This window comes from Capsicum annuum, chromosome 10 (assembly GCF_002878395.1).
Source record: "Capsicum annuum cultivar UCD-10X-F1 chromosome 10, UCD10Xv1.1, whole genome shotgun sequence".
In the NCBI taxonomy this organism is placed as follows: Eukaryota; Viridiplantae; Streptophyta; class Magnoliopsida; order Solanales; family Solanaceae; genus Capsicum; species Capsicum annuum.
The window spans coordinates 21,626,941-21,699,029 of NC_061120.1; the positions used below are offsets into that span (position 1 = coordinate 21,626,941).

General features: G+C 31.4%; 1 protein-coding gene and 1 long non-coding RNA gene across 9 annotated transcripts; one reads left to right on the top strand and one right to left on the bottom strand.

The window, feature by feature from the left end:
* The first annotated feature begins 19,117 nt into the window (after positions 1-19,117).
* Positions 19,118-26,780, top strand: LOC107845356. Of its 8 annotated transcripts, none has more exons than XM_016689629.2 (17): positions 19,140-19,370; positions 20,746-20,920; positions 21,454-21,554; positions 21,657-21,761; positions 21,851-21,886; positions 22,050-22,160; positions 22,295-22,378; positions 22,475-22,593; positions 23,054-23,155; positions 23,321-23,437; positions 23,521-23,586; positions 23,995-24,061; positions 24,418-24,471; positions 25,382-25,471; positions 25,795-25,821; positions 25,926-25,952; positions 26,289-26,780. In XM_016689629.2, exons 3-17 carry the CDS (start codon positions 21,495-21,497, stop codon positions 26,445-26,447), a joined length of 1,224 nt encoding a protein of 407 aa, XP_016545115.1. In that variant the 5' UTR covers positions 19,140-19,370; positions 20,746-20,920; positions 21,454-21,494; the 3' UTR covers positions 26,448-26,780. The 8 variants fall into 8 exon arrangements, 7 of the variants coding, with proteins under 7 accessions (XP_016545116.1, XP_016545115.1, XP_016545119.1 ...); XM_016689632.2 differs by having other exon boundaries at positions 19,141-19,370; positions 21,484-21,554; XM_016689630.2 differs by lacking the exon at positions 20,746-20,920 and having other exon boundaries at positions 19,118-19,370.
* A 14,521-nt stretch (positions 26,781-41,301) lies between these two features.
* On the bottom strand, positions 41,302-44,618 carry LOC107845357. Its single transcript, XR_001666799.2, has 2 exons — positions 43,282-44,618; positions 41,302-41,526 (listed from the first exon to the last, which is right to left on the bottom strand). It is a non-coding gene; the product is annotated as an uncharacterized LOC107845357 (long non-coding RNA).
* Positions 44,619-72,089: the final 27,471 nt, after the last annotated feature.

Sequence of the window (72,089 nt, forward strand, 5' to 3'; positions counted from 1 at the left end):
ATTGCAATAGGTTGGTCATCTGTTGCATTATGTCGATGTTTCTATCTAAGTCTATCTATTGCAACAGTGTGAAGACCTATTAGATAATTTTCATCATATTACCTACATGTTGCAGCATATCTCTAAATCTATTTGATATTTTTCAATAGATATGTCGTCTGTTGCAATAGATACCTTATTTAATGCAATATTTGAATCAAGTATTCCATTTTAATTAATAAGTTCAAATCTAAGGATAAAATAAAATTCATAGACGAAATAAAACAAATCGAAGCCTTCAGAAAATTACATGAAATAAATCAACAAATAAATAAAATGTAAAAAAATTATTATGGGTACAAATCTTAACAAATAAATCAACAATTTAAGTTTTTGATGCCAATAATTCCTAAGGAGGGGTGAGGTTATTACTTTGACAGACTCAAGCTATAAAGATCTACTCAATATGGACAAGTTGTTCTTCATCCGGTGATACGAAATTCGGCTTTGGTCGTCGTAGATCTTTAATGTCGTTAGCATACAGTTTCTGCACTTTTTCATCTCCGTATTTCCATAAAAAGAGTAGCATATTATCAATGTTGTTCAGTAGTAGCTTCTACAGTGACATCTATCTAGCAAGCCAGACTTGGCCAGTGCTAATCACAGAGATACAAAAAAATAAAAAAGGATAACCCATCTGTTTTAGCAAATCAAATAGGTTTTCCTCCTGTATTAAATTGTCCCAAGCAGATTATATTTCTTTTGCAATATATGGATCAAATATATGAATAAATTATAACATGAGGAAGACCTGTATGATAATTTCCAATGTATAAACCATCTATTGCAACATATGACTCATCTGTTTGGAAAAACTGAAATGGTAGGAAGTCTTGACTTAATTTATCCCAACAGATAACTCATTTGTTGAAGTAGATAGGTCATCTGTTAGTATAAATAAAAATAGTACGTAGAGATTTTTTATTTGCTAAAACAGACGAGGCATATATTGTAACAGATATTGTATTTGATGCAATAGGTTAGTCAACGTTGCAACAGATGTATATATCTGTTTGATAATTTTCAGCAGATATGTCATCTGTTAAAACAGATATGTGTTTGTTTGTCAGTTGGAATAGACGATATATATTCAACTTTTTCAGTTCGTACTGCTTTCCTGTGGCCCTTGTACATTGCTTAATAGTGCAACACATGGACAGAGGAGTTGCAATTTTGCTTTTTTGGATGCTTGATAATGCCTTGAAAATTTCTTTCCTACTCCTCTTAGCCTAAATCTCTAATGGAGTAGATGAATATAAAATTCTATTTAATGGAATAACACCCCTCTTAGATGTAAATTCCTTTATAGGTCATGTTTTGCCTCGCAGTCTTGATCTTTGCATGTAGAACATTTGCTAGGAGAGGCAAAATCTGTATAACCAGTATGATTATACTCATAATGGTTTGTTTTAAAAACTGTAAGAGGAGCATCATTAGCACCAACAATAGCACTACTACCACCAAACAACTCCATCACCACTAACATCATCAAAAACAATAAGTCCACCCTCTAAAATTATTTTTCTTGTGATGGATATTGCTCCAAACAATTCTATTTTTATTCTATCAATGACCTTAGAGTCTGATAAAATTTGCACAGTCTGTAAATTAAGAAAAAATGGCATCTTCAACTCTCAATTGATCGGAACAAGCGACGGATGCACAATCTAACATAAATTATTACATATATTAGAATGATGATTAGATCATTCAAAAAATCATTAATTAAAACAAAAACTTAATTATAATTATACTTATTGCATCCGTTGGGAGGTTGAAGAAAACAAGAAATTTTGCATTTTATCAGTTTTGGCAGACAACCATCTCAAGATTCTTAGACAGGAAACTTCTTCCTAGTATTTCACTTGTTGTCTCAAATAACGAATGACTTCAAATGCCCAAACCTATAAAATAATGCTAATAAATCAAAAACATAATTGAATAAACAAAAATGAATCATGTCATAATAAAAGAAATATTTATTATGAAAGCCTATGAAAAATCATATAAGTTGACTATCTTTGGCGTTAACAGAGTCAACAAATATTTGACAGTAATTTTGAAGCTTTTATAATCCCAAGGATAGCCGTTAAATGACTCAAGATCCTCGGAGAGATTTATTGAACCAACGTTTATGTTATTGTTAACGTCTCTCACCCGAAGAATATTATGTAAAAATCAAACCAAACACAATGATTACTTGTGCACCAAATAACTTATTAAATCTGTGGCAACAAAGAACTTATTAAATCTGTGGCACCAAATAACCAAACCAAATCAAAAGATTTTTCCATGGCTAACTTAACCACGAAATAACTTATTAAATCTGTGGCACCATCGCACTGCATTCTGATAGGATAATGATCAATGTTGAGAGTTTTGACCAACTCTTCGATGGAAGGGCTATTAGTATTTGGATCATTTTTTTGAAATATTCCTCTTCCCTATGTTCATCACATTCTGCTCCTGATTGAGATAACACTTGTAAAACAACCTCATAGAGTGGTAGATATAGCCTAGCTGCTTCACTTGTTCCTTTACTTGGACTTTTGGCAGCCATATAATTTAAAAATAATAAGAACATAAAATATATTATAATTGAATAATGCATCGTTAAAAAAGAATAATAGTATATCTAACATTTACAACAATAAAATAACAGTTTCAATAGATCATGTATCTGTTGCACCAGGTAGATAATCTAATGGAACATATAACTAACCTGTTGAAATAGATGAGTAATCTGTTGCAATAATAAAAATAAACCACTCATCTGTTGAAATAGATGATTGGTTTGTGCAACAAATCACACATCTGTTGTAATATATGAGAGATCTGTTGGAACTATTATAAGCAGTCAATATTGTTTAGATTCTTCCAATAGAAGGGTTGTCTATCGCAACAAATAAATGATCAGTTAGAAAAATCAAGTCTTGGACATATCCTTTTGGAATAGTTGATAGGATTTTAACCATCAGAAGGTTCATCTGTTGCATCAGATGATTGATCTATTGCATTAGATTTTTAATCCGTTGGTCCCTTTGTAGCATCCGATAGTTGATCTATTCCATCAGAAGGTTAATCTATTGCATCAGATTGTAAATCGGTTGGTTTCTTTGTTGCATCCGACGATAAATCTATTGAAAAATGTTTAATCTGTTGCATCAGATTATAAAACTATTGCATCAAATATTTAATATGTTGCGTCAGATGGTTAATATGTTGCGTCAGAACCTATTCATCAGAAGGTTAATTTGTTGCATCAGAAGGTTAATCTATTATATCAAATGGTTAATCTATTACATCAGATGGTTAATTTGTTGTAGAAAAAAAATAGTAGAATGATTTTGTTCAATAGAATAACAACAATATCACTATTTTTACTAAGAACAAGACCAAATCAACTTAGCAACGAAAGCAATACCAAAAACACCAATATCATTGTTTTGTTTGTACAAATACAAATAATAAAAATCAAACTTCAAAAATGCAGCAAACAACAAAAAATCATATTTCACTCTGAAAAAATAGAATATAAAAAATACCATAAATTAGGATTTAATTTAGACTACATTTCAAATTAACGCAACAAATATTAAAATTATTAATCAATGCTAGAAGAGAAGCTGGTCCAAGTTTCTCTTTTTATTCAAAACTAAAAAGGCCATAATTTTTTACCTGTGAAAGAAGAAAAGAGACGATAAAGAACTCAAAGCTGTTGTGGTCAGAGAGCAAGGTTGTCACGTCGATTAACCGTTGAAAGTCAAAAAGGAACTCAAAGCCTAACTATTTATCACTGGAGGTTGAAGTCACCGGGGATTGAAAGAAGAAATATGAAGAACTGTTGGTTGGGAGAAACTATCGAGAGAGAGAAGAGAGAGACAGTTGATGATTTAGAGAGGAGAGGTGTGGGGGTTGATTTGTTTTTTGTAAAAGATTAGAAAGTTTTTAAAATATTAATCAAGTCTAGAATTAACTTAATCATGTTTAATAATTATGTTTAACCCTTTAAGTTGTTCAATGTCACCATTCCTTCATTCAAGACTTAAATGATACATTTCCTTCAATTTTGTCTACTAACTAAACTGTAGTAGCTCAAGCGGTAAGATTAGTTTAGGAGATTTAAGGAGTTCTCCATAGAAGAAGCAGCAGATTTTGTAGTAATTAATCATGAATGTTGTTATATCAATGAAGTTTTGATGATTGACATATGAATGAAACATGTTACTCATGCTGTTCCAAACATATGAAGACAAGGTTCAATTTTACTAAGAGATACAGACAAGATTTCTTGAAGTCAAAAATGAATAAGCAAGCCTAATTCTAATAGACTCATAATGTTGATCACGTGTGGTAAAGAAGTTAAGGTTGAGTACAACACTACACTAGAAGATAATTTGATGAAGGAGTTCTACCTAGACGAGGAAATTGACTTGAAGAAGGACATTTACTTGACAACAAAATCTGAAGAGTTGAGTGATGGCTTCAAGATAGAAGTCTTATTCGTTGAAGGACTCCTTGAAGAGTTGTGGATAAATAGAGGAAGTGGATTGCATAATCACTCATGCACTTACAACAGAGAAAGACAATTACCAAACTACCTTGGCAATTCTAAAGCTTAAATGTTTATGTAATTCTAATCTTAGAGAAGTATAAACTGAGTTAGGGTTATTGTCTTCAAGTTAGGGAACTCAAAGACTTGGGAACATACACCTTGAGAGGTTTGTGTGATTTATAGCAATAGGAATTAGAGTTTATAATTCCTAGATTGCAAGAGTCTTGTAATTTGCTATTGTTAAGGCTCAAAGTGTTTTAGTAAAGTTGGGGGTGAAATATTGTAGAGGTACAGGTCGTGATTTTTCACACCTTTTTGAGCTGCATTTTTTACGTAAAAATACTGTCTTATTTACTTACAATTTTAGCTTTGTTGAAACACGTTAGACAACCTGTTTCACTGATAGGCAACTATTAGGCTAAACTAAGTAAATCAGTAGGTATCAAACCCTAACAAGTGGTATCAGAGAGAGGTTGTCTTATATAATGTTAGCACCTAAGAAAAGATTACTATGATGAATTCCGCACCACCTATTGGTCACACTTAAGGTCAATCCACTACTAGTCCTCCACTCTTTGATGACTCTCACTTTATTTGGTGGAAATCTAGAATGGAAATATTTATTCAAGGAGAAGACTATGAGTTGTGGGACAAGATCACTGATAGTCCAACTATTCTAATGAAGTTGGTTGATAGAGAACAAGTTAAAAGGTGAGAAGTGAATTTACTGTTGAGTATTTGATTGCATTAAGAAATAATGCAAAGGCTAAGAATATTTTAGTGTGTGGACCAGGTCCAGCTGATTACAATAGAGTGTCCAATTGTACCACTTCCAAGTAAATCTAGGATGATTTGGTTAATGCACATAAGGGCACCACTCAAGTGAGAAAATTCAGAATTGTTCTACTCTTTACTGAGTATGAGACTTTTAAAATAAAGGAGAATGAATCTCTTCATGAGATGATGATAAGACTTACCACTTTAACAAATGAATTGACATCCTTGGGGAAAGTCATCACTACTGAGGAACAAGTTGAAAAAGTGTTGAGGGTCTTTCCTAAGTCTTAATGCAATATTAAGGTTACTGCAATTAGGAAAGCAAAAGATCTCACTAGGATGACTTTAGATGAACTAGTGGGAAATTTGAAGACTTATGAAATGCAAATTGATGAAGTCAAGAAGGAAATGGCAATCCCTGAGAAAATTTTGGCCTTGAAAGAGTCTAACAGTGATGAAGAAATTGAACTGGATGAAGAACAAGTTGCATTCATAACTAAGAACTTTATCAAATCCTTCAAAAAAATAAGTAACAAGTAGCACAAAACATTCCAATGACAATTCCACTGGATGTTACAAGTGTGGTAAAACTGATTACCAAATCAGGGATTGTCCTATCTGGAAAATTGAATGGATAAAAGAAAGAGTTGAAAAGGAATTGAAAGAAAAGGTTAAGAAAAAGAAGAAGAAAGAATATGTTATAGTAGACACTTGGGGATCTGATTCAGATGAATCAGATGATGAAGAGGCTGATGAAACTGCTCTCATGGCCATTGGAGATTCAGACATGGAAGAAGAAGATGATACCTCTGAGGTAAGTGTTCTTGAACTTAAAGAAAAGTTATATTTATTTTCTAAAAGAAAACTTATTTCCTTAATGAGTGCTTTAATTGATGATTTTCAAGAATTAACTTCTGATAGGGATGAGTCATTCAAAAGTCTTGCAAGTCATAAGTTTAACTTTATTGATCTTAAAACTTGCAAGAACACTGTTGAAAAGGAAAATTGCACTCTTAAGGAACAGGTTGGCCAACTTGATTCTTTAAATCTGATTTTAAAATTTGAAATTTAAAACTGACTCTTTTAGAAAAAGAAAAAAAAGGTCAAAAGTGAGGAACAAGAAAAAGATTGAGCTTGAATTGACTAAGTTCAAACAAGAATGTAGTTATAAAAAGAAAAAGGTGAACAGATTAAGCCAAGAAGTCTCTAAACTAAAACTTGATCTTCAAAGGGCAAACAGGTGGACAAACTCCTCAAGAATTGTTCATCAATTGAGTGAAATAAACTCATAGTGAATGGGATAGGGTTTTACAAAAGCTCTAATGTTACTAAGGATTTATGTTATATATGTGGTAATCATGGACATTCTACTGAATGTCCAGTTACTGCCAAAAGCAGATCACAGAGTACAAATCTGGAAAATAAATCTAACTTCATGATAGCACAGACCAATAGGATAAAAACAAAACTGGTCAGAGGAACAGGTTACACAACCTATTGTGTTACCTGTTCCCTCGATAGGATAAAAGAATCTGGTTCACCCTTTTACTCATAAGAAAAGACCCAAGCTTATCTAGGTTCCTAAATCTAACCACAAATTTTCTTTTGCAGGTGAGAGTGAAAGGAAGCAAGAAGCATTGGTACTTGGATAGTGCTTGCTTAAGACACATGACTAGTGATAAGAAAAAATTCCTTTCACTCTTCAAAATAAGTGGATGGGTAGTATCATTTGGTGATGGCAAAAAGGTAAATATTACAGGAGTTGGAAAAATTGGGACATCTGAATCAAAGGCACTGGAGGATGTCTATCTTGTGGAAGAATTGAAGCACAACTTAATTAGCATATCATAATTGTGTGATAAAGGTAATAAAGTAATTTCACTTCTGCAAGTGTTAAGGTTAAAAGGATGGATACCAAAGAGGTTGTGCTTACTGCAAGAAGACACAAGAATATGTATAAAGCTGATATAATGAGTATGCTAGGAACAAGGCTGACTTACTTAAGTGCAATAGAGAATGATCCCCTTATTTGGCATAAAAAATTTGGACATGTAAGTCAGAAATAATTAAACAAACTAAATTCCAAAGATATGGTGTTGGGCTTGCCTAAAACCAAGTTCAAGGAAGAGAAAGTTTGTGGTGCTTGTGTAAGGGGGAAGCAAGTAAGATCCTCTTTCAAACAAAAGAACCATGTCAGCACAATCAAGTGCCTTTACCTAATCCATATAGATATTTGAGGACCAATAAGAGTTCAAAGTAGAGGTGGAAAAAGGTATGTCTTTGTAATTGTTGATGACTATTCCAGGTTTACCTGGACATTGTTTTTTAGCTTCCAACGAAGATGCTTTTGATGTCTTTTCTGTATTTATTAAGAAAATAAAAAAGAAACTAGGCACTTTCCTAATTTTCATAAGATAAGACCATAGTACAGAATTTGAAAATGTCAAGTTTTTGGATTTTGGTTCAACTAATAGTATAGATCACCTCAGCAAAATAGAGTAGTGGAAAGGAAAAATAGGACTTTAGAAGATATAGCTAGAACAATTATGCTTGTAGGAAATCTCGCAAAAAATCTTTGGGCTGAGGCAATCAGTACTGCTGCATATATTATCAATAAATGCATGATTAGGACTATTCTCGAGAAAACTCCTTATGAATTACTGAAAGGAAGAAAACCAAATATTTCTCATTTTAGAACTTTTGGTTGCAAGTGTTTCATTCATAATAATGAAAAAGATAATTTGGGAAAATTTGATGTTATAAGTGATAAGGGAATCTTCCTAGGATATTCTTACCATAGAAAAGCATATAGGCCCCTAAACAACAAAATAAACTGTGTTAGATAAAGTGTGCATGTAGTATTTGATGAATCTTGCTATGAGACTAACCTACAGGAAGAAAATAATTCTAAAGAATAGGTGAATAAATAGGTTGTACAACCTGGTACATCAACTGAGGAAACTGAATCTGGAGACACACTGATAGGGGGAACTGAATCACAGCTACTCCAACTCAGCCAATCACTGTAATCCTTATAGCTCTCAAGGATTGATTCCAAAAGGATACAAGTATCAATGATTTCATCCTATTGAAAATGTGCTCACTGATCTCACCTTAGGGATCACCACTAGATCTGGATTAAGGAGCCTTTGTGCTTTCAAAGCCTTCTTGTTTGAGATTGAACAAAAAAACGATAAATGAAGCAATTCTTGATACTGATTAGATTATAACCATGCAAGAATATCTCAACCAGTTTGAAAGAAGCAAAGTTTGGCAGTTAGTTCCACCTCCATAAGACAGAACTATGATTGAAACTAAGTGGGTGTACAGAAATAAGGTTGCTGAACATGGAATAGTTACAAGGAACAAGGCAAGATTGGTGGTCTAAGGATATAATCAGAAAGAAGGCATAGACTTTGTTGAGACTTTTTCCCCTATGGAAAAACTTAAAGATCAGACTTCTTATGGCCTTTTCTGCTTACAAGGAATTCATACTTTACCAAATGGACGTAAAAAGTGCCTTCTTGAATGGTATTCTCAAGGAGGAAGTTTATGTGAAACAACCTCCTAAATTTTAAAGTAAGAAATTTCCTGACTATGTATACAAGCTTGACAGGGATTTGTTTGAACTAAAACAAGCTCCAAGAGATTGGTATGAAAGATTGTCAAAATTCATTTTGGAGCATAGACATACTAGAGGTAAAATTGACAACACTCTCTTCGTAAAGACTAATGGGAAAGATCTGTTGATTGTGCAGGTTTATGTTCATGACATCATATTTTCTCCACAAACATTAACATGAGTTATGACTTTTCAAAACTCATGAGCTATGAATTTGAGATGAGCATGATGGGAGAGTTTAATTTTTTCTTGGGCTTGCAAATCAAACAAACAGCTTCTAGAACTATTATTCATCAACCAAAGTATGTAAAAGAACTTCTCAAAAGGTTCTCCATGGAGGAAGAAAAGGAGATCAACACTCTAATTACCACTGACACTAAATTAGATATGGATGAAATAGGTCTATCTATGGAGTAAAAGTTATATAGAGGGATGATAGGATCACTGCTTTACCTTACAACAAATAGACTTGATATTGTTTTTAGTGTGGGATTATATGCAAGGTTTTAAGAAAATCCCAAGGAGTCTCATCTCAAATCATTGAAGAGGATATTTAGATATCTCAAAGGAATCTTTGATCTTGGTCTTTGGTATCCTAAGGGTAGCAATTTCAAGTTGTTAGGTTATTTTGATGATGATTATGCAAGTTATTTAATAGAAATGAATAACACCACAGATATGACACACTTTCTTGGATCAGTTTGATCACCTGTTCTACTAAGAAATAAAACTTAGTCGCTCTATCTACTGTTGAGGCTGAGTACATTGATGTTGGATCATGTTATGCTCAATTATTGTAGATTAAGCAATAACTCATGGATTTTGGTATGAATGTGGGATGTGTTCCTATTTTTGTGATAATACAAGTGCCATAAATATTGCAAAAAATCTTGTGCAACACCAAAGAACAAAAGATTTTGATATAAGACATCATTTTCTTAGGGACAATATTGAGAAAGGTTTTATTTCTCTTATGTTTTGTTCAACTAAAAATCAAATTGCTGATGTATTCACTAAAGCATTAGGTAGAGAACATTTTAGAAAGAATAAGTTAGAATTGGGGATGATTAAGATTGTATAAATCTCCTCCAATAATTAACTAGAAAAGATGGTGTGTAGTTAAATTTTTTCTAAGATGTTGATTAATCCAATCTTGCACATTTAGTTGTGTGTTTTAATTATAAAATTTTAGAGTAAATAGATTTAAATATGTATCAATTTGTGTAGAGATGCTGGAACATTCAAGCAATTATGTCCATGGCTTTCAAGTGTTGAGGTACAATTTTACATTCTAACTAAAATGCATAGAGTTGGAACAGTTGAGCAAACTAGGTTCAAAAGTATTAATTGTCCTAATACTAAAAGGTAACCACCAAAAACCCAAAAGTCCCATTTTTTAAAAAAAAGTTGCCACTGATTTCCCATCACCACTGTATCGCCTTTTTCCCATCATTACCTATTTTGAACACAATAACTCCATTACCTTTACATTTTAACTTTCTTTTTTTCCTTCTTATATGTATTCCATTATCACCATAACCTCACCCATTCATAATCACAAAAAACTCTCAGGCACTTCATTCTAAGTAAAAATTTTGTGTTTTACTTTTTCCATGGTGTCACTTTCATCCTTCGAAATCCATAAGACTAACCCTTCTTCTGAATCTGCATCCATTGATATGGTTGTCCACCCTACTGCAAATACTGAACTTTGCATTCCTTCCACCATTCCTATAAAATTATCTGATTTCCCTTCTTGGACTTGTTTTAAAAATCAATTTTCTTAATTCTACGTCGGTCCTTGGTTTCTTTCCACCTCAACTCCTAAAGTTACTGATGTTGTTTCTCTCCAAATCATCGACACAGATGATATTCGTATTGCAAATCTTGTTCCCAAAAATCTAGATCTTAGCTAATAGAAAGCATTCTCCTTCTCCCATTGTTGTTAAGGACCATGTGAGTTCTGATGAACCACGTCCTTTTGCTACTTCTTCTAGAACCCCTCATACTCTCTATAAAAAGCAACAAGAGGAGGCGTCTCTAGCTGAAGCACTCAAGCTAGTAAAAATAAACACGTTGCAACAGCTTCTTTTACTCCTACACCTTCTCAAGATATGTTGTTTCATTCTGTACATAAGGGAAAACAGTGAAATGAACCATTCCTAAACCCTCAGTATTTCATCCTTCTTCTTCCACCTCCAAGTCCAAAGTCACTTTAAAATCTTCCTCTTCTTCTAAACTTGCTCAGTCAAAATCTTTCTCTCGTCCTAAGAAACAGGTTGCGAAACCTGTTCTTTCTGATTCCTCCAATTCTGACATAATTTTGAATGCCCCTACTGAGCATGATACAGACTTTGAGATTGAGGAAACCTCTGAGGACTTTGACTCTTAAGTGGATCACGTTTTTCACATTTAGAAGAGAAAGCTTGCTCGTGAAAGGGTAGTTACAGGTTTTGGGAGCCCTGCCATGGAAACTTTGTTAACCAAACTAGAGGCACAGGGGTGGTCACACTTGTTTCTTCAAGGTGATCTTCAAAGAAAATTTGGAAAAGCTGAGGTGTACGAATTCTACACTAATGGGGTTGCACATGGAGAGTTATTTTCTACTACTGTGAGAGGGGTCCCTATTAACTTGTAGCTGCTAATATTACTAGGATATTGCACATTTCTATGGGGGGTTAGTGTCATTATGTAAAGTTTGATTGACCTCCTTTAGATAATCTTGCTTCTGCCCTAGACATTTCCAGGAAATTTTCTGGTAATCCTTACCTTCTTCATCATCGAAGAGTTTTTAAGTGGGATCTGTCTCCTCTTCATTAAATTTATTTTGATGTTATCCATAAAATGATCGGTTGTAGGAAAGAACATAGTATTGAGGTAAATTTTTTTGACCTGACCCTCATGGAATTGTTGGATACTGAGGTGAATCTTGACCTACCTAGGCTTATTATTAAGCATATGTAGAGGGTCCTTATTAAAGATGCAAAAGGTCATGCTCTTACCTATGAGTTCTGGCTTGTCCCTATTTTTGAGGATTATTTGGTGCCTATTCAAGTTTAGTCCCTCTAAACAACCAAATATATTGTAGGGACAGTGAATCACATGGAACTACCTATTTCAATGAAGAGTGTTGATAACCCTATGCAAAGGTTGAGGAATACTCTGGCTGCAAAGAGTGCTAAATTGGAAGTAGATCATGTGATGTTGAAAAACTGGAACTTCTTGCTCGAATTGATGCTCTTCAAGCTGACCTGTAATGAGAATGATCTGAGAATGCTCAGACTGTGTAGAGGATGACTCAACTGATCCCATCTGCTCCGTCTACCTCATCCAACTCTTAGTGCCTTAGGAATGATGTATTTTTTTGTGACTCAAGTGCTTCACCTTTATATGTTTTTGGTTATGTAGATCATCTCTTTCACTTTAATGAAATGGTACTTTTTGCTACTTTATGTTCTGATCTTGTCCTTCTTAATACATTTTGTTTATCTATTCTGAATTTTGATTGTTTTAGCGATAGCCCCAGAGGCCATGGATTATTAAACATAAATTCTACTCTTCTCTAATTTTGAATCAGCTTTTAGATGATGTCAAAAGAGGGAAGAAAGGTTGTACAATAATTATAACTCAATGAACAATTTGTTTTATTCTAGTATTTTTATATTTGACTCCTTTGTTAAGTGTGTCAGGAATTTATGATGGACGTTGTGATAAATGTATGAGAGAAGTGGTTTTTCATTATCAAAAAGGAGGAATTTGTTAGATCAGTGAAGTTTTGATGATTGACATATGAATGAAACATGTTACTCATGCTGTTCCAAACATATGAAGACAGGGTTCAGTTTTACTAAGAGATACAGACAAGATTGCTTGAAGTTAGAAATGGATAAGCAAGCCTAATTCTAATAGACTCATAATGTTGATCACGTGTGGTAAAGAAGTTGAGGTTGAGTACAACACTACACTTGAAGATAATTTGATGAAGGAGTTTTACCTAGACGAGGAAATTGACTTGAAGAAGGACTTTTACTTGACAACAAAATCTGAAGAGTTGAGTGATGGCTTCAAGATAGAAGTGTTATTCGTTGAAGGACTCCTTGAAGAGTTGTGGATAAATATAGGAAGTATATTGCATAATCACTCACGCAGAAAGGCAATTGGCAAATTACCTTGACAGTTCTAAAGCTTGAAGAAACTAGTACTTGAACCTGTTCCTATTACTTAGAAGACAAGGTGTTTTAGACTCTATGTATTAGGTTAGTTCTTGAGCTGTAATGTTCATGTAATTCTAGTCTCAGTGAAGTATAAACTGAGTTAGGGTTATTGTCTTCAATTTGGAAAACTCGAAGTCTTGGAAACACATACATTGGGAGGTTTGTGCAATTTCTAGGAGTAGGAATTAGAGTTTATAATTTCTAGATTGCAAGAGTCTTGTAATTTGTTGTTGTTAAGGCTCAAAGTGTTTTAGTGAAGTTGGGGTAAAATTCTGTAGAGGCATAGGTCGTGGTTTTTTACACCTTTTTAAGCTGGGTGTTTTTCACATAAAAACACTGTCTCATTTACTTATAATTTTAGCTTTGTTGAAACCCATTAGACAACCTGTTTCACTGATAGGTAACTATTAGGCTAAACTAAGTAAATCAGTAGGTCTCAAACTCTAACAAATGTATTATCATCATCTGAAATTATCACAAAACGGCGGATGAACTTCTTTATCCATAGCTTTTCTATATTTAATGCAGAGCATTTTTTTTCCATTACTCTCTACATTTTAAAATAGTTAGCCCTTATTAACTTGACACTCCCCTTAAGAAAATATTAATTAAGTACCTATTTTATCAAATTATCCCTATTAATTATCCTTTGAAAGTACAAATGTGAGTATATACACTTTATTTAGTCATTTAATAATAGGAGTAATCTTGAACAACATAATAAAATTCTCTTAATTTCATAAATGAGACAACTAAACTGAAACAAATATTTTTAGTAAAAAGTTCAACCATTTTAAAATGAAGGGAGTATAAATCTTGGCCATATTTAATGTAGGAAATTAATGGGCTAATAAACAAATTAGCACCTCGGTGGGCTCAAACTAAAGCAAGAGAAGAAGTTAGTTTTTGATTGAGTGAGTCTAAACGGGTGTAGACACACTTATGGATGAACCTAACTCAATAAATATTTCCAACATAAACATAATATGTAATTCCTTAAATTCATTTTGACTGTCGTTTTAGCTCCTTTCATACTTTTCAAGAAAAATTAGAAATACAAGATAACTGAGTTATCATTATTTATTATAGTTTTTTCAAAAATGAGTCGTGTCTAAAGGAGTTACTTTTTAATGTTATAGATATACTTGAAAATAATTATTAATTTTAATCTTTGAATTCCTATGTAACAATTATTTTGGTTCAATTTGACTATCATTTTAGCTCCTTTCAGAACTTTTCAAGAAAAATTATAAATACAAGATAACTGAAGTATCATTATTTATTAGATATTTTTTCAGAAATGAGCCGTATTTAAAAGAGCTACTTCTTTAACGTTATAGATATACTTAAAAATAATTATCAGTTTTGATCTTTGAATTCCTATGTGGCAATTATTTTGGTTCAATCTTTTGATCTGAAACAATAATTAAAATGAACAAGACGGGTACTTTTATGCACCTTCACTAATTTCACGAGATATTTGCCGCCTCCCATCAGCAACAAGTATCAGTTAACTCTCTCCACCAAGATAATTTTTTAAAATAAATTTTTAAATCAAAAGACCCACCCCTTTTTAATCTTCAAACCACCACCACCATCACCATCACCCCAACCTGCTGTCAGCCACCCACTCTTCCTTTTTTAATTATGGCCTTATTTTCTGTTATATAATCCTATTATATCCTTTACCATATATTGTTTAACTCTACCTCCTACCTCTCCCATCTCCCCTCACCCCATAAGCCACACCCCCTCCCCTGCGTCTCGCCCCAAAAGATTTTTTTTAAAATTTTTTTTAGAAGATTTTAGTTTTTTTTTTCTTATCCTAACCTCGACCTCAACCCTTACCAAACCTCCACCCCAATTTATTTCTTAATTTATTTTTAAAAAAAAAAATTAAAAAATTTTCTTACCCCGCACTCACCCCCTACCCCTCCCCTACCACTTACCAATCCCTCTCTAAATCAATTTTTTTTATTTTTTAAAAATTTTAAGAAAATTTCTTACCTCACTAGGGCCAGTTTTGGGTCGCTAGTGTAGGGAATTACTTGGTGGGGGTTTTATTCCTGTTATGATTCCGTGTTCCGTGTTCCATGTTTTATTACGAATCTGTGTGCTTTCCTCTGCTTTCCTCTGTTTTATATTACTTATGGGTGCTTATGTTATGTAATCTGCTTCTGTGCTTTACTACGTGTTTGTGTGGTATCTCGTGCCTTGAGCCGGGGGTCTATCGGAAACAACCTTTCTACTTCTTTAGAGGTAGAGGTATGGACTGCGTACATCTTACCCCCCCCAGACCCCACTAGGTGGGAATACACTGGGTTTGTTGTTGTTGTTGTTAAATTTTTTTTCTTAACCCACCCATATCCCCACCATCGATTCCCAACTCGACTGCCCCACCCCCAAATATTTTTCTTAACAAAATAAATCATATTTTTTTCTTAACCCAGCCCCTTATTTTATTCGTTCTCATTATTTTGTGTTAAATATATGCAAATATTTTTAGAAAATATTTTTCTATTTGCATAACAAACACAAGAAAATAAGTAAAAAATAATTTATTTTTCTAATTTTTTTTTGTATTTCATACCGAACACACACATAGCATACACAAAAAATGCATTCAAACTTTATACTTATCATTGATGGTCATGTTTCAAAACACCAAAAGAAAATGAAATTTGTTACTATAAAAAGTGAATTCAATTATATTTATTTTGATCTACTCTTATATTGATTTTGTTAAAATTTACATTAATTTAACAACTTAATATATTTACATGACATAATTTGTGATAGATTAGTAGAAAGAAAATTATTTTATTAACAACTATTGATAAATTTAATATTTATAATAATTAAGAACATTTTAGTAAACTTACCAGTTACGATACAGTACCATACCGTTAAACCAAACAATAAAATCGTTATTAAACAACAGTGAACGATACAGTCCATTAAAATATTGTATTGTATTAGATTATACAGTATAATACCATATCATACAATCCCACATATTATGAAACTATGGCAAATTACTATCCAAACAAAGTGTAACACGTGTACTAGGTGCATAACATGTTTTTATACCTTAGGACACTTTATAGTACTAGGCAGCTTACGCCGTGCTACGCACGGCCCAATATTAATTCTTAAAAATTCTACGTTATGTATAATTCTATCATTTAACTAAAAACTTCATTTGTTTGATTAATGAATTCTAAGTTAGGCATATAATATTATAGTTAGATTGTTGAAATTTGTATAATGATATTTTAAGTTGTTCAAAATTTTGTGACGTTGATAGTCAGTTATATTTTTTAAATAATTTAAGTTTTAAATTATTGTGATTTATAATATTTTTTCTTTTATTCTACTAATTAGAAGTGACATAGTAAAATTATTACAAAAAATACCTGTGAATTTTTTTTAAGTGGTTCCATATAAAACGTCAAGTTAATTTAAAACTTCAAAAATTATTTTATTATTTTACATTATTTTTTAATATTTAAATGACTTATAATAATAAAAAATCATGAATAATATAGTAAAATTACGATTGAAATAGTTGAAACAGTCATGTCATAAATATCTATTTTAGTTTCTTTAGTAAAATATTATTAAATTTTTAATTTGTAAATGACTTATAATAATTAATTAGGGGTAATGTAGTAAATCACGATTAAAGTAGCTGAAGTAGGCATGTCAACCATGAGCAACCTGCTTTAACTGCTTACTGTGACTTCTTATATAGGATACTAATAATATAATTTTTTTAATGCTTAAATAACCATAATAAGTAATTAGGTATGATATAGTAAAATCACGATTGAAGTCGCGAAGCAGACATATATTAGAAGTGATATAACATAATAACTTCAAAAAGTTACTTGTGAAAAAAATCTAAGTGAGCCTTATATAAGACGTCAAGCTAATTTAAAACATCAAGAGTTAATTTATTATTTTATGTGTATTTTACCTTTTTTATTAAATACTATTAATTTTTAAATACTTAGATGACTTCTAATAATTAATTAGGGGTGATATGACAAAATTACGGTTGAAGCAGCTGAAACAGACATGTCAAAAATGTTTATTTTACTTATTTGTATTAAATTATTAATTTTTTAATAAATAAATGACTTATAATAATTCATTAGGAGTGATACAGTAAAAACACAGTTGAAGCAGCTGAAGCAAACATGTTGACCTGTTGCCTGCTTCAGCATGAAACTCCCTCTTATATATAACTAACTTAAATGACTTATAAAAACATCAACAAAAAATTTATTATTTTATGTTTATTTTATCTTTTTTTATTAAATATTATTAATTTCTTAATACTTAAATGACTTATAATAATTAATTATGAGTAATATAGTAAAATCACGGTTGAAGTAGCTGAAACAGTGATGCCATAAATGTTTATTATAAATCTTTTATTAAATATTTTTAATTTTTTAATATGTAAATGACTTATAATAATTAATTAGGAGTAATATAGTAAAATCACAGTTGAAGTAGCTGAAGCAGGCATGTCAACCTCCTGCTTGCTTCAGCTGCGAACCAACTGAAGCAGGTATGTCAAAAATGTTTGTTTTATTTTTTATTAAATATTATTAATTTTGAATACGTAAATGACTTATAATAATTAATTAGAGGTGATACATTAAAATTACGATTGAAGCAGTTAAAAAAAACATCCTCAAATAATAATAAGTGGAATTTTGAGGAACCTAGTAGTCATTTTGAAAACTACCCTTTTATTAAATATTATTAATATTATAATATTTAAGTAAAATAATTTATAATAATTAATTAGGGGTGATATAATAAAATTACGTTTGAAACAAGCAGCTGAAGCAACCAGGATGATCCTAAGCTGGTCCAACATTGCCGCTTCTATTATATAGTAAAATAGGGCTTAATTTATTTGATTTATTTTAATTTGATTAAAAAATTTCAAAAATATTTTTTAAAAATTTTATAATTTTGAAATAAAAATATATATTTTTTTAATTTTGTAATTTTAAATGATGAAAAGTAAAAATTAAAAAATTACTAAAAAAATGATATTATTTTATATGGGCTAGACAAAAAGTAGTAAACTGAAGCAAACAAGTATTTTTTAGTTTATATAATATCTTTTCTTTTAATCTCTTCGAAAAGAGTCTATGCAATTATGTATTTAAAGATTACACCAAATTGCAATTTTTATTATATTTTTAATGGTATAATTTGGTAGTACTATATTCAATATAAAAATTGAAAGTTTATTAAATGGAAAAAAATAAAATTGACGCTTACTTTCATCAATTTTCATTTATTTATTAATTATGTCCTTTATATTATATTGAAATTTATTATAGCATATTATATTTAAATTATATATTAGGAAAATTTATGATTAAAAAAATAAAACCTTTTTCATCGGTGTAGAATTCAAAATTAGTCAACCATATTACATCACCAGTATTGAATTTATTTAGAGTCAAATTGACCTTTCTTTTCATCAATGAAATAAGAAATTATTTCAAATATTCACTGTCTTTTTTTTTAATAAATTAATTAAAGTTATAAATTTATCGAATTTATTAAAAGAGAAAAAAGTACTCTCTTTATTTTTTTATATACTAACAATATAAATTTTGATTAATATTTTAAAATATATTTTTAATTAAATTTTAAAAATTAAAATTTATAATATTTTTTATATAATATAAAATATTTAAATTTAATATTAAAAATAAATTAAGTTAATCTAATTTGTCTTTAAAAAGTACTGGAGGGATTATTATATATTTATTTGATGAGATTTCTTTTTTATTGGGGTGCAATATTCCTAGTGCTAACATGTGTACAAGCTCCATTTAAACGTGGCACTTTCAACACTTTTGTCTGTCGTAACTCAAAGACCTCTTCTTCAACCCCACCCCCCTCAAATACCACCCCACCCCTTACAGTCTCCATATCCATATACAACTACAATACATATAGAACACTAAACATATACATATAGTGATTTATATATCACTATATGTATATATTTGTACCATATTATTCGGTGACATACTGTATTATTTTTATTCTTTAAGCTATTGTTACTCTTCTCACTTTCCAAAAAAAAAAAAAAACTTTAGGAACTCTTCATGTGAATTTTCAGGTATTTTGATGCTATCTGTTTTTCCTCTGTTTCTTATTATAATGTACGGTGGATTTTTCTTTTATCTTTTTGTGAAACTGTTTGATCATAAAAGTTTTTTAAACTTTTTTGGTTGCATGAGCTGAAATCATTTATTAATTTCGAATGCTATTTAATTGTTAATTAAGCGGGTAATTATGGTTGTTTTGTTTGAGTATTGAATAGTCACGAGTAACTTTCTTTGTTCATTTAATTCTTCCCAATTTTTGAATTATATCTAAAGTTTCTTTAGTCCTGTTGAAACATCACTTCCTTTTGTTAGAATTTAATACGTTTTTTCCATATATTTTATATGGCATCAATAGTGAATTTATTCTACTTCTTTAATAAATTTGGATAGAATAAGCTTCTACCTTTGTTATTTCTGTGAAATTGTTGAATTCTTCTTTTGCAGAAAATACTAACCATTCGGTGAGTATTTAATAATTTTCTATATGTCTCATTTTTTTAAATCTTTCTTCTGTGTTCTTGATGATTTTTGGAATTTATTGAACAATCATTCTTTTTTTGGATAACCATGGTGCTTTCACTCACCTCGACTAAATCCATGGAATACTTGCCACCACAGATATCAGGTGGCAAGTGGAATTGAAAATTTTGATTGAACAATCTGGGATGCATGCAAGAAAAAGGAGGTGGCAAGTGGAATTGAAAAAAAAAATTATGTTTATTGTTGCATCAAATTATTTTCCAAAAGTAACAACTATAAATATTAGCTTGTTGAATCCTGATGCAAGAACCTTTCTGGAATTGTATTCCTCTTTCTTCCACACTAAAAAATCACTTTTTTTCCGTGGGAAAATGTTCAGTGGCTATTCCCACATATATTTTGATTGAATAAGTGAGAAAAGAAATAAGTAGTGTTTTCACACGGAAAAATTAGGAAGCTTCTCAGTATTTCAATGAGACGTGCGTTTCCCAGTGAACTGATTCGGTGGAAATGGAGTGGGAAAATCATGTTTTATAACACAAATTTCCCGTTGGTTCGCGATATAGAAAGCTTCTGTTTCTAGTAGTGCCTTTTATGATGTGTCTGTATATTTATTCCCGTGCGTATGGAGAACAACAACAACAAACACTTTGTATTCCCACAAAGTGGGGTTTGGGGAGCGTAAAATGTACGCAGTCCATAACCCGTGTGTATGGAGAAAGCTCACTAAAATTTTAATAGCTACTAGATCTGAGCTCATAATTTTAAAAGTATAATTATTTCAGTGTTATATGTGTTAGAATTCTTAAAGGTTGAACTCATCAAGTTTAAAATCTTGGGTCCACTCGGGCCTTAGGAGCTTCTTGAATGGGTTTTCCAAGGACGTTAAAAGTTTCATTTTGACAGGTTCGCCGTGCCTGACAGGGTATTTCCAGAACAACAACATAATACAATGTGTTCCCACAAGTGGGGTATGGGCAGAGTGGGCTATATGCGGACCTTGCACGCTTGAGAATATTTCATTGCTCTTGCCTCCCAATTTTTTATTACTATTTATATATTATGCCCAGCCTTAATAGAAGTGAGCACAGATGTCATCTTTTCGATTATTAAGTTCCAACTTGGAGCTCCTTAATTTCTAAAACTGTTAGATAGATTGGTCTATCTGCCCTTCAGATGTATTTCTAGCTATCCTCTAGGAGTAATTGATTTAGACATTGTAGTGCACTCTAAGCAGAATGACAAGCAAGTAGTACCACATCTATACAAAATGTGACTCATTGTATGATGGAAGGTGAAATCTCCTCACTTGATCTGCGCTTGAGTAACTCGCTTCATGTTTTCAGAGAACTGATTAGAAAGCCTTTAATCATATTTTCCAAAGAAAACACGGTTTGCCAGGAAATACTACTTTGCGCTGCACTTATAGCCGATTAACTAGGCCAAGTTGGGAAGTCTGTTAGGACTTCGGAGCACAATTTGAATTATCGTTGTATGGTCAAACAAGGAACATGTTGCAGATATTGAATGCCCTTTATACAAATAAGCTACTTTTTGTAATCACTGTTTAAATGTTTTTTCACTAATGTATATATCAAATTGTAATTGTTGCAGCTTGTAATGAGCATCTTTTTTGTATCATAGCATAGTCGCCTATGAGGGCATCTATCATGGCGGTGGCGTCAACGAAGAAAAAGAGTGTCTTTGTTGACTGGGTATGTGAATGCGTAGTGGTTAGAAATCGCATACAATCTATTCCCCTTTTTTTGGAAGGTCTAACTTTACTGTGTATTGAACTGTTGAGAATGTAATTGCAGGTAACAGGTAGAATAAAAGTGAAACAGCTACCGTTTATGGGGATTCTTTGTACAGTGTTGTATATTGTGTTTAGGACCACTAATTATCAGTATGAACAGACAGAGGTATGATGGGGCTACCATTTATTAAAAAAGTAGAGGTACCTTTCAATTCTTCTTTGCTGACAATCATATTTTCCTCTGTACGTTTTCAGATGGAGTCGAAGTTGAACCCGTTTTATTCTTCAAAGGTAGTTGCATTTCTGTTCTTTTCTATACATATTTTTTGCTTATTTGTAATTGTCTGCACAGATAGGGACACTTATTAGCTTCCAGTTCTTGATGAGCTAAAGTATTTAATGATAGCATTTCATAATTAATTGTCACGATAATGCGTTCTGTTCTTTCATCCAGGATTCTGATGTAGATATCACACATTTAAACAGCTTGCCTCATGGTATTATCCATGCAAGGTCGGATCTAGAGTTAAAGCCTCTTTGGTCTACAAGTCATTCCAAGTCCAAGGTATTTCTCATCTCCTTAACCGTCGAATAAATAGAGCAGCTTCCCTTAGTATCTCTTATTATCATTTTAATATGGGATTAAAACTAGTTTTTCTCTTCCGCTCAGTTTCTAACCCTCTGTGTTCCCATTTTCAGGCTAACATTTCTAGTTCTCATAACCTTTTGGCATTGGCAGTTGGTATTAAACAAAAGAGCAATGTTGATGTTCTTGTCCAAAAGGTATAACATCTTACTCGACTTTGTTGTGGAAAACTTGTAATCGACTAATCTATCTGATTTTCAATTGTGTCTGATGTGTGATTTACTTTAATTCAGTTTCTTCCAGAGAATTTTACAATCATCTTGTTCCACTATGATGGACATGTTGATGGCTGGTGGGACCTCCAATGGAGTAAAGAAGCCATTCATATTGTTGCAAATAACCAAACTAAATGGTAAGAATATTGTCATTGATTTGGAATTAGGTAAAGTGTGTATAGTTGATGAAATCATAGACTGCTGTCTACCTAATCCTGTAAATTAAGCAGGCTAATTTTCATTATGAACAGAGGGAGTAGGTGGTGGGGACCTTTATCTTAATTTGCGGACAACCGATTGTTCTGTTGTCAATAAAAACAGTAAGTTGTCGTTAGAGTTTCCAATTTCTGCTGGAAGTTTGTCTTTCCTCATAACTCATCCAGGACAATCAGCAACCTGTTGTCTAAGATAATACGCTCTAGCGCTTTTAACATTGAAAAACTAATTGAAATCCAATTTTCGGTTTCCCTCAACAATTGGACGGTCCCTCTTAAGGCCCTTTTTTATGCAAAACTTCCTTCAGTGAAACTGTGCGATCAGCTTGTATACTTATGAAGTAGAGGAACTCATCGGTGTTGTGATTTAACTTTAACACAGGTGGTTTGCAAAGCGATTCTTACATCCTGCTGCTGTTTCTATCTATGATTACATTTTCCTTTGGGATGAAGATTTGGGCGTGAAGAATTTCCATCCTGGAAGGTAAGCATAAAATATATCCTACTTTGGATGTATATAATCTGCAGATAGACACATTTGATATAAGTTTCTAATTTACCCGGGGTGAACTTCTGCTTTTAAAATTCAATCGACTTTTTGCCAGATGGTAATTTTTTTTGGGCCTATTGGACGCTCACTTTTTTCCAGGTACCTCAAAATTGTGAAATCAGAAGGACTGGAAATTTCCCAGCCAGCCTTGGACCGGAACTCAACTGATATACATCATAGAATCACAATAAGAAGCAAGAGAAAGAGGTTCCACAGGTGACCTGGGATAATCCAACTCCTCAAATTTAATGTTTTGGAATATTTTGGGTGAAATATCAATGCATTTTTTATTCAAGCAGAAGAGTGTATGATAGAAGAGGTAGTACAAAATGTTCAAATGAAAGCGAAGGTCCTCCATGCAGCGGGTAAGATTTATACAGTTAATATAATTGTTATTAGCCTTGCATATTCTTTGATCTGGTTAGGCTTTGCTTTCTCCTTGAATCCCGTAAGAGATGCCAGGGATTGATCCCCCCTGCCAACGCCAACGCCTACGCCTTCTCAGTCAAGCTCGTCGTTCCGGGCTTGCCTAGTTTGGTTTACCTCTCTTGTGGTTTGTGAGCTATTGCAGTGGAGCGGGTTTACCGGGTGCGCACCCAAAGGGTAGCATCTGTATTTCCCCTGGGGTTGCAAAAAGATTTTATGTTTATAGTGCAAATGTTCTTAACAATTTGGATAAAATTTGCTTTACGTGTTCTCTTGAATTTGGTGCAATCTTTTTGACGTGATACACTATCTATCAGAACGAGTACTATGCACTCTCTTATCTGCAGATTTGTGGAAGGAATGGCTCCAGTCTTTTCAAGATCTGCTTGGCTGTGTGCTTGGCATCTTATACAGGTAAACTTGTGGTTTCTGTCAAGAGTTCGCATCCCAAATTCCAATTACAACAGTTTGTGTCAAGATAAAAAGCAATCTTTGTTTATGCTATCTTCTACTTGCGTGAAATGGATAACAATATCATTGCGAAATCATGCATTTTCTAATCTTCATGTCTGGTTCCCCTTCCATTTGCAGTTAGGTTACTCTTGGTACTGTTAATGTGTTCTTTATTTAATTCGGATCCTCCACGACTGTACGCGATTACTTCTCAGTTCTCACGTACACTTTGAAATTTCATGCTGAAGAATCCTTTGTTTGTTCATTTTCTTACTTGCTTTCGTAATGAGATTCTGATTACTGATTCTTCCTATCAGAATGATCTTGTTCATGGATGGGGAATGGACATGAAACTTGGTTATTGTGCACAGGTTAGATCACTTCTTTGTGGCTGCTAATTCGCTTTAGTTCAGTTTAATTTCTTGTTATATTATGAGGCGAACCTGGAAAATTTCCTTTTAATGAACTCGGTTTATTCTGAATTCTGATAGAAGGGTAAGAGTTTCTATTCCCAGTTTCCTTATCTAGAACAGAAGCGTCTTTTCTCCAAAAGAATACACTCTTAGATAATCCAAGCAAGCCCCTGTGCCTTTCAACACATTTGCAATTCATCTCTTCATACTACAGCTGTCATACATCTTCTCAAAAACTTTATGAATTGTCCGCCAACGGGTTAGTGCTTTTACAGATGAGAGGGCAGCTTCTTGTGTGTTGGCGACAAGCTATGTATTAGCTACTGGAGAGATATTTTCTCAAAACTGCTAAGTGATCTCGAAGCAATGTTCCCCTTTGGGGACCTCCGATGTAGTTGAAAACAATCATGCCCATGCAAGGATGACATGGATTAACAAAGGCGGATCTAGGATTTGAACTTTACGGGTTCAATTCGGAATTCTACAACATCCTGGGTTCAAAATCTATTTATTTTTACTTATTTAGTTAAGCCTCGGATAAATCCATAGCTCCTTCACTAGATCCATCCCTGCCCATTAGTTGAGGAATGGTCAAATGTTAATCCGCAACTGCCGAACATTACTTGTGATGCCACAAGATAGTAGCAGTAAATTATTTCGTGGTATGGTAGATAACAATCCCGTGCACCTCCAGGGAGCACGAGTTGCATGATGTACTAATAGTCTTTGCTGCTTCTCTTGTTGGTTGGAATTCATTAAAGCTATTTTGCAGGATAGAAGAACTCTTTTTAATGTGCTGTCAATTATTATTTGTAAGTAGTGGGTGCATGTATGATTTTAACTTACGTGGAACATGAAATTGATGTAGGGGGACAGAACCAAAAAAGTTGGAGTAGTTGATAGTGAATATATCTTCCACCAGGGCATTCAAACTTTAGGAGGGCCATCTCTGAAGAAGGTAACCTTCTGCACTAAATATGTTTTAATTGGAGTCAGAAGACACAATTTTGCTGCTCTCTCTATTATCCCCAAGTACTTCATGTATCATTGCATTCAGGTTCTTATTCAAACGCCAGTGTAGCATCCTATGCGCGCTATATTGATACAGTCAAATTACCTATAAATAGTTACAGGTAGATTCCTATGATGAGCATTTCATTAAATTACACTAATGTGTAATCGTGCAAGAATCTCTACATTGTAGTTTGTGTAAAACTCTTGCTGATATTACGAGTATGCTCATTTTTATTGCTCCACTAAAATCTGTTCATATTTGTACAGCGTTCAAATGTTAAACAGTCTTTGAAGGTATGTAACATCCCACTGCTCCTTCACTTAAGCAGTTTAAGAAATCTCCGACTCTAAACTTTCGCTAACTACCGACATCATTTGATTTCTTTTCTCTTGCACAGAGACACGACGTTGACGTGCGATCTGAGGTGAGATGTTGCTTTTACCCTTATGAGTTACCACACATTCTCAGAAAGGAATAGTTATTTCCGAAGTTTTTTTTTTTTTCGGAAATTCCAGAAAAACCCGCAGCCGCTACACTCTTCGGATGTGCGCACTGGGTAAACCCTCGCAAGCCCGGTGCGACAGGCTCGACTCAAAGGCCCTATCTGGGAACGATTCCCAGGTAGCTATGGTGGGTTTTCAACCCCCGACCAGTGAGCCACACCACAAGGGTGCAGTTATGGTTGAAGTTAATAGCACATAGATTCTTTTTTGAAGACACTACAAACTCTCTGTATATTCATTTTATTTACATGGTGCAGATTCGACGACAGTCCACGTATGAGCTACAAATATTTAAGGATCGGTGGGAACGAGCTGTGGAAGAAGACAAGAACTGGGTGGATCCAGTTGAAGCGATCAACCGAAAACGTGAACTACGACGCAAACAAATACGAAAACTGAAAGTTAAGCTCGCATGAAGTTTTAACAGTCATCCGTGATACAGTGGCTTTGGTCAAAGATGATCATATGAGGTTAAACTGACCCAGAGTTGTCATCGGAATTTTAGCCATGTCTTTCACGCAGCTACAAAGGAACTTGTAAATTGCTACTCTCTGGCCTTTTTGAATTTCCATAATTAGTTCATTTGTTTTGATTGCTGTGGTAACTTCAATTATTTTTTGGAGTATAGTTGAGAGAAGTCGCCTGAAAGATTGCAGGCAATGTTCATTGGGAAAATTACATAGATATATATACTATATTTAGAACAATTGCAGGCAATAATTTTTTTTCAAAAAAATACTATTATTTCACTCCTTGACTTGTCCTCACAGCTTATTTTAGCATTTTAACTTTACGGATTATTATTTGTCCCTAAACAACCTTTAAGTGATTATATACAACTTTAAATTACAATTTCTCACAACAGAGTGTGTGATACTTGCGTCATGTTATTGTTATATTAGTGTTATGTCATTGTTACGTAAAAATATATATGCCCAAAAATACCAACCCCACCCCACGGAAAATTTTAACATGGGCGAGGCGCAACTATGACTAGATGTGTAAGGGATTTTTTAATTGGTAATATAAAGTTCTGTGGACTCATCACATTTTTTCATTTACTTTTTATTTGTCTTTCTTCCTTACTCTTCCCTCTTCTTTTTTTCCCCACATTTTCTGGATTTATCAATTTTATTACTTCCTTAGTTTTATTTTATTTGGTTAGTTGTAAATAAACTTTTATTTATTTATTTTTATTTTAACAAGTAAATATATAAATAATATTTTTAATACTACTATCATAACCAAATAACAACATAAGCTTTTAACAGCTAAACTTTTCAATATCAAAAAATTGAAAAAAATTTGATAGAAAACTTTCGATATAACATTCTCAAAAAAAAAAATACGAAATTTAAATAAACAAAAATAAAATTTAAAAAATTTGTGACTTTTGTCAATAGGGGAAAAACACTTCAAATTAAATTAAACTATTTTCATATTTTCATGAAAATGGCCATGAAATTTTATTTTCATGAAAATGACCATGGAATTTAAATTTCACTTTCTAGTCTTTTCAAGTGGCTTGTTCTATATCATTTTTATACACCTTCTATACAGTTTCTATACATATCTTATACATATAAATATTTTATACGAAAATTATACAGTTTTGATACACAATTTATATAATAATTGTATAATTTTTTTATACATTTTATACAACAGTTATATAATTTTCATATACTTTCTATATATTTTTTATATATATTTTATACACATACATATTTGATAGAACTATACAATTTCTATACATATATCTTATATAGATACATATTCTATTTAACAATTATATCGTTTTTATGTAATTTAATTATTATTTCTAAATAATTAAAAAAAAAACAGAACATTAGATCAGTTAAAATTTTTTTAGCAAAAAACTGAAATTGAAATATTTTTAAAAGGGTCGAATTGCCCAAGTTAAATACTGTATCAGTATTGTATATAGACTGTATCACTATTATTTATGAACTGTATATGGATTCCGTAGGCCAAAATTGATCCAAATTAGGAAAAAGCTATAAAGCGAAAATAGTATATCCGACTGACCACTTTTTGAAAAGTTTTCAAACTTTGGCTATTTGTTTTAAAAAGTGTAATAGAGTATCCTTTTCTCATTTAATAACGCGTGACGGCGTTTCACAATATTTTTATAAGTTTATTTTTATACATAAATTAAATTGTGTTTATATTAGAAGTTTATTTTACCAAACTAATCTTATTAATTATAATTTAAAATTTTAAATTTAATTACTAATATTTTATATATTTATTTACTGATAAATAATAAGAAATAACATTAACTTTTTATTTGTTAAAATACAAAAATTATAAGAACAATTATTTTAGTGGCCCAAATAAAATAAAATTGAGAGAGTAACAATATTGTTTTAAATAGATAAAAGCAAAAAATGTGGAAAAAAAATTAGCTGGAAAACTATTTAACTAAACCAAAAAAAAAAAGACAGAGAAAGATGCATAGAGAAGTAAAGTGATTAGAAGAAAAACAAATAGCCAAAATAGTGAAACAGCCTTTCTACTTCATCAGAGGTAGGGGTATGGACTGCGTACATCTTATCCCCCAGACCCCACTAAGTGGGAATACACTGGGTTTGTTGTTGTTGTTGTTGTAGTGAAGGAAATCAATGGAACGAAATATGAGGAGATGAGGATATTTTCTGACACAATAGGGCCCATAAAAATACTTGTCAATAAATAAAAGGTGTCTCACACAACTAGTGTTGATTGTGTCTCACTCATGATAAAACTTCTCCCCCCCCCCCCCCCCCCCCTCTACCTCATTTTTCTTTCTTCAATAGACCCACCCACCCAACTCCATCCCCCACCCCCACCCTGCATGCCCCTCTTTCTTTCTTTTCCTTCATCAAACCCCAATCCTGACAACCCCCCGTCACTCCTTCGTCAAATTTCAGCCCCACCCCCTACAAACACAAAAAATAAACCCCATTCTTTTTTGTTTCTTCTTCAGACAAATCAATTTTCAAGAGGTAGTGCAGTTTCAGTTAATTAATCAAACACTCTTCTTTTTCGGTGAAATTGAAAAAAAAAAATTCCATGCGAAAAATTGAATTGGGTATAAATTTTTCTTCTTCATCTGAATAATGAATTTAAAAAAATGTGTTAAAATTTATAACTTTTTTCATAACATTTCTTTTTTCAATGAAATTGATGAAGAAAATCAATGTTCCCGCAAAATCTGAAATTCTACTAAAATACATCGATGATGTAGCACTTATGTTTAGTTCAAAAAATTTGATATGCAAGTGATTGGGTCAAATATCACAAGTTAGAAGAAGAAAAAGTCAAAAATACCCTTCTATTTTAGTATGTTAATTAAGTTTGTCCTTCATTATACTATGGGGTCAATTATATCTCTATCGTTATACTATAGGGCTAATTATACCTCTGTTATTACGAAAGTTAACAAAATTACCCTTGAATTGGATGAATTTTCCAAATTCAAAAAATTTACCCAATTTTTCTTAATTGTCTATTTTTTTCAATTTAACCCGACCCATTTCCACCTAAACCCTTACAAAACATACTTACCCCACACCATTGTTCCTTCTCTTTCACAAACAATAGCTTGGGTCTCAAGCATGCTGCTCTAGCGAACCATCATCGAACATCAATTGCTCTAATTCTGTCTCCCCCTTCCTCGATTTTATTTCCATTCAAGTAATCATGAAGTGCTCCATTTCCATGAACATTTGATAGATACCAAACAACCAAGTCTTATAAAGTAATAAAGAGATATGTTCATTAACTTTTTCCCAATTATTTCTCCATGTCTCGTTCTGTATTATATTTTTTCTTCTAAACAATAATTTTTAATGAATAACCGCGACAAGATACGTATGGTGCAAATCATATTCGATGCTGATAACATTCAGTCAATGTAAATGAGACATTAATCTTACAAAAGTTCTCTCTAAAACGTTTATGACCAATCTTCTGAGTAAAAAATTAAAGAATTAAAATTGTTAACGTCTCCAAAACATTTCATTTAAGTGGTTAATATATTTAGGAAATAGACACTTGGCAATTTGTGCAGAAACTTTTTCAAAATTCAAGTGAAAAATTTAACATTTTTTTATGTGTTCATGGCCAGCGGAGAAGAAAAATAATGTGATAAAAAATATATTTAGGCAAACAAATAGTGTAGAGCTTTAAATATCATTATTTTACATAATTATTGTGCCGATTCGAAAAAATTTGGTTGTCAATGCTTGAAAGTTGGACGAAGAAGAATTGCTTTGATCATACCTTTTAAGTTGAGCTATTTAGTTAATTTAAATAGATATGTCTAGCCGATTAAATTGAGAAAACAAGTAATTTAAAGAAAATTAGGTTCATTTTTTAAATTTGGGGGAATCCATTCAATTCAAGGGTAATCTTGTTAGCTTTCATAATGGCAAGGGTGAAATTGACCCTATAATATAACGGTAGGAGTATAATTGATCCCATAATATAACGAAGGGCAAATTTAATCAATATACTTAAGTAGAGGGGTATTTTTGACCTTTTTTCCAAAAAAAAATAGATGGGACCTCTTCGTTGATGAGGATTGCTAAAATCTTTCCTTTTTACTTTTTCCAAAGTTTTTAGCAAAAAAAATAAAAATAATTCTCAACCTTGAATAAAAAGGGACAAATAAATTTCCCAATTAAGTGAGAGTCCTTCGAATTTTAAAAATTAGGTAAAAGGGTCAATTTTTTTTCCAATTTTTTTTATAACATTTTCGCTCCAACAACTTTGCACAGTTGTTGAACAACTTTGCAAAGTTGTCAAACAACTTTAATAGTCGTTCGACAACTTTGCAAAGTTGTTCAATATCAAAGTTATTCGATAATTTTGCAAAGTTGTTCAATAACTGTGCAAAGTTGTTCGACAACTTTGATAGTTGTTGAGACAACTAATGCAGTTGTCGAACAACTGTCCTAGTTGTTTAAGCGACTTTATCTTTTTTAACTTAATAATATTATGGGACCCACTTATCCATTTCTTTGAATTAAAGACTTGGGAGTGTCTATGGGCTCATTTTTCTTGAAGAAAGGGGTGTGCGGGGTGCGGGGTGAGATGAGAGGGTTGAGGGACATTAAAGAAGAAAGGGTTGTTTTATATATATATATATATATATATATATATATATATATATATATATATAAGAAAGAAATATTAAAACCCACAGATCATTTAATGTATACTAATAAGAAAGGAGACACCTCAGTAAGATTTACAGGTTATACATATACAAACGAAAGAGAGACAGATGAAGAGGCTGAGACAAGTGAGTATAATGAATACATGAATATAGAAATAATGGAAGAAGATGGTTTTGAAGTAAATAAGGCTATAATGAAAGCAGAATCCCTGATACAAGTAGGACCACGAAGATGGACGCATGTGAGAATGTAATGAACCCGAGGCTTGGAGTGTGCGAGCGAAGGACTTAAAACACACCAAACCGACCCTAATCTCATACTTGGAGTGTAAAGAGGAGCCTTGGAACACAACAAGGCAGCCCCTAAATACACTTGAAGGAAGCCTAGTTCTTAAAAGGGCATTTTGAATATTTTGTATTTTATTTGTAACTTAGTATAAATAGACCATTGTAGGACTTTTAGACTTAGATTATTCATGATGTTGTAAGTATTGAAACACAAAGAAACAAAAGTCCTCTCTCCTTGAGGCACCAAAACCGAAATTAGGCATAGAGAGTATGAAATCACTCTTGTTGACTCATGGCTTGGAAGCGTGATGCTTGGGAGGTGGATTCCGACCTTGTGTCTTCGTAAGAGATAGGTGAACGTTGTGTGTAGTGTTAAGGATCCAATAGTGGAATATGCTCTTGGGTTCTTAAGATTATACCTTCATTAAGTCTATCTAACTATCCCTTTACTTTTATTGTAATATTGTAGTAGTTTGTGTTCTTGTAACCGTTTCTATATCTTGCTAGTAAAACCCTGTGTTGTTTCTATCTTGTTATTGTTGTCCATCTCGCCATATTGTTGTTGTTTTGGTGTATTTACACCTTCAATATCTTGTTGTTATTGTGTTTTTATTGTTGTTGTAGTGAATCTGAGAGTGGTCACCAAAGGGGTCCTCGATTCTTCAAACTTGTGGACTGATTTGGTGTTTGTTTCGTGTTTCCCTTATGCATCTTGTATCATTAACCTTAAGAGTGAACCGCTAACCAACTGCACTAAAAGCTATAGCTTTTAGTGTAGTTGGTTAGCAGTTCACTCTTAAGGTTTGGCATCAAAGCGGAGGTCACGGGTTCGAATCTCGCTTACACCATGCGCAGGTTCGAGGATGAACCTTTCCCAAAGAAAGGAAGAATGATGGCACCCAAAGGGTGTCCACCTATCTCGGGTTGGCCTTGGTTGAGGGTATGGGTCGGGTTCGTGCCCCATATGGTTCAGGGCCTATAAAGGGTGGGTTACGCCTCTCGCTACCAGCTATAGCTTTTAGTACAGTTGGTTAGCGGTTCATTCTTAATGTGATACCAAATGAAACAAGAAGCACAAGGGAAACATAAAACAAACACCAAATCAGTCCACAAGTTTGAAGAATCCAGGACCCCTTTGGTGACCACTCTCGGATTCACTACAACAACAATGAAAACATAATAATAACAAGATATTAAAGGTTTAAATACACCGAAACAGCAACAATATGGCGAGATGGATAACAATAACAAGATAGGAACAACACAGGGTTTTACTAACAAGATATAGAAACGGTTACAAGAACACAAACTACTACAAGATTACAACAAAAGTAAAGAGATAGTTAGATAGACTTAATAAAGGTATAATATTAAGAACCCAAGATCATATTCCACTCTTGGACCCTTAACACTACACACAACGTTCACCTATCTCTTACGAAGATACAAGGTCGGAATCCACCTCCCAAGCATCACGTTTTCAAGCCATGAGATCAACAAGAGTGATTCCACACTCTTTATGCCTAATTTTGGTTTTGGTGCCTCAAGGAGAGAGGACTTGTGTTTCTTTGTGTTTCAATACTTACAACATCATGAATAATCTAAGTCTAAAAGCCCTACAATGTTCTATTTATACTAGTTACAAATAAAATACAAAATATCCAAAATGCCCTTTTAAGAACTAGGCTTCCTTCAAGTGTATTTAGGGGTTGCCTTGTTGTGTTCCAAGGCTCCTCTTTACACTCCAAATGTGAGATTAGGGTCGGTTTGGTGTGTTTTAAGTCCTTCACTCGTACACTCCAAGCCTCGAGTTCATTACGTTCTCACATGCGTCCATCTTCGTGGTCGTACTTGTATCAAGCCCTATACGAAATAAATAGTAATAGCATTTTTAAATGCACAAGCTGTAAATTAGGAAACTTAAAACTTAAAGAAATGAAAGAACATTTTATAAAATGTAATTTAAGAACAGATAATTATGGTTATACATATAAAAAGGAACGAAAAGGGGAAGACTCAGAACCGATCTATAGTATAGACGAAAGTATAAAAGAATTTATAGAAAGTGCAGCAAGTACTGCAAGCCCTTTCCAGAGAACAACTGGTATGCAAAGAGTACCAGTAACAACAGAAAATTTATCAAGATATAGAGTATTTAGTACAAATCCAGACACTCAATCAGAACAAGACATAAAACCTAGAGGGAGAAGAATGCCAATAAAAGAACCCATTAGATTACAAAAAGGCTAGAGAAAAGTAAGAGAAAAATCAAGAGTGAGAAAATAGTCTTCTAAAGTTTTTTGTAGGTTCTATCGGTGTTGTATTTTCTTACATGTTTATTCTTATCTAGGTATGACTTTCTTGCGTTTGATTTTCTTAAGTAATATTTCTTCTTAGGGCGATAGTCTTTTTTATATGCCTTTTAATATTTTTTTCTTTTTATAATCTTGGTCATAATATTGTGTAGTATATATATTTTTATAAAAGTCTGTATCACTTTTTTTTAATTATTTTTGTATATGTATATTTGTATATTCTTCTTGTAATATATCCATTACATGTTGTATTCTTTGTCCTATTGACCATTGGTTGTTTGGATTTTGTATTACTCCTTCTCTTTTGGACCATTTTTCTTCTATCTCTCTTCCTAGAGCACCTGGTAATTTTTTAAATAATCTAGCTCCTAGAGTCCAATCAAACGAGTTTTCATTAGTTGTACAATAATAAAAGTAGTCATTTAGAAATTATTTAATCCTTGACCAATTATTAATACTTAGTTGTTCTAAATTTATTAGGGTTTTTTGCTGCAATACTACTAATCCACTATTGGGATCTTCTCCTGTTAGCAGAGTATGTACTTTGTTTACAAAATTGTATGGATTTGAGCCTAGTTCTACTAATTCCTGAAAATCTTATGGGAATTAGTAGAACTAGGCTCAAATAATATCTTATATGTTTCCCATAGTGCTCTAGTACTTTCTCCTAAAAATGTTTCTAAATATCTATGCATAATTACTGCATCTGGTTCTTAATTACCTTGCATATGTTGTATGCAGTCTTCTACAACTATATTCTTCCATATGTCTATTACATTATTTCATGCCTGAGGGTCATGAGCTGGTAAGTTTAAAATTTTTCCTTTGTTATCACCTTCTTGTAATCTAATGGGTTCTTCTATTGTCATTCTTCTCCTTCTATTGAATTTCCTGTTGTTACCGGCACTCTTTGTATACTGATTGTTCTCTGGAAAGGACTTCCAGTACTTGCTGCACTTTTCATAAATTCTTTTATACTTTTGTCTATACTATAGATTGATTTTGAGTCTTCACCTTTTCGTTCCCTTTTATGTGTATAGCCATAATTATCTGTTCTTAAATTACATTTTATAAAATGTTCTTTCATTTCTTCAAGTTTTAAGTTTCCTAATTTACAGCCTGTGCATTTAAAAATGCTATTACTATTTATTTCGTATAGGGTTTCTGCTTTCATTATAACCTTATTTACTTCAAAACTATCTTCTTTCATTATTTCTATATTCATGTATTCATTATACTCACTTGTCTCAGCCTCTTCATCTATCTCTCTTTCATTTGTATATATATAATCTGTAAATCTGACTGAGGTGTCTCCTTTCTTATTCGCATACATTTAGTGATCTGTGGGTTTTAATATTTCTTTCTTACTAAAATTTTCTAAATTTCATTGTAATCCTGCATATTCTTCTGAATTTATCTTTAAAAGCTTCATTAATTTAATACTTTTATTTCCCATTATACTCACTATATCATCTATTTTTAAATTAAATTTTATACTACTATTGGTGAAAAATTTTCCTATAAATCCTACACATATTAATAAATTATTTTCATTATTCATTTCTTCATATCTTTTAGTCTGAATGCCTATCTTTATATATTTTCCAAATTCTAAAGAATGTATCATATAATCTAGACTAAAATAAAAAAGTCCTTCATTTGTCGACATGTCTACTTCTGTTATTCCTATTATGGATCTTTTGGAATCTGACCATCTATTATCATATATTGTAACTAATACTTTAATTCCTGGATTTTTTCTACTTAGGCCTTTTAAACCTACTACTATGAGTCCCATATGCATGAGGCTCATGTCTGACTTTGCAATCTGTCTTAAAGATTCTGGACTTATTAAATTTATACTAGCACTATCATTTTCAATTACGCATAATTGCTCTTCCCTATAATGTTTATATAGTTGTGACATTGAAACTATTCCTTCATTATATAAAGTCTTAGCACTTAATAGTTTTAATTTAGTTTGTTGAAAAAGTTGTATGTCTTTGTCCACATCTACTATCTCTTTTAGCTATTGTCTTAAAATCATTTTTGGTCTATTTATGATTTTGGATAACATGTTGGTTGTTAGTTTTTCTTGGGTGAAGCTTGGTCTTGGTCTGTCTTGTCTGTTCGTGGATGTTGAAAAAAGGTCTATGCTTTTGGTTTGATTTTAATAGCTTTTTCTTTTTCTTTTTTGGGGAGTTATTTTTATCCTTTTTAGTTGTTCTATTAATTCTTCTATATTTTTATCTTGACCATCTTTTTGTTTTTCACTTTCTATATCTTTATTAAGTTCTAATAGTAGTAAAATTATAATATTATTCTGTTTTATGATTAGATCAGAGTCTGCTTTTCCCTGAGGTTGATGATCTAATAATCCTTTTGGATTTGGTTGATCTGTGCTTCCTTTTGTAATATTGTTAGATAAAGTTTATCTGGTAAGATATCACACATGAGAGTTATATTTTTTATTTGGTTAATTTCTTTTCGTACCTCTTGTAGTACTAGCTTTATTTTCGAATTTTCTATGTTATCTTTGTCTTTATTAACTAAATCTTTGAATTTCTTATTTAATTTTGCTTGTTGATTTTTTAAGAAATCAAAATTTAATTCTATTTAGTAAATTTGATAGAAGAATGTGAACATGAATTTGAAGAAGGAAAAGGATTAGACAGTAACCAGTGTTGTTTTTTGTAAGTTGTTTTCAAGTAAAAACAAAAGGACAAAATGTAGGAAATGTTACAAGGAAGGATGCATAAAATGTATAGAAAAAACCTCAGAAATCTTAGAAACTCCAAAATTAATAAATAATTTAAATAAATTTTACAACAAGAAACCAATAACTAGAACAAAAGAAGAGAGAATATTAGAATTAAAAGAAAGACTAAAAAGATTAGAGACAAGAGTATACAGTAAAGAGATAATCAGAGAAGAAGATTTAGTAGAGGTAGAATTATTACGTACATCTGTCTTTAATAATAAAGTTGAATTGAAAAAATCAATGAATATATCATTTGAAGGAATGGTATGTAATGAAGAAAAGAAGAAAAGTACAGTCAAAGTTTTAGCAAGAATAAAAATTCAAGATTATGAGTTCCAGACATTAGCTATAGTTGATATAGAGTGTACAAAAAGCATTTTAAATAGTAAAATTTTACCATCAAAATTAATTAAAAAATTATCAAAACCTCAATTATCCATGCAAATGGACGGAACCCATAATACCTATACAGACTATATACCAAAAGCAAAGGTAAGTTTAATACTTGTGAAAAATTCTACCAACCATCATATACACTCAGTGAACTACTAGTTAGAGATTTAAATATAAAAGCAGACTTTGTCTTAGGATTAGATTTTATGATGCAAATAATGGCGGATGTCTTGTTATGAAAAATTGGGTAGTATTTGCTAGTAATATTACTTACTCACCAGTGCAGACACAACCCCTACTAACTAAATATCGTTTCCTTAAAGATAAGATAGAAGAAAGAATTGAAAGCTCAAATGATCAAATAAAATAAAATAAAAACTCTAGAATGTGATAAAGAAAAAAATTGTACTTGTAATGATAAGGTAGCAAGGTATGAGGAATTACAAGATCTATTAACAGTAGAAAAAATAGAAAACGATTACACATTAATAGAACTAGGAGCATAATTATACAATTTTAGGAAAGGAATACAACAGATATGGGTAATCAAAGATCAAAAAGACCTAGATAAAATAATACAAATTCTAGACAAACTAGAGATAATTGGAGAGAAACCCTTGCAACATTGGGACTCCAATCAAATTACCTGCAAATTAGAAATAATTAATCCAGAATATACTATAAAAACAACATCTATAGAAGCTACAAATGAAGATCTTAAAGACTTTGAAATACAAATAAAAGAGCTACTAGAATTAGGGATAATTAGAAGATCCAAATCAAGACATAGATCAACAACTTTCATAGTAAGAAACCATAGTGAAATAGTAAGAGAAAAAGTCAAAATGATAATAAATTACAAAAGACTAAATGATAATACTGTAATGGATGGGTATAAGTTACCAGACAAAACAAAATTAATAAACAGGATACAAGAAAGAAAAATATTTAGTAAATTTGATTGTAAATCTGGATATTGGCAGATTAAGATGCACGAAGAGAGTATAGAATGGACAACCTTCACATATCCAGAAGGACATTTTGAGTGGCTGGTTATGCCGTTCGGATTAAAGATAGCCCCTCTAATTTTTCAAAGAAAAATGAATAGTATTTTTGGAGACTATAAAATTTTTGTATTGGTTTATGTAGATGATATTCTAGTATTTAGTAATAATATGAGAGAACATTTAGGACATTTACAACAAGTTTTTAAATTATTTGTAAATAATGGAATAATAATAATAAGTAGAAAGAAGATGAAATTATGTAAAAATAATATTAACTTTTAGGAGTAGTCATTGGAGATGGTAGAATAAAACTACAACCACACATAACTAAAAAGATCTTAGAAATGCCTGATAGATTAGACAAGACTAAAGATTTACAGAAGTTTTTAGGACTATTAAATTATGCTAGAACTTTTATTAAAGATTTAGGAAAAGTAGCGGGACTGTTACAAGATATCCCAGACTTAACATTAGCATTAGAAACAGACTATTTAATAGTCGAGACAGATGGAAGCCTTCAAGGATGGGGAGAAATATTAAAGGCAAAATTCAATAAATATAGTGACAAAATGGATGAAAAAATTTGTGCTTATGCAAGTGGAAAATATAAAGAAAAAGGCAATCTAAGTAGTATAGATACAGAAACACTAGCAGTAATTCATGGTTTAAATAGTTTTAAGCTTTATATATTAAATAAACCCGAAATATTAGTAAGAACAGATTGCGAGGTTATAGTAAAATTCTATCAGAAAATAAAAGAAAAGAATAGCAGTAAAAGGAGGTGGTTAAATTTCTTAGATGCGACTTTTATTTATAATATTGTTCTAGAACATATTAAAGGAAAATATAATAACCTAGCAGATCAATTAAGTAGACTAATAAAAGAAGACAATTAACAATTTTTGCTTTAGTATGTATACAGGCAAAGACAAAGGAAAGGCAAAAGCCTCATCCTCTTAAAACTACTTAAACAAATTCCTAAGCAACACTCGATACAAGCCACTAACAATGTTGGAACATCCAAAATTAGAAAGACTGGTCTTCGGACCTCACAGTCTCGTTATTTATGAGCCATCCAATCTGACTTTCAAGAGACCAAATGTAAGGGTGGACAAACGACAGATCTGCCTGATCGATAATTTATGAATCTCCTACAACAAGACACCTAGAGACACTAGATACTTTATTTCAGTTCTAAATGCTAAGTTATTATTTTACTAAGAAAAACAGCACTAACAAATTTAAATTTTATGTTGTTCTTAGGGAAAAAACAAAGGGAGTATTTCAGATATGGATAGAGGTAATGGATTCTGTAAAAGACTTTACAACCCCTCTTTATAAAGGCTTTGATAATTTAACAGAGGCATTAGATTATGCCCGTATAAATTAGGGCCAAATTATTATATTACTCCAACCCTAAAACCAAATATGAAAGAAGTTCCCCAATATAATATTAAAAAAGACACAGACAAAATATATTTTGTGATCATTGTTCCTCCATGACTGAAGCTTTCAAACAACTAAATCACGCCAATGAGATTTTAAGATAAGATAATGAAAACCTTGTAAATGAAAAAGGACAAATGTTAGAACATATAGGTATTTTACAAGATCGTATAAAGATTCTTCATTTTGAACTATCACAACAGATTCAGCAAATTTATGAGACTCAAATAATCTCAAAAAGTTCTCCATCTTATTAAAAAATTGAGAGACCTACTGTATCGGGTAAAGATACAGTTAGTCCAGTTTTTAACGGTAGCTAAAGACTCCTTAAATCTGTTAATGGGTGTGCATTCCCCAATAAATGTAGAAAGACCTATTGTATCGGGTAATGATACAGCTAGTTCATTCAAATAAATGGTAGCTGGTAAAGACTCATCAAATCCGTTGACGGCTGACACTTTGCCAAAAAGTGTAAGGAGAATACTCCCAGCTAGTTTCAAGACCATAGGTACCCAGACAACAGACGAAGGAAGCTCTTCAAAAACTAGAAAAGGTTTTTTCTTAGGAAAAAAGAAAAATGAGAAAAGAAATATAGAAAAAATAGTAGTAGACTCAATAAAAAAATTATTAATAGAGCAACTGTCCAAAGAAATAGCAATGAATACAGAACCACCAGAACCAAGATCCAAAATTCCAAGAGAAGAAATAAGTCCACTCAGAACAGGAACCAAACTGGGACTATTAGATGTTTTCTTTCAGATGTTTTTTTAAATATCATAGATCTGGATAGCTGTGTGGATTACTGCCAATTTTTCGATCTTGTAAAAATTTAGTAAATTGCTTAATAGTACATATTTACTTGTTAGTACATTTGTTTTAATATTATAGATCTGGATAGCCGTGTGGATTACCGCCAATTTTTTGATCTTATAATATTGGTAAATTATTTATAAATATACCCCTAGTATATGGTTATTCTCTCAGTGTTTTAGCAGTAACGATGGATTAATCTGTAAATTCCTAGGGATTTGAAAAGTCCAAATAAGATTAAAAAAAGACTGTTGTTATTGTTCCGGATTGTGATTAAAGAAGATATTGCACTACTAGAAAAATGGGCTATGGCAACGATTCTCGTACCATCTTCATATCCATCAAAACCATTCCAATAGACATATAGCGACGGTTTGGGGACCCGATACAACTGAAGGCGTTATCGTAGCTCAAATGTGACAGTTTCTTGCGACGGTTACGAAAATTGTCCCTACATCCCTGTCTTTAGCGACAGTTATTTACATTGACCATATTGCGACGGTTGTGATGGTTTTGGGACGGCTCCAAATCGTTCCTATATATCTATTATAGCGATGGTTATAAGTATGTTAAGCGACGATTAGGAAGCTATTGAGACGGCTTTAAACCGTCCTTATATATCGACGCTTGTGAGGCAATAGTGACGGTTTATTATATGTCGGGACGGTTTCAACCGTCCCTATAAATCTTGTTGCAACGGTTTATTACATGTTGGGACAGTTTTCAACCGTCCCTATAAAAGTTACTGTGCCAGTTTTTAAGCTATTGCAACAGTTCTATTTATATTGGGACAACTACCTATTGTGACAGTTATGAACCGTCCTAAAAGCTTTATAGGACGGTTATTTTGTAAGTTATTACGACGATTAAATATGAGCTATAACAACGGTTAATTTTGACTATAGGGACAGTTATTTTAGGCTATTAGGACAATTATTATTAAGTTATTCAACAATACTATATTATGCTATTGCAATGATTTTATAAAGCTACCATAACACAAAATGTACATATATATTAATAATCAAGAGTACTAGTAACTATTAATCCCAAAAAGCCCACCAATAAGAAACCAAATATTTTTTGACCATTCAAAAAAATCAAAACATACACAAGTTTTGAATGTTCAAAAAAAAAAGTTTGAAACTACTCGGTCAAATGTGATCAATCTCAATCAAAACATACACAAGTTTTTCCAACAACTACTGTAACATGAAGCCAATGTGATCGATCTCTTAGGTCAAGTCTAGTTCATCAATTTCGTTTCCGCCACTTCTATGTCATGATCACCTGCAAGAAAAACAAAATTAGAGTTGATAAACAAACTACACAACAATAACAACAACAACAACAAAAGGAGCAAAGCATGGTTAGAATACGTAATAGGAAAGGCAATCCCATAGGAGTAGAAAGATGAGAGGCAGTGACAAAAGGCTCATCTCATTTCTTTAAGACAGTGATCAGATGGACAATCACTGGGAACCAATTTCAGCAAGGTGTTTATCGACTAGCAAAGTTGCAAAAATTTGTTCAAAAGAATCTGGTCGGTAATACTAATATTAACTTATTTCTGATTCACTATTTCATCACTAGTAGTATTTCTGACTCTTGTTTAGCTAATAAGTACTAGTAACAAATGCTATAACTTAGTTCCCCCCACCTGAACTATTCCCTCTAGTTTCATTTTTGTGATGGTAACAGTATTCCCTATGGATTCTAACTAAATAGAATGCTTATATTAGTTATGGATTCATAAAGAAATTGGATTTGTTACAGCAGGAAACATGCCTATGAAGTGATTCACTCGGAGCATTGACTTGAAATTAAACTGTTAAATAATGGACTTTTGGGGTAGCCTTTGAGGTTGTTCTTTTTCTATTTTAAAGCTTTGTTTCGCCTAGGTACAACTAATTTATGCATGACTAACATTGACTCTATCTACCATCCTTTGATACTTGTGAATTGTGATGATAGGAAGGTAGCACATGTTTATTAAACCAAGTTACAAGTGTTATACAAGGGCCCAAGAAACTATTTACAGTGGCAACTAATTTCTATGATGACTTGGATGGTTATTCCAGCAGGAGCACCACAAAAACTAATCTTCAAAATAGAGATGTACACAAGCTATCAGATAAAGGCCTGAAGGTGTAACATAGCCATCTCTGTTGTAACATGGCCAAAGGGGGCTGTCCCATTTGATGTACACAAGCTATCAGATAAAGGCCTGACAATATGCCAAAACAGCGTGAATTGTTAACTGATATTGTGAGCCAGAGGAGGAGTTAGCGTCACGCTAAACTGCATCATATATAACCAAGCTTGCAGAAATTCATCTAGAAGTATGGCTGTATATGCAGATATATTTGAGGCCTTGGTTATATCAAAATCAGAAAGCATATACGCAGGGCCATAGTAATATTCTGGGAAATGTTCAAAGTCTTCAAGATATAAATATATTAATATCATTTTAGGATTCGCTGAAGCTTCATTAAATGTTAGCTATTGCACCAATAGTCATGTGTAAACTATGTGATAGACACCTAAAAAGGAACAAAAATTAGGAGTACAATAATAAAAAACGATTTAAGTAATACTACTAAATAGCTTCAAATATTAAACAGACTTCAGCTAGCACTGTAATTTGAGTATATCCGCGAAAAAGTATTAGTGAAACTGATACACTTCAGTTAACACTGTAATTTCAGACCCCAAAAAATGTGCCAATGACTGGTAGAAGTGAACATCCAGAAGGTTACCATTGATTATGCAATAAAGTTTAGGGGCCAAAAAAGTTCACAACATTGACACCATGTGATGTTACAGTGTTTCATCGGCACCAAATTGACCTTTAATCATAAAATATTGTCGCTCTGATTTAAAAGCACACCAATAACCATCCAAAATTTCAAACAATAAATAACAATACCTTGATCTATGACACAAAGTTACCAGCCACCAATAACCATCCAATACAGTCCAACAACAACAATAATATCAGCCACCAAATGAACTCAAGTACAACTTCGAGTTTCAAACACTAACCTTTACAGTTTTGACTGTTTCTCTCTGTAGCTGCTAGTGTTGAAGTTGATCCCATTGGTGAAGGAATGGACAATGCTGCCAGTATCTTAGGATCAATTATTTCTGCATTCTGAAGCTGAGCAATTACATCTGCAACAACTTCTTGTCGAATGGTTCTCTTCTACTCCTCGATTTGATCCTTCATTTTTCGCATCCTTTCTTGCATTTGTTGCACAACATCATTTGTGGCATTATTTAAAGTTGGTAAAGATCTATCATTTAATCTTTTCAAAGAGGTCTTTGTAACCCCCCTCCAAGAAGTCTTACACGTTCCGGATGTTCAACACCCATGTTCACCGGAGCTGTTCTTCTTCTTCACCGACTTATCTGATTGATAGACTCACAGCAACCTTGTCACCTACCTACCACTAACCTCCCCCCCAACACCAGTCATGTCTTTTCTTAACCTAATGTTTCTTTGTTTTTTTACCCTCCTATCTTGCCGACTAACCTTTGTCTTTTTCGTTTTACATTAAAGTTCGACAGTTATCCATATTGACATTGTGTTAGCATGTGGCTTTGTGCAAGATTTCAATCCAACCCTAAATAATCCACTTGAAGGATGTCAAAATTTTGATAAGGATCAAATTTTGTAAAGGATCTATTTCTTATATCAAATCTATTCACCTTTATACAGTACTTTCACTAGCAGAAAGAAGAAAATGCAACAAAACTGACTAAGAGAACAAAATCCACTTAAAAATTCTTTCAATTATGAAAAAAAGCACATGCAAGGTAAATTACAAACAATAGGTACTTGATTCTTACATGCAAATGGAGAATACCGATTCCTTCAATGGAGAATATCGATTCCTTCAACTGAGAAGTAGCAAAGCTCAAAAATAGCAAAGCTCGGAGAAAAGCAAAGCTCAAAAATAGCAAAACTTAAAAATCACAGATATTGTACTGGAAAATCAGAAACTGCTCCTTACCGATTCCTTCAACGGAGTAGTTTCATATCAAAATATACCAAGTAAAGCATCAATTTCACAGAAAACACCTTAGTAAAGCAGTCTACTAAGACGAGTTCCCGAAGTAATAGCAAAGACAAGAGTTCAGCAAAATCTACTAAGAATTAAGCAAAATCTACATATTGAAGATGTGAGATGTGAGCCGTTCTTTTTGGTGTATTGAAAGATCGAGGAAAGAAAGAATGGAGAATTGGGGATTTTCCTAACCCTAAGACCCAATTTTGTTTTGTTTTTTAATAAATTTAATTAATTCCCGGGTAAACATTTTAATGTTGGAGGAAAAATTCTCGGGTTACATTTTTTATCAAAAAAAAACTATCCCAATAAATTGTCAATAGCGACAGTTTATATAACCGTCTCCGCACATTAATCTATAGGGACGGTTATATACATTAGACGATGGTTAATATTATATTTTATCCTAACATATTTAATTATAATATGCGACGGTTATATATCTGTTACCATAGATATCTATTGGAACGATTATAATAACCGTTACCATAAATATAACTATTGAGACAGTTATAATAAGACTTATGCGACGGTTAACTTATATTGTTGTCCTAACATCTATTGGGACGGTTGTAACCATCACTATAACTTTTCTATAGTAACGATTGTAATAACCGTTACAACAGGGTGATTTATTAGGACAGTTAAATCAAACATGCGATGATTATGTTAATTAATTATCCCATTAGACATGGTCACATTATGAAACGGTTATAACCGTCGACATATAGTATCTATAGCGACGGTTATAGAATCGTCGCCTAAACTATCATTACCATAGCCCATTTTTCTAGTAGTGCTGCTAAAATACCTAAAATTGAAGAGAAAGAGATGAATAGGGATAATAAACATTAAAAGTGTAATATATAATAGACAGATTATATATTGGCAATAATAAGCAAACTATAATAATAATAAGCAGATAATTAAAATAATATATAATAGACAGAGACTATAATAATATAAGCAAAATAAGATAATGAAAATAGTAAGCAGCAATAAACAATCGGGAATAAATAAAAAGAGTTGATGAAGTTTAAGCAAGAAATAAGTAATTAAAGGTAGATAAGCTGGTATGAAAAATAAAGCAGAGTTAAAGCGGATGTATTATATATGATGTAAAATCCTATTCAGTACTCCCTCCTTCATTATCATTAGTCCAATGGATCAAAGTACAGTTTTCTCCCAAAAATAAATTATTTTTGCAATTTTTTTTATTTATATAAAGAATCTTTATACGATCTTGTAAAATACATACATACATACATACATACATACATATATATATATATATATATATATATATATATAGTCACATTGTTATTTTTTTAAAAATATGCATTTCTTTTAAAATATTGCGTTCGCATTAGGGATTATATTAATTTACTTTAAAGTTATTAATGAGGTAAATAAATAGGTGTTAAGTTAAAATTTTAAAGTAAGTTATGCGGACAAGTTTAAAAATGAAATTATATTATTTTTTTTAGATATCACAATTAAAATATATCTATATTACGTGCGTAATTCACTTTTAATATAATATATATGCATAATTTACGTTTTATATAACTAGCATTCGTCCCCACGCGATGTGTGAAAAATGTTAGAAAGAAATTTTTTTAATTTTTTTTACTTTATTAGTTTGACCCATTAATTTTTTTTTTATTGATCGTGAAATTTAAACTATCTTATTCATGATTATTTATTAGTTGTTTATAAATACAAATTTTTGACGAAGTTTTTTTAATTAAGTTATTAAATAAAAATAATAGCAAAAATTGTAAACTCTTGATAATTAGTAATAATTTTGATTTTCTTTAGCTAACTCAATGAAAAAAATAGTTATAGTGTGAATTTCAAGTCATATCTTTCAAACACTCTTTCATACCACGTATGAATAGAGTTTTTTGAGATCACACAAAACAAAAGAAATATAATATCAATCCATCTATGTGATAGAAATATAATATCAATTCAACTATTTACTTGAGCATATTTGATTATATTATATTGTATTTCAACTGTAATTTTATTTCTCAATCTAATATGCCCAGTAATAAAATTACTATTAATTTAAGAAAAATTAATTATATAGTCACCAAATAACTTTTAAAATTTTTATATTATTTTAATGCATGTAATTCTCAACTATTAGTATTTTACTTTGCTAGGATGATATTTTATTACGTTATCATCACTTGCTATAGTATCATTACATATTACTTCCTTTTTAATATAATGTAGACATTTTATCCCTGAAAAATTCTTTGATTTTTTTTTAAAGAAATGCTTATAATTATTTAGTTTTATTTATTTTTTGTTTTGCTTTTTATCAATTAGCCAAAAGCTGATAAATGAAATTCTTGAATCCAATAATTTTTAAAGCAAATTTTATATTTGTGTTTATTATTTTTCTAAATAGATACAAATATATGAATTTAGAATCATATATTATTTCTTGATGTTACTATCATAAAATATAAATTCTAACACCATCAGTATTGTGAATTTTTATTAGCTTAGCCCCAAAAATTAATAACATTTTTTACTATTTTTCTTTTAATATTTGATAAGTATATAAATTATTATTTTGAATAGACATTTAAATATAGTTTTACACTATTTCTTAGATTTTTTCATTTTCTAATTTTGTTAACAATAATTTTAGAATTATTTAATCAAATCATAATACATCAGACAATCCCTATTATCTTCCTGTAAGCATTTTTTTACTATAATAATTTAATTTTTTTTTTGTTCTTTTTATTTAGTGTTTTACCTATTATCCAAATAAATGATTTTAAAAACCTATATTATGTTTGAATTTCAGTCTAATCTGTTGATATATATTTCATTTAAATTATATTTTTTTTATTTCGTAACTATAATAAGATTTGAATTAGGTGATCTTATCATAGAGTTCTTCATCATAATTTAAAGACTTACTAACTGCAAATGAATAATCATGTAAACTTACCAAAAATTTTAGCATCTGTACATGTTAATTATATTAGATAAATAAAAAAAAGATGGCATGTATATATGTTAAAAGCGCATCATATAATAATAAATGAATCAAACAACTAATTACTTCAAATATTTTTGGAAGGTAATTTCATAAATTGTCAAAAAATCTAAAAAAAACTTTGAACGAAACCTAGAGCTCCAACTTGATTGTTTCAAACAAATTTTTTTTTTTTTTTCAAAACTCCTAAATACCCTGTATCTTTGCCTCTTTTTGTGTTTTTGCCTTCTTTCGTCCTCCTAAATATGCTATGATGTTCTTTTATGAAAAAATAATCAATATGTTATGATGTGTTTTATGATCTCAATTGTCCTATATATAATGCATGTATATGTTTGTGATTGTCGTAAGGGATGTGGTCAGTGTATAAACGAAGATGGGGAGTGAAAGACAAATTTTTATCGAAGCATGAGAAAACTGTATATGAATTAGGACACATTTGCACAAACTAATGATTATTTTGTCCTTCATTTGCATTAAAGGAAAAATTTCAGAGACTAATTTTATTAACAATTATGTTTGCAAATTTTATGGGCTTGATATCAAAATGTTAAAGCACATGACAAATATAAAGCTTTGAGATGGTATCCTATACTCAAATCATGCTGGCAAATACTATGGTAACACCAAAATATTAATTAAACATGCTCATGTGGAAAACAATATAACACATGCTCTAACCTTCAGAAAGTGAAAAATTAATATGACGTACTCCACCCGTTTATTTTTATAACTCATAATTTTATTATTGAAAGTCAAAAAATATGAATTTTGACCAAGATTTTAAGATTTATTTATTCATCACATTGATATGAGAAAAATTGCGACTTATAATACTTTTCATATAATTTTTAAATATATAAATTTATACAAAAACGGATTTAATCATGATAGATTCAAATGTATAGGATAATCAAGAAAAAATAATAATTCATATTTCAAGGCCATGTAACACTAATTAAGAACTAATTTGTAAAGAGGAATTAGGTTCGTTTAGACCACAACAAAAATTTAAAGTTAGAATTAGCATATTTTAAGTATCAATATTTCTCCAAGATATTACCTCACACTTCATGTTGCGCGCATGGGTGTAAGAAAAAGAAATGATGGAGTTATTGAATTTTGCATATTTAAATCCCGCTTTGTAAATAAATTCACCTGAAAAAAATTAAGAATATAAGAAAATGATTCTCAATCATATATTTTTTATTTTCTACGTGGGAGATCGAATAAAACAAATAAATTAAAATGTGTCTGACTACATGCGTGGCATCCCATAAAAATTTTGATAAGCCACTTTCAAAGTCCGATTTCATTTTTTTTATGATATAAATATATTACCATAACCACCAAATAACAATATAAAACAAAGAGCATATAATTTAAAAAACAGAATATAAGTCTCCAAAAAAATCATTATTCCAATTACTTGTTCTCTTTAAGTGTGAAATCAAATTGCATCACATATTGCTAAAATTGTCTCTTTTATGAAGCGCTATTGCCAGTGCTTTTTCTTTGTAGGACCTGTTAGATGCTTTCAACCGACATTGATTTTCAATTCATTGTTGTACTTATATGTGATAAATATTCTTACACCTGAAATTAAACAAAAGCTTTTTTTTTTAAATTAGTTTATTTAAAGTGACAAAGAAGAATCTACAAAAGTTGTGGTAAGTTTAGAGGAGATGTTACGCCAAAAAATTTAGTAAACATGAAAATCTAACATCTTGTTGCAGAAACAATAATATTATTTTTATAAATATAAAATAAATAAAAATTAAAATGCCAAAAAAATAAAGAAGTGTTATTTACAAAAAAGAAATTTCTCTTAACTGAATCATTATGGTTGCATTCGGTGTAGAAATAATTTTTCTGACAATATTGATTTTTCAACGTTGCCAAGATGTTGTGGCTTTAAACACATCTGATAAAAGAAATCTAAAATGTGTAAACATTGTAACTGCTTTGAATTTATGCCTAATTTTTTAAAAATTTATTGTGGAAGTTCTGGAAACGTAGATATTATCCATTGATAGTTTTTGTCTCTTATTTGTTTTTTTTTCTCAGTTTTAAAAATTAAAAATTAAAAAATATCAGGAGTGGGAGACGTGCCAGGGAAATAGGGTAGGGAAGTGTGGACGTGCACAGGAGGTTAGGTTAGCTTTTTTTTTTTTTTTTAATTATCTTTTTTAATTTTAAAAAGTGTAAAATCAGTTATTTTTTTAAACAAATAAAATGTTTAGAATTTTTTATTATATAATTTTTTATATATTTGCATTTAAGTATTCTTTGAATTTAAATGACTTGAAATTTTTTATTTTTGTAGTTTCTGTTATTTTGCAGAAGTTTATAGAGTTTCTATTTTTTTTATACTTTATTTATTATTCTATATAACTTAACAATTAAAGTATTAAAAAAATTAAAGTAAGATATATAGAAGATATATTTTGTTGATATAGATGTTAATTAATTGGTACACATTCAAACAAATGTTCAATTTAGAAAGAAGAGAAAAAAAATCCTAAAAAGGCAACACCCTTTTTAATTTTATTACTTACTTTTAGTAATATTATATAGAAGATATAGATGTTAATTAGTTGATACGCATTCAATTTTAAATTTATTCATAAAAAATAAATTAAGTCTTATGCATAATAAATATAATAAATATCATACATAATTTCTAATTTATTTAACTCAATTTGTGCGTGGATAATGGGTGAGTGCATGGTGAGACGCGGAAAAAAAGAAATGAGGTTGTGCAGGTGATTTAAGTTATGTTAGTTTTATTTTATTTTATTTCTAGTTTTCTTTATTCTTTCAAAACAAATCAATGTTTTAGAATGTTTATTACAAAGTTAATATTCCATTTCAATTTACGTGGACTACTTTTCTTATTAGTTCGTTTCAAAATGAACGATTCTTTCAACTTTTCAAATGAAAAATTTAATATCAAAAAATTTAAAAATATTTTGATACAATTGACATATATTTAATTTAGTAACACAAGATTTAAAAGTATTTTTTACTTCATTACTACAAAATAAAAAAGTTAAAATGTGCTTGAATAAGCCGCATCAAAAATCATTTTTTTTAATATATGAAAAATGCATAAATTTTTATGACATATTTATTCAAACAATAGTCCAAAAGACACATTTACAGTTTTTTTGTTTTATTATTTTGTATTCTTAACAGATTATAAAGGAAGTTGACGTATTTAATTTTATTTTTGTATGAGTCAAAAGTTTTTCTCATTATAAATTTTAAATATTAAATTTTAAGAAAGTGGCATAACAATTTTTTTTGTTCGTGGTAGTAGATTTAAAATAAAATATTACTATATTAAAAAATATTTAATTTAACTATTTAAAAATAATAACTACTAACTAACTATTACCTAACTTAACTAAATTGTCCTAAAAAGTAACACATGGCCTAATTATAGACTGCCACTTGGCAACATCTTAAGCAAGATTTTCTTGCTATTTAGTATATATAGATATACTAGTGTATGTACCCGTGCGATGCACGAATAATATTAAAATAATATTTTTAATTATTTTATATTGACATATCTCGTTCCAGCATGCAAAATCATATTACCTTCAAAAAATTTAAATATCATATTATTTATCAATAAAAAAATAATTTAGAAAAAAAACAAATCTAACCTTAACCATCTCCATCCTTGCCACCTCTTCAATTTTAAATATAATAAATTATTTAATATTAAATAATTATTAATTTTGTTGTTGGACTTTTACCTTTATATTTTTAATAAATTCAGACATGTAATTACGATCCTTACATTCATTTCACATTTTTATTTTTTTTTTATTTTAATCTATCAATTCAACTTCAACAGCTAACTATATTTAAAAAAAAAAAAGATTTATCTTTCAATTTAATTTCAAAACAGTTAATTGTATCAATTACAAAAACTCTAATTTCAAAATTTAAATTTTACCACTTTCAATTCAATAAACAAAGCACATATAATTTAATATCTTTTTAAATTTTTAAATAAAGTTTAATTGCTCATAATTTTTTTATTGTTTGATTTTATCATTAATATTTTTAAGTATTTTATTTTTACGTATTCTTATGTCTTCTAGATAAATTTGATTAAAATCTCCCATACCACTCTAAAAATCATCCACCCCCTCACTTCCCCAATTTTTTTTTTTTTTTAAACTTTTAAGTGTTTTTTCTTACTCTACCCAACCCCCTACCCCAACTCGTCCTCCTGGCTCCTCCCAACATCTACTATTTATTTTATTTGTTTTAATTTTTTTTATTAACACCACCCACCTCACCACTAAACCCTCTCGCCCCCTTTTCTAAAAAAAAAATATTTTTACTAAAAGAATTTAAAATTTTTTCTAACCCCAAAAGAATTTTAAACTCTTTAATTTATATTTTGTAAGAATTTTTTTTTCCTATCACACCCCAACTAAACCTACATTCACCACCCCCTACCCTTCACCCACCTAGACCACCCCCTTACACCGTCTTCATATATTTCAATTCACTCTGATCATATTCATCTTTTTGTCACTATTCATTTTTATTATTTAGTATTAGAATACATATATGCTTTTAGAAAAATATTTTTTATTTGCATCACGAACAAAAATATAAGTAAGAAATAATTTATTTTCTTAAAAATATTTTTCATGAAAATTATATTCCTTCATAACGAACACATTCATTAAATCGGTAAAAAAATTCGGTAATAAAAGATAAGAATGATAGTACACGAAATCTTGAATTTGTTTTTTGGGTAAACAGGAAATATTATATATAAATAATAGTATTTTTTTTATCAAATTATTTATCAAATCAAAAAAAATTAACAGTACTCTTTTGTAGAACTAAAAACATGTTTGTTTTGTAGCTTAAAATGATCAAAGATCATGAATCTAAAGTGTAAAAATAGATAAAAAGTATGATATATAATTATTATACAAAATATTATTTGTGATGACACCATGAACATCTACATATTATAATTTTCAGATAATTTAATACACAATAAAGTATGTAATGCATGTATATACATTGTTCAAAAATATCAAAAGATTGACTTTTACAAATTTAAGGAAACACAGATTGCTTAAAGTGTTGTACCTTGAACATTAATGGAGGAAGATGAAGATAAAAAATGACATATTCTTCCTACATATAAAAAAAATATTAAATCAAAAATAGTTTTTAAAATATGAAGAATTATAAAATGCAGTAAATGAATTCATGAATTCAACTTTCATTTAAATTCAAATTCAAATTCAAATATTATCATAATTATCTAGTTTATTAGTCATCTTTATCCTTCCTTTTTTCAAATGTAATACATAGTTATCTTATCTATATATTTGAATTGAGATAAATATTTAAAATTAATGAGATAATAATGATAATTTTTAAAATTATTATTTTATATTTAATATAAAAATATATTTTATAGCATTTAAAAAGTATAAATTTATGTATTTACTAATTTCCACACATGATTTTCTAGTTTTAAGCTAATGAAAAAATGTTATTTTTTAAATCTAAAAATCTATTATTTTTCACATTCAAATATTATCTTTTAAATAATAATAATAATAATAATATTTTTTATTCAATAACCTATTATTATTATTATTGTTGTTGTTGTTATAAAAACTACAACAACTACCGCAACATTTTTTTTCTAAATAAAAAAATTACTACTATGTGTATTCTACTATTACTACTACCAATATTATTATTATTATTATTATTATTATTATTATTATTATTATTATTATATTTTGTTAAATATTTTTTTTGTTAACTATATCATCCTAAACGTAATATTATTATAAATAGCTAGAGTTTATCTAGGACCCTTCAACTATGATTGCTAGGTTTAAACTAATAAAAACTTTTATTTTTCTTTTAAAGTATTATTATTTTCAAATTTAAATATATAATAAAATAATTATTAAATAGTTAGAATTTATTTAGGACTCTTCAACTATGATTGCTAGGTTTAAGCTAATGTTTTTTTTGTTTTTCCTTTAAAGTATTATTATTTTCAAATTCAAATAAATAATAAAATAATTATTAAATAGTTAGAATTTATTTAGGACTCTTCAACTATGATTGCGAGATTTAAGCTAATAAAAATCTTTTATTTTTCTTTTAAAGTATTATTATTTTCAAATTTAAATATATAATAAAATAATTATTAAATAGTTACAGTTTATTTACGACTCTTCAACTATGATTGCTAGGTTTAAGCTAGTAAAAATCTTTTGTTTTTCTTTTAAAGTATTATCATTTTCAAATTCAAATATATAACAAAATAATTATTAAATAGTTAGAGTTTATTTAGGACTCTTCAATAATTATTAAATTGTAACAATTTTTATGCATTTGTTTTATCATCTTGTACGGAGTTTTTTACTATAATATTTTTAGTTATTATTTTACCTATAATTTAAATAAGTTTTTTGAACTACTTATATTTTATTTTCAAAAGTATTTATTGAATTTTAGTTTTAATTGTTGATATTACCTACCTGTGAATTTAAATTATATATTTTCTTATAAAATATTATAAATGAATAAAGTATAGTACTTGTTGAATAAAATTACAAATGTTATTATATTTATATATTTTTTATTAAATATTAAAATTAATAAAATATAGTACTTGATGAATGAATTGCAATTGCGATTATATTTATCCAAAAATATTCAAATGTTTTGAGTTGATAAATATTTAATTATATCTTACTTTCTAATGCAATACACCTAAAAAAAAATTAAATTACATAAATTCAACTATTTATTAGCATTTTAAATATGTTTCTTGAATTTTTTCACTGTTTAATTATTGTTACTTTTATCTTATTTAGTAAGATTCTAGTAACATAATCTTATTCATATAGGATGATTTTTTCAATAATTTAACAGATTTTCTCACCTCAAGTTCAGATAAATCTTATTCATTTATACTTTTACACAAAAATACATCTTTATATTTTTAATTTTTTTCCATACGTACCATTAATTTGTTATTTCTTTTCCACATGTTCTTTAAAAACTATTTTTCCACTTATGTCATTTCGATTATCATCTTTTAATATTATGTAAATGAATATAAAGTTTTATACTTTATATTTTGTTTTTTCTTATTATAATTTTTTTTCCTTTAATCAATATTTTTTTATTATTAAAATTCAACAAATATAATTTTAATTATATAAGAAATTTAATCTCATCCAAATTAGAAATAGAATTCAGGATATTTTCATTTTGTTATAAATATTTAACAACTTTTAAGCATGATTTTTGGAGGCTTGATCCACAATTGCTTGAAGTTGTCTAGTAAATTGCTATAATTGTAATCTAGAAATAAGATGATCAAAGAAACTCATTTCAATTGTATCTGATCTACCCTTATTTTTTTTATTTATTAATCTAGTTTATATTATCCAAAACAAAGAAAATAAATTTTTGAAAATGAAACCCTATATATCCATCTTGTAATTTATATACTTGTTAGTTTGAGTAGAGAAATATTTTGAAACGGATTAGATCAATTTCCATTTGAATAAACTAAAGAAAACCAAAGAGATGAATGAAGATTATCAATACATCATTTTTTATTTTTGTATTTAACCTTTTCAAATAAGTTATAAAATCTTATTTTTTCACCATGTTCACACTTCAATTCATATAATTCGCCAGGAACCTCACTTCAATTCATATAGTTCGCTAGGAAACTCAACATATTAGAGTGCGCACGTAGTTAAAATGTTGATAACACTTGTTATACTTTAAGAACAAAGAAAAGAAAAGATAACACTCATTATTCTAAATTAATGTAAATTTGAAAGTTGGGGGAAAAAAAGAAGATATAACATCGTCTTCATATGTTCCTACAAACATAATTAGAATTAATCCTTTTTCTGTGATAGCATAACAAAAAAAATAAAATCACCAAAAAAATAAATTACGCATAAACAATGCACCTTGATAGTTATTTAGAGAAATTGATGGGCATTATCTATAAAATAATTTATCCATGATAGGTATATCTGTTTCAAAAGATAAATATAATGTTAATGATAAATAATAATACAATAATAAAAAAATTAAATTAGCCATAAAGAATATATTGGTTGTTATTCAAAGAATCTGATAAGCATTACTGGAATCTTTTTATCTATGATAGATATATTTGAAACAATAAATAATAGTATAAAATAATTAAAAAATAAAATTAAGCACAAACAACATACCTTGATAGTTGCTCAAAGAAAACTGATGAACATCATGACCTATAATCTTCTTATCGGTTGTAGGAATTATCTATGACAAAAAGGAGATGTTAAAATAGAATTCACAAAGGTATGTCTTTAGTTTTATACACTACTATCATGATGATATTCAGAATAAAAAGAATAAGTAGGGACATAAAATAATTTTATTATTACTAATATAAGAATAAAAATTTCTATTATTATTATGTTGAATCTATACAATAAATTATTATTAAGATAAACAAACAAAAATTAATTAATACCTCTGCGAATAACGATCATAGAAAATTCTCTCGAGATAAATAAAACTCAAATTTGAAAATGATTATCAATAAAAAAGAATAAAAAAATTGACACTAGTATATGTGTCACAGAAGGGGTCTATATATATAAGACATTGTAAAATTAAATTTTCATGAAAATAAAAAATTGTTCAAATTCACTGAATGCGATATTGATTTGTTAGAAAAGATAGAATTTTAAATATCATAATTATCTTATATCTTAAATTTTGAGTTTGAAAAAACATTAACATGAGAGATATTCTTATCAATTCAAATTCAAAAATGTAGATATATCTAATTTCTGTTAAAACACATTATCCTTTTTGTATAAGATACATTCAAATATAAATGTTAATCTACCAAATAAAAAGTCTCCATTCATTTCGAGAAAACTTATTAAAAATATATTAATTTTAAAACACAAATATATCTTCTCCCTAATAAAGATACTCACCATTTATAGTTAAAGTTTATTTAAGCCTACTACTATTATTTATTTACTACTACTTCTTGTGACTGTAATTACATTTTTTTCAAATTAAAAGCACTATCATCTGTGTACGATTACTACTATTATTCTTATGCAAATAATATATGCAATTACGTTTTCTTTGTCAAATTGAAAGTACTGCTTCTTGTGTACTATTACTACTGTTATTTATTACTTATTATTCTTATGCAAATAATATATTATTATTATGTAAATAAATCTTATATATATAATATTTAAATATTATAAGATATAGGTTTGAAAAAGTAAGAGTCTATTATAACTCTTCAATTATGATTTTTTATTTATTAAGATAATGTTTTTTTTTTTTTAAAATTATAATGTATTTCAAATTCAAATATTTAATCTTTTAATTCAAAATTTTCATTACAATGTTTATAACCTTATCCTAAAAAATGTCACGTGGTTTTCTATTGTGCTGCCACTTGACTTCTTCTAGTGCTTCGTCCTCTACTTTATAATATATATAGATAGTGCAGATTTCTTATTTAATAAGTATAATAAATATTTTAAAATACTTATAATATAATACATCTATATTGTATAAATAATTCACTTTTATTTTTTTAAGATGTATATTCATTTGCTAGGTTGTCCATCTAATCTGAATTAGTTACGGGTGTTGACACTTCTGTCCATGGTAGATGGTATGTATTGACTTCTTTACCTTTTTGTCGGGGAATATATTAGGGCCGGGCATATTTTGATTTAGACCGAAAAAATCGAAAAATCGAATCGAAATTTAATTTTGGTTTGATTTTTTAGTTTGGTTTCGGTTTTAAATTTTAGTAATTTGGTTAAACGGGTTGGCTTTTGGATTTATAAAAAAAGAATTCGGATATATCGAAAAATCAAAATTATATAAATAATATATTATAATATATATATAATTTAATATATATGTAAATATACTAAAAATATAATATAATCTGATATAACATATAAATATATAAATTATAATCATTTAGTAACCCTAAATCCTAATATCCTGATTTGCTTTAGACCCTAACATTAACGTGAAGGTGCAGTAGCGCTCAACCATCCTCAGTTCGTCAATTCATTTGAAATTTCAAAATCACCAACGACAGTCGTTTGGTCAGTTCATTTGCTCAGTTCGTCACTGCCGTCAGCAGTCGCTGTCTAGTACGACCACTGCCGTCATGCCAACTGTGATGACTCAACGAGGTCGATTTATGGTTATTTCATGCATGTTGAATTAATTATATTTGGGAATGAAAAATAGGTTTGAAAAAAAGATTATTTTTTTTAGAAAAATCACCAATTTTAAATGCTCACTACTTTAATCTTCAAAATCGAAATAAAAATCCGAAATAACCGAACCGAATTTGTAAAAATCGAACCAAACTGAAATAATTTTGGTTTGGTTATGGTTTTCATTTTCGTCAATCCGAAAATCGAAAAACCGAACCGATATTCTACAATCAAACCGAACAAATCGAATGCCCACCCCTAGAATATATAGAGTTTGGCTTTTTTGTTCTTGTATTTTAGGAAAAAGTTCAATTTATCCAATATTTTTTGAGAAAAGGCATCTTTTACCCCCCGAACTTGTCGCCACAACTTATTTTAGCACTTAAACTTAACTTTCGTTTATTTACCCCCCTTAACATCTTTAAAGTGAATTATTTTCACCTCTCAAAACTGAATACCACTCTCACGACGGAGAGTGCACTACACACGCGCCACGTCATTGCCAAATAAGTGTCACATCAGTGCCATGTCATTTGCCACGTAAGATTTTTTTTTTTTAATAATCCCACAGGCTAACTTTTTATATATTTTATATATACTACTTTTATATATATATAAAATATATATTATTATATATATATATATATATATATATATATATTTAAAAGAGTATATTTTTTATAAAAAAATATATTTTATATAAATAAAATAGACCCCACCCCTCTTCCTTCTTCTTCACAACCCTCACCCCTTTCGTTCTTTCACAGCCCCCACCCCACCCCACCCCAATTCCTTCTACTTCTTCATTAGACAGCAGCCCCCGTCCCCTCCTCTTCCTCCTCCTCCTTCTTCTTCTTCTTCACATAAAAGCACCACTTTTTCTATTTCTGTCACCATACCACAAGCTTTTTCAATGAATTTTTTTCTTCATCAAATGCAAAATTAACTTGAATTAGTTTGAGCAAATCCATCAATGAACTAAATACGAGTACATGATCACAAAAACACATCAATACACAAAATCTCAAATCCAAATTCTTTCACATTAACCAAACCCAAAATTTCAAAACTCCTAAATTTTTCATTTCTTACTCAAAAATATCTACAGAAATGGCATAACAGTCTGAAATTCGAAAATGGCATAGATGATATTCGCATGATATGAAATTCTTGGCCAAGAATCAAACTTGTTCATCAATCTTGAATCCTTTTTGATTGTCGAAAAATAAAATTTTGGATTAATTAGGACTTAATAGGAAGGGAATTACGAAGAAACGGGGTGGGGGTATGAAGAAGATGAAGAAATGGAGTGTTGGGGGTGGGCGTGGGGGTGGGGAAGGGGAGTGATGAAGAAGATGAAAATGTCTTCTATGAAGACATTTTTCTTTTAATGTTATATATATATATATATATATATATATATATATATGTATGTATGTATGTATGTATGTATGTATGTATGTATAATAATAATAATAATAATAATAATAATAATAATAGCAATAAAGTGGTCTTTTTTAAAAAAACAATACACTCGCTCTTTTGTTTTTTTGCCACGTCAGCTATAGGGGGAATTTAATTCATTTGAAAGTTATTAAGAGGGGTAAATAAACGAAAATTAAGTTTAAGTGTTAAAGTGAATTGTGACGACTAGTTCAGGGGAAAAAAATTTCTTTTCTCATACTTTTTTGATTAACTTGTTTTACCAGTCAGTTGTTGGCACATTTATTCTTAGACTGTGAGTTCCAATGTCTCACCTTTATATCCTACTTGGTGCTCTCGAAAATATTCAAAGGTATTCTTTCAATTTAATTATCATACCCGGTTTAATATTATACAAGTTTATCTAATTCATTAAATCTAATGCCATTTTTATTGACTTTTCACCATAGAAAAACATCAATTCATTATTCTAGATATATAGGTGGCATGTTGTCCCCATAAGCTCCCGGCAGTTTGAACATATGAAACCAGAAATATAAACAAAATTGATGTTTTACTCACTTTGAACATATGGAATCCAGAAACATAAACAAAATTGATGTTTTATTGGCAAATATTTTTCCAGGGCTTGCTCACTATGGTGCACATCTGCAAAACATATGTGGTTAAGCAACCTAACAGCTCGTCCGTGTCATTTATGATGCATGTGAGCGGGTGCAAGATTGAAACCTTCGTAAAAATAAAGACTTGAATTTCGTAATGGCAATTTGGCTTATATGTTGCTAATAAAATTATATGTTTAGGCACTTTTCCTGAAAAAATAAGTAGAAGGAAGCAAAAACGAAGCAACAAAATAAGGATGAGTTAAAAAGTGGAAGAGATGAAGGCATTGGGTAAGAAGGCAATGAGGTAATATTATCTCATTCATAAAATCTATCAACTCCTATATATCTTTACGACTCTAAGAAAAATTAGAAAAACTCTTTTTTTTTTTTTCCAAATGTAATCAGTCCTATCAAAATATTTTGTGTCTTGTCGTTATATATATATATATATATAAAAGTAAGATGTTAAACACATTAATAAGTAGTTGATTAATTTTTTGGATACTTTTTTTCTTTTGAAAAATGTATGCATGAAGTAGGTCAGTACAAGTAGGTGTTTGACTATAGAATTTGAGGCTCAAATTTAAAATGATATTTTTTAATAAATCATGAACAAAGCTTCAAGTTCAAATGATGATCTGAAAATTTTTGTGACAAATCAAACTGTCGGATCGTGATGACACCTACTCTAATTCACCTAGATAGGAGAATCCTTTACTACCTGTTCAACATAACATGCGGAAGACTTTATTAATCAAAAGTAATTAAACAATATTTCATAATATAGGAAAATAATGCGGAATTACACTATCCTAAGATCTAGTCCAAACAAGTATAAGAGCTTCTAAGAGGAGCGTACATAAGACACAACTTCCACCGAGAGTGAGAAAGTGAGAACTTCCGGAGGATCACTACCACAACAGTCAAGAAACCATCATCAATTTCTGCAAAAGACTATACCCGAAGAGGGTATAACAATTGTAACATCAGTGCAAATCACACTGGTAAGCCTCATCGGTTGACCCGAATCAGATTACACAAATATAACATAAATATTCAAGGAAACATGCATGCTTTTAAACTCATCATCCCAATCCCAAAGGTTCCTTCCACCCCTCTCACTAACCTCCATTTGTAAATTTCGAGACCCCACTCTATCCTTCTTTTACGACCCTACCACCCCGAACCACCAAGACTGGCCTCACATCGAGGGTTGACATAACTCTTAAAGGACAACTATAGCAAGGGAAAAGTCCTCGACCTAGGTCAAAAACCTAACAATCCAACTACCACATCTGAGGAAGGCCCACTCGGACATATGGCCTTCCCACCCGACTTTCCAGTCAAGACTGAATTTACACTATAACAATATATGTTTCCCTCTTATCTCACTGACATGGAACTATTTAATCCATCCTAACTTCATGTGGACTTCCACCACCCAAGGTAACTTAACAAGTCAACCCTAATAAAAAAGGATTAAGTCGTTAGCGTTTCACAGTTAATTAAACTATAATGTTCCAAGTTATTTCATACCTGAGCCGACATACATTTGACATACAAACAACAAACAACAGTTAGGACTAGAATCACAAGTCAACCAAATATCATCAAGTCACGTTCAATCAAACCAAGTCAGAACATGTAAACATTACGCAGTTAAATCACAACCAATTCAACAACCCTGACTCTAATTATATCCAACACATGACAAGTAACCAGATCACATAAACTTCCAAATATGCACACATATATCAATCATATAAGCATAGTTCCTGGTTCACTCAAAGAACCGTAAAACTCACCTGACCCTCGTGCATATATGCTATGAGTGATGCATCCACTCTCTAGACATGACCTGCACAAGACAGTTACCATCTACGTACTAAATTTCAGGCATGAGTGTTTGTCAGCCTTGCTTTACTAAAAACCCATGAGAACATTCTAATTACCTAACATTCCATATTTGATAATGAGATAAGTCAATTCATATAAATATCGTATTCCATATTCACTTCCTTCTCTTAATATTCTATCATTTTTTTGTATTTTCTAAATGTTAACCTTTTTGCTTCTCTATTTTATCAAGTATGGAAGTAAGTTATTGACACGAGATGAACCTGGGCCAGGCCATGTCGGGTATCTCAAGTTTAATTAGGACCAGAGATCACCCCCAATACCCAAACCATCACCCATCGTACACCCTGTGTCGGATGAATTTTGAACATATAACAAGATAAGAGAATATCAATTTTAAAATATTATAATAAGTCCATAACCAAAACCATCCAGTCACAACCAAACATCTAACCAATACCAATACCAATGCCAATGCCAACACCTATACCGATACCGGCCATGCCCACAGTAGTCCGACAAAGTCTTTAATCAAAACCAAAGAATATCCAGTCAGAACATGCCCCCAACTATAGCCAAAACCAAAACCAAAACTAAAGAAATAGTAAAGACATAAAAAAATTCATAGTATGAAATATGGTCTTCCAAATTATGGAAGCTCACCACTTCAATATGACTCAAAAGTGTCCCCTAATCACCTAGTCACTGAGCAAGAGGAGTGGAAGTATGGTCAATTTCGGCATTGCATGGGGATACAATGTCTGAAGATGGTTAGTAGGGTGAACGCTAGAATGTAACTTAGGTATAAAGATAAAGTAATGCCATCAATCCCAAATCAAGTCAAACCAATGTATATAACCATATACGAATACATATATACATATGTACCATGCAAGGATAAAGAACGAGGTTTAGCATATATTTCAAATCCTTAACCTAGGCTGTGTAGATTTACCATCATAAGTCCATCTATGGGCTATATGGGTCCAGTGTTACCCATGAATGAGCCCCAGTATGTGTTAGCCGCACGAACCAAAGATATCATAAATCGTTGGGGATTCCATTGTACCCTTCGCCCTTTATGATACATATATACATGTATAGATTTTTGGGATTCCCTTATACCCCATAAGAACATGGTCATCAAGATCAATCCTCATGCCGGCAAATATAAGTTTCTAGTGTCCATCCTTCGAACTCACACCTTCACTGCTAGCTATCATAACCCTCATTATTGCCCAATTAAAATATTTAACCCATAACCAACCATCAATTTTAGGAGTTAATTGTTAACGTATTATTAAGTGGCATCGTCATACCGATTATAGCTTGAAAGCAATATCATTAAGCCAAGACTTAGGGGATTCTCATGTACCCCACAGACTCCATTAGTAAAATCGATTGAGGGATTCCCGTGTACCCCAAAAGGTTTTCATAAATCATTCACTTAGGGGAGTCCATTGTACCCCATAAGGTTTTTAAAACCATCCTTAACCATTTATACCATGCATTAGTTTCAAGAAACAAGCCAAGCCAAATGGTAATGCATAAATCAAAATCAATTATGCAAGTGAGTTGATTTTATTACCAATTTCCATACCAAAATAATAAATTTGGGGATTACATTGTACCCCTATTTCTATCTACCATTATCATTCACCCCAATGCATTTATCAACCATTAATTTAAACATAATAGTTTCATAAATATCATGAAAGAAGCATTTGAACAATTTATATTAAAAACCCTCAACTCATAGTTCAATACCCAACATAAATATTTCATGAATAATACTTTAAAACATATGCTTTTACAAAATTAACAATGAGGGAAGAGCAATACGCCTTAAGCACTAAGAAGTACGGAGATAAATTACCCTTGGAAGCCTCAATTGATTAATCTCTTAAAAACCCTAAATGTTCCTGACCTTGAGGATTTGAGAGTGTTAAAGAGTCTATTTGATGGGTTTATGAGGTCCAATGATAACCTAAAGAGGTTATAAGATGTGGGTTTCAAGTTGGGAAAAATGGAAAATATCCAGAATGCCCTTAACTTAGAAGCTAGAAAAATGTCACCTTTGACTACGAGTCAACCATTGACTCGTAACCACTCCTTATGACTCATCACCATGAGTCGTAACCATAAAGTCTTACTAAGCGTATAAGCTTCTATACTTACGACTCAACCAACCAACCCATAATGAGACCCTACAACTCATACGGCCTAGTCATAGTTAACACAAAATTCATATGGGCTAAATACTAGACTTCCTACAATTTTATCCCTTGACTCGTAACATATCTCTACGACTCTTAGTGAGCTACTTGTACTCAGAGAAGTATCAAGCCACAAACTTACATGATTTCGTTACAACTCTTATACAAGTACGATCTCGTAGATGGACATATTTTGAGCATGTCAAAGACCACCGAGAGGAGTCCCGAGCATAAGTGTAAATGAAGACCAAAAACTGCCCCTATGTATGCACTCCATAGGCGGCTCTTTGGAGTATTTTAATTAAAGGGGCACTTTTATCTTTTAGTCTTATTTTGTGATATAATATAAACAGAACACCTTAGGGTTTCCTTTCATTTAGTTGAATATTTTTGAGACTTGTAACATTGTAACACCGTAGTCTTCTCTTAGAAGCTCTAAACTGAAACTAGGGCTTGACAAGTGAAGATTCACTTGTGTTTGCATATTGGCTTGAAACGTAGGTGTTTAAAGGAGGTAAATGCCCTTTTGTGTCAATGTAGAGTTAGGTTTGTGTCGTGGATAGTGTTAAGGTTCCAAGAGTGTAACAATTCTTGGGTTCTTAAGATTCTTCCTTCATTTGGTCTAACTATTTATCTTGTATATTATTGTATCCGTTGGTTCCTTGTGGTTGTTAATGTACCCATAACTTTCTTATTGTTGTAATCTTGTTGTTTATGTGTTGATATAGTGAAGTTGTGTGGGGCTCTTTCGATTCACTATATCGTTGTAATCTTGTGTTCTCTATCTATCTTGTTGAATATTGTGGTTGTTGTCTTGAAAGTATAGAGAAGCCGAGTGGGGCCTTTGATTCTCTAGTGTTATTTTCTTGTAGATCTCTTGATTTCCTTGTTGTGTGTTTGATTTTGTATCATTTGGTATCAAAGCTCAAGGCTTTGTTTTTTTCTCACAAAATCGATCTTGGGAAGAGACCACCAAACTTGTGTTGGAGACCTTGGCCGAGAGTTTGTTGATTTTGTGAACTTATTTTAGCTGAGATTTGTACTAGATCTAGTAGATTTTTGTTTGTCTAGTGTGTTTATTGTGTTGGTTTCTTTCTCACCGACATAAAAGGTGTCTATATCTAAAGTTGAGCTTATAATATTGACATTATTGTTATGGTGACTTGAAGTTGGCCGTGTGTTGATCCTTGTAGTTGAAGATTGGAGGATGTTGTTGATGTGTTCTTGAAGGGTTGTTGTTGTGCTCATATTGTTCTTCATCTCTTTTCATACTTAAAACCAACAAAGAGGTGCAAATAGATTCAAAGGAGTAAGGATAAAATTTGTAAAGTGTGTTTATGAGAAGACTTGAACCATCACTTCCTAGACTTGACATCAACTTTTCCAACTACCATCCTTAAATCAATGAGCCTCGTTTGGTGGAATTAGTACAAGTCAAGATCATTTTTGAGATTAAACTTACAAAGGACTCAAAGACTTGTATTTTTCCCTCCAAAACCAATTGTCCTCCAATTCTAAATTGTGTGAAAGTTGAAGATTCAAAATTTGTAACTAAATTGTGTGGGCCCAACACAAATTGCTTGTTGCCACATCACTACTTGCTACTGTTCACGTCAATATTGAGCTTAAATTTAGATTTTTTAGTTTCTAATTGTTGATTCTTGGTTTCATTAGTTGATCCTAGAACTAATTAACAAACTAGTAAATTCCTACCAGATTGTTAATTAGTCCTTTGAATCCATTGTTCATGTCTATGTTTTTTATGCTTTTGTCATTTTTATAATCGTAGTGCTTCTTGGTTCAAGTTCGAAGATTAATTACTTGAGTCGTCCAACAAAGAATTCATTCCAACTAAGGAGTATACTTACTCTTCAACTCACCACAACTATAAGCCGACTTGCAAACATTTGTGACATCAAGCATGAGGCCACAACGTGAGTGAGAGAATATTAAGGTTGTTTGAACTAATGTGTGTTTTGTTTTGTAGGTTTTGTGTTGTATTGTTGTGTGTGACATAGTGGATTGATTTTGTGGCTTGTTGGACTGTAACTTGAAAGATTAATTCTGATACCATCACAATGGAATCCAAGGCTTCAAATGCTAGAATAATGGACAGTAATGCCATTAATCTCATTTTAACTCTCCTTGAAACTATGTACCAAGATGTGGCTAGGTTGAATGTGGGTCTTGAGAAACTAGATACGGATGTGGCATCAATGAGTGGGAGATTAGAATGTGTGGAAAGTCAAAGGAGTTGATCTATCCCTCAAAAAATTTCCCCGACCAATACTCCCGAGGCCTTGCACCAAATGTTCTATCCACCGAGACAACCATCCAATATCACAAATCTAACTCCACTATACTCCCTCACCCGAGACCATAAGAAGCTAATCTACCCACCACTTCACCAAGTCCAATAAGAAGAAATTGGAACCCAAATGCCACCCTATAACCTGAGCCCTCCAAACCAAACTCCACTGACCAAAGACCTCATTATCCACCAAATCCAAACCCGCCACTACAAGCTCCATTTAATCCAAATAGACCTATCCAACATGAGGGGTATGGACCATTTGATGATGGTTACATGAGGGGGGAAGAGTTACGGGGTAGACATGTTGATCCAAGGGAATTTTATGGTCAGGAAAGAAGAGTTGGTCCTTGGAACCAACAAGGGAACCAAACCCGAGATGTAGGGCTCAATACCATCAAAATGGGGCTTTCAATATTCAAGGGTGAGAGTGATCCCGAAGAATTTCTTGCATGGTAATCCGCATGTGAGAGGGTTTTATAAGTCAATGATCTTACCGAAGATAAAAAAGTTGCTATGCAATTTCTCACGTTGAGGGTTATGATACTACATGGTGGGAGTATATAAGTGTTTTGGAAATATTTTGGTTGAGGGGCAGCCTCCTCCTTACTTTCGGTTAAGGTACCTCATAAGGCAAAGGTACCTACCCAAAAGGTATTATCAAGATCTCCTTGCCAATTTGTATAACTTAAGGCAAGGAAATAAGAGCGTCGTGGCTTACTATGATGAGTTCCAACAACTCATCTTGAAACTTGATCATAGAGGGGAGCAAGTGAATCACGACATCATTCGATTCAAAGTGGGGTTGAATAGAGATATTGTATCACGGTTGACACTTCACAAGTTTGACACCCTCGATGCCATCTTCCAAGCCGCCTTGGAGATTGAAAGAGAGTTACGAGAGAAGCCGGGGCATAAGCTTAAGGGTAAATCACCCTCAGGTTGGCACAATGACAAGAATTATTAGTTCAAGGTAGAACAACCCGAGGCCAAGGCTGTCCAATCTAAGAATAAGAAACCTCAAAGGTACCCTCTGAGAAATGAAGGTAAACCACATTCCTTTCCAAATTCAAAGGGTGTTCAATGTTTTAAATGCCAAGGTTAGGGACACAAGGCTAGTGAGTGTCCTAATAGGAGGAATGTGGTATTAAAAGAGGGGAAATATATTTTCTTGGGGAGGAGGTGGGACTTAAACGTAGGAGATTGATGATCAATCTCAAGGTAGAGAGGGGATAGAACCCGAGAAGCCAAAAGAAAGAGAGAAGGAGGATGCTTGGCCGCGTGAAGGCGAGCTTGAAGTGCTATGTTTTGTAGTGAGAAAGTCTATGATTAGTAAGGTTTTGGGTGATCATAGTCAAAGGGAAAACCTTTTTAACACCAAATGCCTTATTAAGGGGGTTGTGTGTTCTATGCTTATTGATGGAGGTAGTTGTGCCAATATTGCTGGTAGTACCTTGGTTGATGTCTTGAGGCTGCCCACTATCCTTCATTCCAGCCCATACAACCTTCAATGGTTAAATGAGTTCGGGAAGTTAAAGGTAAATCGACAAGTGGTGATACGGTTCAAGGTAGGCAACTACTTTGACGAGGTATTGTGTGATGTTATTCCTATGCAAGTGTGCCACCTATTATTGGGAAGACCATGGAAATATGAAAAATCTACCATGGATAATGGACTAGTCAATATCTACACTTTGGAGCACCATGGACGAAGGTATACGCTTCACTCTCTCTCACCGATACAAGTGTCCAAAGTTAGTCAACAAGTTAGAGAGTTGGAAGAAAAGAGGAAAAAGGAGAGAAAGGAAAAGACTGAGAGTGGGAATGGAGGAAAAGGGAAGGGAATCAAGGAGCAAAAAGGCAAGGGGTTCTCACTTTTGGGACTTACCCTCGGGGAACCTTCACTTCTTACTAATGCAGGTACTAAAATTTTGCCTAGTACCAATTTTTTTTGCGTGCAGGTATATGATCATGTGCTTCCTATGGGGAAAACCGGGAAACATACTCACCAAAGAATACTTGATCTCTAGGAGTCCATAACTAAGTCTCCAAGCTTCGGGACAAAAAATGAAGAGGTGATCCTAGGGAGGAGCTGTGAGGTTGATGAAGCCGTGGATTTTAGGTCAAAATCCTTTCAAGGTAGAGAGGATGATACAAGTACGACCGACAGGAGTCCCGAGCATAAGTGTAATGAAGCCCAAAAACCGCCCCTATGTATGCACTCCATGGGCGGCTCTTTGGAGTATTTTAATTAAAGGGGCACTTTTGTCTTTTAGTCTTATTTTGTGATGTAATATAAATAGAACACCGTAGGATTTCCTTTCATTTATTTGAATAGTTTTGAGACTTGTAACATTGTAACACCTTAGTCTTCTCTTAGAAGCTCCAAACCGAAACTAGGCTTGGAAAGTGAAGATTCACTTACATTTGCATGTTGGCTTGAAACGTTTGTGTTTAAAGAAGGTAAAGTCCTTCTTGTGTCAATGTAGAGTTAGGTTTGTGTCATGGGTAGTGTTAAGGGTACAAGAAGAACAATTCTTGGGTTCTTAAGATTCTCCCTTCATTTGGTCTTACTATTTATCTTGTATCTTATTGTATCCGTTGGTTCCTTATGGTTGTTAATGTACCCGTAACTTTCTTGTTATTATAATCTTGTTGTTTATGTGTTGATATTGTGAAGCCGTGTGGGGCTCTTTTGATTCACTATAGTCATTGTAATCCTGTGTTCTCTATCTATCTTGTTGAATATTGTGGTTGTTGTCTTAAAAGTATAGAGAAGCCGAGTGGTGCCTTTGATTCTCTAGTGTTATTTTCTTGTAGATCTCTTGATTTCCTTGTTGTGTGTTTGATATTGCATTAGACTCCTCCAAACGATTCATCACGAGTCTTTATGACTCGTGCCCTTAAATCATACCCAGGATAGAAACTCAACACCACACACTGGTCACCTTACGATTAGGTTCACCTGACCCGTCAAGACACCCTACGACTCGTGGGGTCAAGTCGTAACCAAGACAGTGAGCTCAAAGCTCAAGAAATTTTCAAGAGCCAAAATCTGAGGTATTTCAAGACCAAGTAAGGGCCGACATACCGGGGACTGAGCTTTCCCTTATTCCCAAACCGTATACCTCCCTTTATGGTAAATACCTTAAAGAACACCCAATCACGAACTTCAAACTCTAACTCCCTACACCTTATATCCGCATAGGACTTTTGGTGACTTTGGGCGGCTTTAAGCCTATACCAAATCACCTTCACCTTATCTATGGCTTGGTGAACCAAATCCAAGCCAAACATCTCAGCCTCACCAACTTTGAACCATACAATAGGTGATCTACACCTTCTACCATATAAGGCCTTAAATGAGGCAATCCCAATATTGGAGTAGTAGCTATTATTATACGCAAACTATATAAGAGGCAAATGATCAAACCAACTACCACCATAGTCAATCACACAATCTCGAAGTATATCTTTCAATATCTGAGTAGTCCTTTTTGCTTGCCTATCCGACTGTGGGTGAAAAGAATTACTAAAGCTTACTTTGGTCCCTAAACCTCTTTGAAATGAGCGCCAAAACTATGATAAGAACTGAGCACCACTATTTGACATGATGGAAACAGGCGCCCCATCCAACTTCACAATTTTCTAAATGAATAATTTTGCATAATCCTCCGCCGAAAAGTTAGTCCTTACTGGCAAGAAGTGAGTAGACTTAGTCATCCTACCCATGATGACTCAAATCGAATTAAACTAATTTTGAGACTAGGGAAGACCGGTAACAAAATCCATATTAATCACTTTCGACTTCCACACAGGCAACTCAATTTCTTGATACAACCCTCTGGGCCGCAAATGGTTAACCTTCATTTATTGGCACAACATGCATTTAGCTACAAAATTGGCCACATCTCGCTTCATATTGTTCCACTAAAAGATCTTCTTAAGATCATGATACATATTCATCAAACCAGGATAAATGGCATAACGCGACTTATGAGCCTCGACCAAGATCCTTTATTGCAACCCATCTACATTGGGAACACACAACCTCTCTTAGTACCGTAAGGTACCATCACCACTAACCTCGAAGGACATCACTTCCTACCTATATCCTTATTGATTTGCATCCAGATAGGATCTAACACTTGCTTTTCTTTCACCTCAACATCAAAAGATGACTTTTTCACCACTTAAACAAACACACGACCATCCTCAGAGTCCAAGAGGCGAACTCCAAGGTTAGTCAAACAATGAACATCTTTTACCAACTCCTGATTATCCACATCTACATGATCTAGAATTCCCATGGATAACCTGCTAAGAGTATCAAAAACTATATTAGCTTTACTTGGATGGTAGTGAAGACTCAAATCATAGTCTTTTAGCAATTCAACCCACGTCCTTTGCCTGAGATTTAGCTCTTTCTGAGTGAATACATATTGCAAAGTCTTATGATCAAAAAAGATATCTACAGGCACTCCGTAAAATAATGATGCTAGATTTTCAATGGGAACACCAAAACCAACAAATCTAAATCATGAGTCATATAATTCTTCTTATGTACCTTCAATTATCTAGAGTTATAAGTTACCACCTTGCTATGCTGCATCAAACAAATCATCTATCCTTGGGAGATGATACTTATTCTTTACCATCACTTTATTCAATTATCTGTAATTATTACACATCCAAAAGGAACCATCCTTCTTACACATGAAAAATACTAGTGCACACAGGGACACACTAAGATAGATCTAACCTTTATCTAAAAGATCCTTTAATTTCTCCTTAAACTCCTTCAACTTTGCTGGTGCCATTCTATATAGGGGAATAGAGATTGGATGAGTGTCCAAAACAAGATCAATCCCAAAATCAATCTCTTTATCAGGAGGGACACAAGGAAGATCATCATGGAAAACCTCAGGGAATTCATTTACGATGGGGATGAAATGTAAAGAAGGTCCCTTCGAGTTAGAATCTTTAAACTGGACCAAATTATAGAGATACCCTTTGGAAATTAAGTTTTGGGCTCTAAGATACGATATGAACCTTCCCTTAGGCACTAAAGAGCCCTCTTACCACTTAATAATCAGCTCATTAGGGAATTTAAAAATAACCTTATGGGTCTGACAATCTAAAGCGACAAAACACGAGTGCAACCACTTCATCCCTAATATGACATCAAAATCAGTCATGTCTAATTCAAATAAATCTACCAAAGTATCCCTACCACCCACAGATACCACACAACCTTTATAGACTCTTCTAGCCACTACAAAGTCACCCACTGGGGTAGAAATAGAAAAAGGGTCCAAAAATACAGCCATAAAAAGGGTCATATAAGAAAGAGTGGACCCTAGATCAAGTAAATAGTATATATCATGAGAAAAGAGTTTCAATATATCAGTAACAATATCTAGAGATGCATCAGACTCCTGGTGGGTAGTGAGAGAATAGAGATGGCTGCGACCAGTCCTGGAGCCAGATGGTGTACCCTTTGGTGCGGGACTTGATGAAGAAGTAACCAAAACCTTGTTTGCCCCAGAAGCAACCTTACTCATGGGAAAATTTATAAGCATATGCCCTCGCTGGCCATATTTGAAACACTTATCCCTCCTTTCATCACAGAAACCTTGATGCAATCAACCATAAAATATACAGAGAGGATATGATGAAGCTTATTGGGACCCACTGGCTTGATATGGGTGCCCTTTGCCCCAAAACCATCGCCACCCTAAAAACGTCGGTCACCAGAAAACTTTGAGTAAGTAACACTAGCCATCGAGTAGGAACTAGAATTGCCCCACTTCTTCTTGGACCACTTTCTACCATCCCTGCCACTTTGCTGCTGACCTCTATTCTAATTAGAAAATCTAAACTTCTTATTAGTCCTCCCTCCTATCTCCATATGCTTCTTTTTCTCTTTGTCAACCTGCTGCATATATATAACCAATTTAGAAATATCTATATCCTTGTTCAATAAGGCAACCTTACTTTCTAGAATCAAATCACG

Bases quoted from the DNA above. Each gene is read 5' to 3' on its own strand.
- LOC107845356 (XM_016689630.2), top strand. From the start codon at position 21,495: ATGAGGGCATCTATCATGGCGGTGGCGTCAACGAAGAAAAAGAGTGTC. The intron at 22,594-23,053 runs GTAAGAATATTG...ACTTTAACACAG, and splicing joins GCAAATAACCAAACTAAATG to GTGGTTTGCAAAGCGATTCT. The intron at 23,156-23,320 runs GTAAGCATAAAA...ACTTTTTTCCAG, and splicing joins AAGAATTTCCATCCTGGAAG to GTACCTCAAAATTGTGAAAT.